The following is a 72,089-nucleotide window of genomic DNA, read 5'->3' as shown; positions in this document are numbered from 1 at the left end:
GGGCTTGTGGCCCAATTACGACAAAACACAAAACAAGGGATTTGGGGGTTTCCCAGGCCCATATATTCTCCAATATACAACATATACACTAGATGTATATCATTGTATGTATACAGCTGTATACAGAACGTGTACAGCCAATTCTTTCCGCTACGAGACAGGCATATAAGCTCCCGGCCCTGTGAATTGCCCTCCTTTTCGCTCGAAAAAAAATTGAGGTTGACTAGGTACTTGAAAATGAAAGGAGATGATAGAATCTGTGTGGACTCAGGGCAGATTCCCTCTTTTGGGGCAGTGAACTCTAGACAACACTAAGCTTAAGAACAACTTCACCACCGACTTCAAACCTCAAAGGAACTGAGAGAACGACAAACGAAGTAAGGGAATGAAGTCAAGATTCAAAGATAACCCCCCTTTTTTCTCATGTTTTACTGTATTCTGTCTATATTCCTTTTACTCCTTTTCGAAAACACAAAATATTCTCTATGTATATTGTGAGTTTATTAATTTCTTCCAACCTTTTTCCCAACCTCTAACAATGAATAAGAGGAGAGTATTTATAGGATAAATTATGGTTCAGTTTTTTTAAGGGGAAAAGGGTGAGGATCGAAATAAAATTTGGATAAGAATTTGCATTCTTTCCAATTCGAAATTCAAAAATCCCTCCTAAGGACAACCAATCAAGCTGGTTCTTGTACCAAAATCCCTGATTCTGCAACAAATCGCAATGGACAAATGATGAGAGCCGTTTGATTTTGAGGGAAAGGAGGAAGGGACGGGGAGAACATTCCATCTGGCTGCGACAAGGACGAAAATAGGTTGTTGGTTGTACGAGTAAAGCAGCACGGGTCTGAGTGAGATGACACGAACTACGTGCGAGTGAGCAGGGCTGCCGATTCGCGATTTTCACTAGGTATGCATGAAGAAGAAGAAGAAGACAATGTATTGGGGTCGGGTCGGTGGATATTTCTGGCAGGGTTTCGCGTCTGGATTTGTTGTTGTATTGGGCTTCAATTTTGCTGGTGTTTTGAGTTTTCCTAGGTTTCTCACTTCGCTGGAGAAGAAAACGAAGTCGCGGGGGACGTTTGGTATTGCATTTGATTTGCTGCTGGATATCTTTTGTTGGAATTGAAATGGGTTACTGGAATGGGCTCAAAATATGGTCCAATTGGTGAAAATAATTGGGCCTAGGAGTTATGAAGTGGGCCACTAGAAATTTGATTTCAAAATTGAGTTAAGTTGGAGGTCAAAGATGGGCTAGATTTTGGATTTTAAGAAATAGCCAAATTGAGTTAAATTAACTAATTCGGCGTAACCTTGAATAACACAAATTAACATTAATTAATTAATGAGCTTCTTAATCTTAATGAAATAAAATAATTAACTTAATTGTAAACAAATGATTCCAAACTATAACCATAGTTTAAACTAAACTAGCTTAGTAAACACTTACTAAAATTAAAATCTTTGTGAGATGATTTTCGAAAGGTTAATAAAATATAGTAATTATATACAAAATTATATAAAAAAATATATTTTACTTAAAATTTATAAAATAATAAAATTATTTAAAAGTAACTTAAAAAATATTTTGAACTTTATAAAAATTATTTATTTCAAATAGTTTGGAATTTAAGAAGCTTGTCGATTAATCCATATTGTGGAGGTCCTAAATTGGGTGTTAACAACTGTCCCTCGTTTGACTTGGATTGATGAAAGAAATTCAAGGCAAATGAAATTGACAAAATCCAATTTTGACCGACCACATCTTCATCTTTTAGCAAAAAGGGTTTTGGTACGGACTTTAGTAATTATGGTCGAACCAAGAAAATGGGACTCCAACATATCTCAGTCTATAAGAGAATTCATGCCACATGTAGTTCGATCTGCATTATTTGATGCACAATTTGAAAGAATTTAAAAGCCATCCCGATATCGAATTATGAAGAGACCGGATTGCTCGGGAATAATATTTAAAAGCAAATGTTGGAATACACCCGAGTTTTCAACACTGATCCTGCCAACATATCCCTCAACCTAGGGAATAAGGTTGCTTGTAATTCGATTCGATTGGTTGAAAGTGAAATCTCTTATGCCAGATGACATTTGGTTCTTGAAAAGTGACAAAGTAAGTCGAGTATGAAAAGGAGGCCTGCAACTTCTTATCCATGAATGTGGCGTGCTTCACACCCATAGTACAGAACTCACACAGACATAATTTCCAAAGCTCTCGGATTGGAAAGTTGCCTGCTGTGAAGACCAAAATTTCCAAATGTGAAAATAAGACCGAAAAACTCAAAGGAAAACCCACATGTCTTCCGATAGGGGTTTGGTTTAATAGTGGTGGAAGTCAGTCCTCAGCTCACGTCCTAAGAATTTAATACTCCTCTTCGGACTATGTCCCAGTTGACTACTAAGAAAAAGTTCCACGTTGTGTTGCATCCTTTTTGATGTCGTCCGCACCTGTGGTTTGTTTTGAGAATACATCAGGTTTTATGCTCTCGACAAACACTAAGATAAAACTCATTAGCATAAAATGTAATACAGATGGAGAGATAGTGTATTTTATCATGTGGACACTTAGTTGCTCCCTTCAAATAATTGACATCACTTTCTTTCACTTTCACGTTGAGAAAATAAATTTTACATCTTATATTTGCAATAAAATTCTTCAATGTACTCTTCTTTTGATATTAAGTATAAGAAATAGACTGATGTAATATATTTATGGCTCTCTTGATGACATTTTTGCAAGTAAAAATAATGATGATTATTCTTCATTAGTAAGATGACGATAATCCATTGGTAGGATGATGTTGATCCATTCGTAGGATAATGCTGCTACACGATAGGATGTTGATGATGCTCCATCGAAAGGATGATGTTGGTAATGCTTCATTGATAGGATAATGTTTCTCCATCGATAGGATGATGATGCTGAAGATTCTTTGGTACGATAACATTGATTCATTTGTAGGATATTGTTGATGATCCATTGGTAGGATAATGATGATCAATCGTTAGGATAATGATATTGAAGAATCATCGGTAGGATAATGTTGATCCATTGGTAGGATGATTTTAATGATCCATTGGTAGGATAATGTTGATTCATTGGTAGGAATACGTTGATGATCTGTACCGACCCTAAAAATGAATAAGTGAAACTAGAGCCTAACGTGTGTGTGTTTTAGTTTGGTGTGAGGCTTGAGGGAGATTGATGTTGTCCCGAACCATGGTTGAGGGGTTTAGGGTTTAAATGTCAAGGTACCACTCCCCAAGGAGTACCCTAGGGTTCCTCGAGGAGGACCCTAAGGCTAACCCTCCAAGACCCCTTGAAACCAAAAGAGTTGCCAAAACTGGGTGACCTACGGAAGGGGTCCACGCTCCGTAGGTCCATCCACACTCCGTGGATGGCGTCCGTAGGTCAAGGGGACCAAAACCAAGTTGCAGCCCTAGGCCAAGGACCAACAACATGGTCCGTGAATGGACTCACGGTTCGTGAGTCCAGGGCGTGAATCACCACTGCAATATGTCAAGTGGTTCGGCCATTGTTGGGTTTAGTTGGTAAATTCACCCCAAGTCATTATTAGTTGGTGGACGGTTATTTTAGGTTTATTAAAGTATTTTAAGAGTTTTAAAAGTCTTAAACTCTATTTTACATCTCATTATTTCAAAACACCAAATCAAAACCTCCCCTTCCCTCTAAAAGCTCTCTCTAGAAACCTACATTGGAGGTGAAGACTTCAAGCTCCCAAGGTCAAATTCTTCATTGTTTTCAAAGGATTTTCGTGGGGAATCAATAGAAAGGTATGGTAGTCTCCATACTTGTCTAACTTTCCATTCAAGGAGCCAAATCCAAAGTGATTTCAAAGTATGAAAAATCTATGGTTTCACTCAATCTCATGGGTTCATTCATCAAACATATTCAAATGGTTTCTAATGACAAATTATGATTGTATTGGTGTTTAATTTATGATTTATGAAGAAAATACTCTATGAACCCATGAATTCTCTCAATTCCTTAATTTTGCATTTATGAAGTGGGTTTGTTGATCATGAATGAATGTTGATGGATTATGCCTCAATTGAAGTAGATTGTTTAATTGTATCACTACTCATGCCTCATTGTGTTAAAGGTTTGTTGGTGACTTGTGATCATGGTCTTGAAAGGGCAAGTGATGACCTAATTTACATGTTGAAGTAAAATTGTGCTTGAGCTATTGATCCACTTGAAAGGTGGAGGTGTTTAATCACTTTGTATATTGCACAAAGTGTTGCTTGAGGGTTGGTTGGGGTGAAAGGTTGAGGTAAAGGAAATGGTTTATATGTGGAGAATGTTCTAATATGAATAGTGACTTGTATTTGGTTGTGCTTGAATATTATGCCTTTGTTATTATGTTCATGAAGGTTTTATCAAAATGACATTAAAGCATGACTTTCAAACAAATCTCCCTTTTTAAACATATTTTTGCATGGGTTCATACTTAGTACTTAATTGTGCTAAACCATTCTTCTTCTATGTTTTATTAAAAGTGTAGATTCCGACAAGTGATTGCATTCTCTAGTGAAGATTGGGATTGTAGTTCTCCAAGATATTTTGGGTATGTCCTCATAGATCGAGGACAAGCGTTTAGAAGTTCCTTTTATTTTCATGTAATAGACAATCTTATTCTTTTTCGATTATAAAGGGCAGTGTCCCTACTTTATTTTTCATGTCATTGTTTAGAATGCCATATGAGACTTAGACTTTTGTTGTGTCTTTTGAAAGATTTTAATGAGTATTTTGGATTATTTAGAATCGTATGGTTTTAAATAAGATTTAATTCTGTACTATTTCTACTATTTATGCAATGAATGAGCTATAAGGCTTGTATAAGTCCCCTTTGGGGTCGAGTACACCCTCTCGCATCTAAGGGCTCGCCTTGGGTCGTGAAAAATATGGTATTAGAGCACAAGATTTTGGAAATGGTTTTTAGGATCAATGTCACACAAGCCACGTCTAGTAGAGTCTTGTTCATCGGTGTGAGTCGCGACACATCTATAAGCGAGATGCTATAGGACGTTAGAAACTTACAGTTCTTTCATATTCTTGAAGTCGTGCCTTAGTGTTTAGTTCTATGAGTGTCCTTTTCCTAATCCTTCTCTTGTGCTTATAGGATATGAATACAAGAAGGACTACCGCAAGGAGAGTGGAAGAGCAAATTGTGAATGACGGAGTTCCTCCCCAAGGTGACCAAGGCCCAAAAGATGGCCATGTTCCGCAAGGAAACCAAGTTCTGGTGGATCGCCCGTCCAGGACCAATAAAGAGATTTAGTTGGCTTTTCTAACCCCAGCCCAAGCCTTGACGGCTCAAGTTAATAGAGATGTGGGGCCTAGGGTAAACGCTAATGAGAGTACCATGGTCTCAAGGTTGAGAGACTTTATGACTATAAATCCTTTGATATTTCTTGGCTCTAAAGTGGGAGAGGATCCCCAAAAATTCTTGGATGAAGTATATAAGATAGTCAATGCTATGGGGGTATCTTCTAGGGAGAAAACGAAGTTGGCTTCCTACCAATTGAAAGATGTGGCCCAAGTGTGGCTCACACAATGGAAAGACAATAGGCCAGTTGAAGCGAGTCCTATAGAATGGGAGGAGTTTAAGAAAGCATTTCTTTGTAGATACTTTCCCCGTGAGAAGAGGAAGTGTAAGGTTCTGGAGTTTACAAACCTTAGGCAAGGTATCATGAATGCAGAAGAGTATTCTTTGAAATTAACCCTATTTTCTAAGTATGCCACATCCTTTGTGTCTACCCTTAGAGATGAGATGAGTAGATTTGTGAACGGTGTATCCAACCTAGTCAAGGAAGAGTGCCATACGGCAATGCTCCATGATGACATGATTTCTAGGCATATAGTGTATGCTCAATCTATTGAGGAGTCCAAACGTAAGAGGATGAGTAGGGATTTGAAGAGGGGTAGATCCGATGAGAAAAGTCAACCTAGGTTCAAGAAGAGAGCTCCAAACTAAGATTATTCAAGTGCTCCAAAGGTCAACCAAGAGAGAGGTAGTTGACCTCCATTTACTAAACCTACTTGATAAAATTATGGAAAGAAGCATCATGGGAAGTGTCTAGCCAGTACTAGTGGGTGCTATGGTTGTGGAAAGCTTGATCACCAAGTGAAAGATTTTCCTACTCTTACGGCTAAAGGAAGGGAGGCAAAACCAAGCTTCTCTTAATGGCCTAAATCTTGATGCTCCATAGAAGAACCGTTTCTATGGGCTTCAAGATAACAAGGACAAATGAGCAAATCCGGATGAAGGTACCGTTATGTCATAGTACCTTATAGTGTGAATGTATTATTGAGGTTCCTATGTAGTGTTAATGATAAGCCTTAGTTGGGTTTTCTCCTAAGTGGGGGATGGTATGTGGAATAGTAAGGTTGTTGAGAGTGTTGATGTCTCTATCTCTTTCCTTCGATTCATATTCAAGCTTGAGACCAAGAGTTCCTTGTAGCTTGTGTCATGTTTTGGAATCATGTGTGATATTGTGTTTCCATGGTCTCCCTATGTTATGCATGTTGTAGTTGAATTCTTGTTTAAATGAGAAAATGAGTTTTCATGATTTATGTTCCTCATGTTGATTTGCATTTAGTATGAGTTGTCTATATGCTTCATGAGGTGAAATGTTGAACATGCCTAAATGTGCTTTTATGAGAAAATTGCTTAAATGTGCTAAATGATGTTATGATGAGCATGATTTAAGTTGGAGAAGGTAATCCCTCCAATGAAATGAGAAATGTTGAAGTTTTCATGCATAATGAGTTTGTAGAAGTAGTTCCTACTTTCTTGAATTGCATGAAGTTTGTTTGAGCTTATTGATGTGGAGTTGATGTTTCCTCCAAGTTTTGTGCATTAATTATGATGTTTCATGCATGATGGACTGCTTATCTTGAGTCATTAACCCCCTTAATGAGTTTTAAGTGTCATTTAAGGACGAATATTTCTAAGTGGAGGATAATGTAACCACCCTAAAAATGAATAAGTGAAACTAGAGCCTAACCTGTGTGTTTGAGTTTGGTGTGATGTTTAAGGGTGTTTGATGTTGTCTTAGGTGATGGTCCTTATGTGATGATCATGTCTTATGTAATGTTTATGTTTCTTATGTGTGACTATTGTATAAGGATGGAAAGGTTATATGGTGAGTTCACCTTTGGTGACCTTAGGGTGATTCTTTGGTACGGATGGTGGTATGGAACACTATCCATACATTACCCAAAGTGTTGCTTGACGGTTGCTTAGGGTGAAGGGTTAAGGTAAACGAAATGGTTTATATGTGGTGAATGTTTTAATATGAATAGTAACTTGTATATTGGTTGTGCTTGAATATTATGCCTCTATTATTATGTTCATGAAGGTTTTATCAAAATGACATAAAAGCATGACTTTCAAACAAATGTCCTCTTTTAAGCATGTTTTTGCATGGCTATCATACTTAGGACTTAATTGTGCTAATCCATTCTTCTTCTATGTTTTATTACAAGTGTAGGTTTCGGAAAGTGATTGTATTCTCGAGTGAATCTTGGGATTAGAGTTTTCCAAGACATTCTGGGTATGTCCTCATAGATCGAGGACAAGTGTTTAGAGGTTTATTTCATTTTGATGTAATAGGCAATCTTAGTCTTTTTCAATTGTAAAGGGTCGTGTCCTTACTTTAGTTTTCATGTCATTGTTTAGATGGCCATGTGAAACTTAGACATCCGCTGTGTCTTTTGAAAGATTTTAATAAGTGTTTTGTATTGTTTTGAATCATATGGTTTTTAATAAGTTTTAATTTCGTCCTATTTCTACTATCTATGCTATGAATGGGCTATGAGGCTTGTATAAGACCCCTTCAGGGTCGAGTACGACGTGTTGCATCTAGGGGCTAACATTAGGTCATGACATGATCCATTGGCAGGATAAAGTCGATCCATTGGTACGATAATGATAATGATACATTGGTAGGATAATGCTGATCCATTGGTAGGATAATGATAATGATGATGGTCAAGATCTTTAGATAGGATGATGCTGATAAAGATCACTTGGTAGGAGGATGACGATCCATTGGTAGGATAGTGATTATGATCCATTGGTAGGATAACATTGATGAAGATCCATTGGTTGGATGATGATAATAAAGATCTGTCGGTAGGATGAAGATGATCCATTGGTAGGATGATGAAGATATGTCCATTTGTTTTACTTTCTAACATTTATATGTTCACTTGTCTTGTTGGAGATTTGAGCGAAGACTATGTTACTCATATCCTTAATTACCTCTTTTGGAATTAGAAGCATTAAACAATTTCCTACATCCACATAAAATTTGATAGTTTTAAGTGAACTGGTCTGTGTTGATTTATTCGATTATATGCTCTTGTCTTCTTATATCTGTTTGATTGCTCTTTGTCTTGCTATATCTGGTTGATTGCTCTGATTTCCCGCTTCTTGATAGATAAGACAAAACATATGAAACATATAGACAAGTATTTAAGAAAATAAGTTTTCAAGAAGAAATATTTGAAAAAGGATCATCGCAGAGTTTCATGTCACGTCAAGCTTAAATGAATGCCTTTGGATTGATGCCTCGAGGTTTATGTGATAACTCGTTAGAAATATCTAAATACTCTTGAAGCTTGGGTAATCTAAATCTTGCAATATCGAAAATTTCAGAAGTTAACTTCATACCTCATAATGGACTTGGGGATCATTTGAAGTTACTTCTGAACTTTTGATCTTCCTGGAGTATTAAATCTCTAGTGAAGCCATGATGAAATTTTTGAGGTCATCCTAAATAATTTCTATCCCAGTTAAATGTCTTGGCGTATCTTGACCCGTTGATGAACAAATCATTAAATTTTTGAGATTTTCTCAAAGATTTTGTCCCGGTTACAATTCTCTACGTAACTTCAGTCTTGATTTGTTGGAGGGAGGGATCTTCTTCTTTAGAAATTTTGAGTCTCTCTATAAAATTATGTCCCATTTTCTATTATAAGAATAGAAATCTTACGGGAGATATAATCGAGCCGTTGTGGCGCCTACGTATCCCGTTGAGGCAGGAATCAGGTCAAACGTAGTTTTCGTCTCGAGGATCAACAAAAATAGGATATTAAATGACGAAACAACCAAGGCTTACAAGGCCGCCTACGTATCTTATTATTGAGAATTCAGGTCAAACATATTTCAAGTATAAAAGGAAACATTAAAAAGGGATAGTGTAAGCTAAGGCCGACATAGGCTGCCTACATATCTCATTCTTTAAAATTTAGTTCAGACGTAGTTCATTACAAAGGGATAAATTCTAAGCATAAACGATTACAAGCAAATAAAGGTGGTTACAAGGAAAAGATAGAAATCGAATATTCAAATATGTTATCTTTTGACAACATTTTAGTAGATCGATAAGATGTGAGATCCAATGTTCATGCTCAACCATGTGGTGTCATAAAACATATGTACCAATGTGTTATCCAAACAAACTGATGATTTCTCTTTGTTGCGTTTTTGTTAGATAGGTACCAATTTTGATTACTTTAATGCCTTCATCATTTTTCTGATTCACTATTCTAATCTCTTTAAAATTCAGCTTATCGTGACTTTTGAACTGTCTGAACTCCTCAAACAGGTGTTTGGGTACCATAATATTCTCATTGTAGTCCTCAAATTCATCTGCATCTACCTCATTTTTTTCATTCAGCTTGTGATACGACATACTATTGACAGATTTGAAAATATTTTCACCAGACGAGCAAGGAATAAAGAGCGAAGTGGATGTCCAATCAAGCATTTTCTCCTTTGACTAGTTGTCTAGTATGACTGTGTCTTGACCATCTCTTCAAGCACAATATTACTTTCTTTGAACCAATTTTCGATTCCTTCCCCTAGACCATTTTGCATTGGAAAAGACTGATATATTTAAGGCACTGATTTTGGAAAAGCTTGATCGATTTTCTTCTTGTTTTGACTCTCTTTCGGCACTAAAGAAAAAGATTGTTGAGGTGCCATGATCACAAATTTGGATTTCTCCCTTTTGGTTGGAGAGGCTACAACTTTCTTAAGATTATCAAGGTTTGCTGAGAATATAACTTTCTCCACTTTCAAATCTTCTTCGACTTCAACCATATTAATAGTCACCCCTCAATGATTCATCATAGGATTACTATTGACATTAGGAATCGTAGTTTGAAGAGTGACGACCCTATTATCAATCAAGTCTTGAATTTTATGCTTCAAGTTGATTAAATCCTTAGGAATATGCCCAAAACCTCTTGAATGGTAAGCACAGAGAATATCGGGTCTATAAAGCTTGGAGTTGACATTGATATTTTTGGATCAATTATCTGTATCAAGCCAGCTGATTTCAATCTCTCAAAAAGTTGTGTTCGGCTCTCAACCAAAGAAGTAAAGACTCTAGAAGGTTTCTTCTAAAGATTTGGGTGAGGAGGATTGTAATTATTTCCTGGATGTGAAGGTACTTGATGGTAGTTTGAAGGATTTTGGTGAGTTGGTTCTTGCGTTTGAAAATTTGGGTGTTGTGGAGCTCGGTAGCTAGGAGGGGTGTTTTGGTAGTGTACGGGTGGAGTTTGGTAACTTGATTCGATATTTCAACAATTAATTTATGGAGCTTAGTAATATGGATGGCTATTTTGGTAATGTGGAAGTGGAGTTTGGTAAAAAAGAGGTGGAATTTGATAACTCGATGGTAGAGTTTGGTAATAAGGAGGTAGAATTTGGTAACTCGGTGGTGGAGTTTGATAACTTGATTGTGTATAACAAGTTGGATATGAATTTTGAGGAGCTCGAGGATAACCTTTGTAAGGTGAGGATTTTCTGAAGTATCATTTTCCATGAGAGGCGCAGGAAATAGAATACACATCCTTTGTCTTCTTTTTCAACAATCCTGAAGATTCGGTTGGGCTGGCGACGCGTGAAATCTTTCTAGTTTCAATTCCATCTTCCAAAATCTCACCTACCTTTACTATCTCCGCTTTTTTTCTCAAATGAGCAATATTATGCTTTCATAATACTCTGGCTCTTGAATGAGTATGAACACTTCAATGATCTCCTTCTCATACAAAGGAGGTTGAACCTGGGTAGCCTCTTTCCTCCACCTATACGCATATTCACAATAGCTTTCAGTGGATTTCTGCTTAATTATCTCCAAAGAATAACGATCAGGAACGATCTCCACATTGTAGGCGAACCATTCGACGAAATTTTTAGCTAGTGCATTCAGTTACGAAGGCTTCATTCCAGCCAACTCATATGATTTGGTCACAATAGGCTCTCAGATGAGCCAACGGATTTTTGATTCCTCCAAAAGTGTCGAACTTTGGCACTTTAAATCCTTCTGGAAGGTCTAAGTTTGGATGGATGCACAAATCTTCGTAATTGAACCCGGTGACTTCTAGAGTATAATGCAACTCCTTCATGGCTTTAAAGATCTCCTCTTTTATATTCTGCTTAGCATTTTCTTCCTTGGATCTCCACTCATTTTCTTGCTCTTCATAAAGATCGAGTACATAATAATTAGTGTAAGGTTTATTTTGTAGTGGGATTTGGAAAGTAGGTTTTGGAGGCAAGGGTGGATCGGTGGATGGATTTTGGGTGTTTTGAGAAGCTTGGTATATCTGGGGGAATGCTTAAGGGTTGGTAATTCTTTTTGAAGATGGAGAAAGTCTGAGTGTTCGTATTTTTGTTTTGAGGAAGAGGGAAGGTTTGAAGGTTGGTATTTTGAGGAGGAGGCGGTGTTTGATACAAGGTGGTGGCGTGATGGGGAGTAGGGGTAGTTAAGTCAATGGTGGAAAGCTTCTGAATAGGATTGGAGGGTGGGTAATGAGATGTTATGTGCTTGAATTCAGAGGAGGAAAGCAGAGTGGAGATCTTCCCTCTCCTGAAATATTGGCGGTGATACTCGAATTTGGAAAATTTTTCTTTTTGTGGACCTCAACCCTCAACTCAGCAATATGTTGCATTAGTTGTGCGATAAACTCATTTTGTTCAGCGTTAAAGGGCTAGACTATCGCAACTTCGGTCAGGCCAATGTCTTCATTGTTGTCAACTATTGTTGCTTTTTCTTTTAGTAGACTTCGGTTAGGGAAGGAATTTTTGGGAGCTTTGGATCTTGTAAGGTTGTTCGGCGGCTAGCTTATCAACACATATCAGTTCTAAGTGCCTGGTAAAAGAAAAATTAATCAAAAGGTAAACGTGTTAGTGCTTGAAGGTAATAAATAGTACAAGATATCACACATAGGTGAAAACACATAAGAGCTGCTTCATTCGAAGATAAACGAGCCCACTGGTAGATAAATAACTAAATAGACAGAAATTTGTCTATTTGATTTTGGGATTAGTGAATCATAGAAGCCGACTTTTGTGGAGCAAATATCCTTTTGATACTTCTGATTTTCAATTGAGATGAAGCTCCAATCTCCATGCAAGAGTTGGAAAAATATAATTTCTCAAAAATGGGGACTGAGCCATGAAAGGCTACCTACGTATCTCACGATGGAGAATTCAGGTCCTACGTAGTTCAACTAGCTTGAATCTCCTTCGATTTCAGATAGTGAATCCTTTTTTGTATGAGAGAGTAAATTTGAAAAACGAAGTTTGAATTTTTTTGGGTAACTAAAGACTTGAAGAATATTTGGATGCACTTTTGATAGTAAGTTGATATTTATTCTTAGGGGGTTCTAAAAACAATTTAAAGAAGTGTGAGCTAAAATATCTCCAAATAAAATAATATATTTACACAAGCAGTTATAACACATAACCAAATATTGCGCGTTCTAAATCGATATGTGACCCTTTTGTGCCAAGGGTAAGCTTAATGATTTGAAGGATGTATAACGTCGTTTGAAATATTACATTGCCCCAAAAACCCAAATTTATACAACTTTTATGAATAAAATGAATTAGGATACATAATAGGGGAAAGGAATACAAATAATTAGTCGCAGACAGGGGTGCGGTCCTAAACCATGCTTCCATGAAAAATCCTTATTTCTTGAACTTCTCGTCATCTCCAGACATCCATCCTTTATGGGTAATATCTTGTGAAAATCCTTTTTCGACTAGAAAAAACTAATAACGTACTCTCAACCCCGAGGGACAATGATTTTTCAAACAACATATACATCCTTAAAATTTAACACATAAGTATGAATGTCTGTTTGGGCTCGAGGCCCTTTGGATAGAAGATGTTCTTCTAATGGGCCCAACACGCCTTGGGTGTTGGGTCATCTTAGGCTAATGCGCTACTTTTTGGGATTGGGTTTTTTCTACACTAGTTTTACTAGTAGGTTGTATTTGTAGTGGATCGATGACCCAAGCAGATTACTTGGGCTAGAACAGTTAACGTCTGTTTACCATCAGTGGCACAACTACATTCGTCAAGGTGCCCAGAGAACAATTTGGTTAAGAAATGACTGCGGCCTGTATAATCGTCCTTTAAATGAAAAATAAAAATAAGTGTCGTTTGATGGAATATATGTCATGCTATGAATGTAACAATTTAATATTGCAGAAATTTAAATAAATAAGCAAATAAGCAAACAAGCATTAGCCAATTAAATATAAGGTTAGAACCCAATTCAGTTCCCCAGCAGAGTCGTCATTCTGTTTTATTTAAAAAAGAAATACGATTGGTTTTAGAGTTGCCACTTAATTTTTAAAGAAAAATGAAGAAAAATATTTTTTCAAAAGATTAAAACAAAAATCCAATGAAAATATTAAGGGCGATTCGAAGTTCATATTAGGATTTTGGGAAGGGTTTGAAAGCACCCGAAATGCACGCTAACATGCGATTATCCGACAATTAACTATATTGGGCTAAATGATTTTTAAAATAGACGCATGCTTGACTAATTAAGAAGTAGAAAACATTAAAAATTTTAAGCTACCTTAAGGGGAAAAGGGGAAATATTAAAAAAATTTGGGGAATTGAATTAGGGAAAACCTTAGAATTAATTGAAAAATAAACAGTTAAGCAAATATGAAAGAGGTAAAAATAAGAGAGACCTGGGCCCAAGTCTGGTTTTCTGTTTGCCTGGGACAGTACTTGGGACTAATTTCTATTTTGGACCTTTTAGCCCATTCACACACTGTCTTTGACTATCATAAAAACTGAATTTCTCTTGGGCTTTAGGCCCAATTTCACTTGTCCTAAAACTAGCATATGATACTAAAAATAAATGAGTTTTTGCCCCAATTACGATAAAACACAAAACTGGGAATTTGGGGGCTTCTCAGGCCTATTTATCCTCCAATATACAGTGTATACACGAAACGTATATCACTGTATATCTTATGTATATAGCTGTATATGGGATGTGTACAACCCCTTCTTTCCGCTTCGAGACCTGTCTATCAGCTCCCTGCCCTATGAATTTCCCTCATTTTTGCCCGAAAAAAGTGAGGCTTACTCGATACTGTAAAATACAAGAAGATGATTGAATCCGTGAGGACTCCGGGCAGATTCCCTCTTTTGGGGCAACAAACTCTAGACAACACTGAGCTCAAGAACAACTTCACCATCGACTTCAAACCTCAACGGAAGCGAAAGAATGATGAATGGAGTAAGAGAATGAAGTCAAGATTCAAAGCTAACCCTCTTTTTTTCTCCAATTTGAGCCTATTGTGTCTCTATTCCTTTTACTCCTTTTCGAAAATAGAAGATGCTCTCAATATATATGTTTTGAGTTTGCTAATTTCTTCCAATCTTTTTCCTAACCTCTAACAATGAATAAGATGAGAGTAATTATAGGCGAAATTAGGGTTTGGTTTTTTGGGGGAAAAGGGTGACGATCTAGATAAAAATTGGATGAGATTTTGGATTCTTTCCAATTCGAAATTCAAAAACCCCTCCTAAGGACAACCAATCCAACTGGTTCTTGTACCAAAATCCCCAATTCCACAACAAATCATAACGGAAAAACTATAATTTTCATTCGATTTTGAGGGAAAGGATGAAGGGACAAGGATATCACTCCATCTGGCTGTGACAAAGACGAAAATAGGTTGTTGGTTGTATGAGTAAAGTTGCACGGGTCTGAGGGAGACGACGAGGACTACGCGCGATTTAGTAGGGCTGTCGACTCGTGATTTTCACTGGGTACGCTTGAAGAAGAAGAAGAAGAAGTACTAAGGTTGGGTCGCTGGATATTTCTGGGCTGGGTTTCGCGTCTGGATTTACTATTGGATTGGGCTTCAATTTTGCTGGAATTTTGAGTTTTTCTTGGTTTCTCACTTCGTTGGAGAAGAAAACGAAGTTGTGGGGGTCGTTAGGTATTGTATTGGATTTGCTTGTGGATATCTTTTGTTGGAGGTGGAATTCAAATGGGTTACTGGAATGGGCTCAAAATATGGGCCAATTAGTGGAGGAATTAGTGAAAATAATTGGGCCTGGGATCTATGAAGTGGGCCACTAGAAATTTGAGTTCAAAATTGAGTTAAGTTGGAGGTGAAAGATGTGTTAGATTTTGGATTTTAAATAATATCCAAATTGAGTTAATTTAACAAATTCGGCTAAACCTTAAATAAGACAAATTATCATTAATTAATTAACGAACTTCTTAATCTTAACGAAATAAAATAATGAACTTTATTGTAAACTAATGATTCCAAATTATAACAATAATTTAAACTAAACTAATTTAATAAAAATATACTAAAATTAAAATCTTTTTGAGTTGATTTTCAAAATGTTTATAAAATATACTATTTATATACAAAATTATACGAAACGTATATGTTACTTTAAAAATATAAAAATGATAAAATTAATTAAAACTAACTTGAAAAATATTTTGAACTTTGTAAAAACTAATTACTTCAAATTGTTTGGAATTTAAGAAGCTCGGCGATTAATCCATATTGTGGAGGTCCAAAATTGGGTGTTAACAACCACATGGACTTCTTTCTAATCAAAGTTATTTAAAAACCTTGTCGTTGTATTTTATTTGCATTATTTTTATGAATAAAGTATGTTTAATATTTTAAAGAAGTCTTTCATGAAAGAGTTCAAGAAAGTATAATAAGTTTTAACTGGACAATTTTCAAGAAGTATTTAAAGAAAGTATTATTATCCTTAATTTGAAGTGCACGATTTTCGAAGAATTTCAAGAAAGTATAGTTCACTTCAGGTGCATTATTTTCAACAAATCATTCTTACATTAAATTCCATGTTCATTATTTAAGAAGTACTTGAAGAGAGTATTTTTTACATCATATTAATTTAACCAAAAATCTAGGGTTATATGTTACTCTTGATAAGTTCAATTTATTGTGATTCAATCACTTATAGTCAATCTTATTATGCATGACTTTTATTGCTTTCACATGAACCCATGTCTATGCTAATTTTATAAATATTAACAATGCTTATGAGCTCATGAATTATGACTATCAATTTATGCATGTTTGAAGAAAAATAATGTTTGATGAACTAAAAATGATTTTCAGATAAGTATCAATGAGTTGTGAAAGATTTTCTCACATATTGCGAAATTATGGTTGTGAAAGTTTTTCTCACATATTGTGAAATTATGGTTGTGAAAGTTTTTCTCACATATGAATGAATCGTGTTTTAAAGTAGCCACTATTATAAGACTTTATGATTTGGATTGGTATTATGATTATTGTATTTCCTAATATTATGCTTTGATAATTGACTTTATCTATTTCATTGGGATTTAACTTAGAGCCGAGAGAACTTTGAGGTAGAGGTTCAAATAGGGTAGTCTCTAGTAGCAACCTTGATAAACCGTGAGTTTACGGTATTTTTGATGCATTTCACTTAAGAGTTTTGTGTGTCTAGGGCCATTTTAAATTGGAAACAATGCTTTATCTGGTATGTTTGAAGGAAGTAGGCTTGGACACGGTTGACTGAGATGACAACTGAAAATGTGCAAAAGTAGCCACTCACGGAGTGACCTATGGACCGTAGGTCCTCTGACAGTTCGTCAATGGAGCGTTAGGGAATTCTGACCAAATGTGGATCTACGAAGCTATCCACGGACCAAAGGTCGACCCACGGGATGTCCTACAAATCTGTCAAATTTGTTCAGAGAATTGAAGCTCCAGTACCCGATAAAAATCCTAAGTGTGGAGCCATGGAAGAGGACCCACAGACCGTAGGTCAACCTATGCTCCCTCCTGCATGTCCATCGTTGCTGATATAAAAGTGAAGGTTCCAGCCTCTGCTGAAAAAGTTCTAAGTGTTGACCAACGGAGGGGACCTACAAACCGTACGTTAACTAACGGTCCATAGGTCGAGTCGTCGATCAAAGCCACGTTTCAGAAAGTTTATTCCTTATTTTGTTTCCTTTTTGTTTAGGACATGTTTTCTTATAAATACGGTATGTAAACCCCATTTTTAGGGGTTAGACATTATTGTTCACGTTTAGTTCTTGGTATTTTCTTTCGGAATTAACTTGCAAATTTTTGCAATTTGATTTTTGGATTTCATTTTATAAGATTTTCGTTTTGGGATTCATTTGCATATTTGGGGTTTCTTCTACTCTGAATGTAAGTTCATGAATTCTAATTATCTATACATGAACTGTGTTCTTTCAAGCACGACTAGCGAAATCCACAACTAGAGTTGTGTGAACCATGAGCGATTAACAACGTATGAATAATAATTAAGTAATTCTTGAATAGTGTTGATGCATGTATTGGTAATTATTTTGCTTAGAAGTCTTTTAATGAGTGCACACGTTAGAACTCGCCTCGTTGCTACTTTCCAAATCAAAGAGGTAGTTAATGAGAAAAGAATTATCAATAGAGATTTAGTGGAATACTATCTCATAGTCTAATGTCAATTGGTGTAACTAAGCCATATATTAATGTGGTGTCTAATCTGAGGTAAAGGTAAGGGTTAGTAAAGTATACACGTGTAGCCGAACTAAAGTTACGGGGTGAAATTTCTTATTTGGAGGACCAATCACTTAGGGATACTTATCTTACAAACTTTGCATACAAAACACTAGGAAAGGATTACTATTATTAGGATTACTGCTTTGAGAGCTTATGGAGAACACATACACCCTAGTTTCTCTCTCATAAAGATAAACTTGAACTTTGTCACGCCATAAACACAAGGAGCGCACCTGGCTCGAGCCAACCCAGCCGAACCATTTGCTACTAGCGCATGGAATTAAGATAACAAACAAGTATATCTCAGCTTAAAACTAATCCCTCGGCCGGCAAGGCCCCTATCAACAGATCAACAAACAAAACAACTACTCCCAATAGTTCATATAAAGAAATTGCCAACTAGCACAAAAGTCCTCATTGGGCAGTCAAGGCCACCATGATCTCTACACCAAAACCGAAAGCAGGTATATAACAAGAAAATGCATCACACAACTAACAAGCTTCAGCAAACCAACAAACTAGGCTAACATGGCCATAACGTAGCCATAAACCCCACACACTAGTCTGCAAGCCTCTAATAATAGTAAAGATTGGTGGGACAGGGCCCCAACCTACCCATAAAAATATATACAACAAAAGCTAACAAACCTCCAAACTCTGGCAACTCCGGAGGAAAGGGGCTAGCCAACCGGATAGAAGTCATTCGTGCTTCTGAGGAGGTCTACTTGGTCGTCTGTCGACACCTTCATGCATGGATGCAGCGCCTCAAGGAAATGGGGCGTAACTACAAACAGTACAAGAGAAATGGCCATTAAGAAAGAGAAATATGGTCCCTAAAAGTCTTTTTCTCGTCCCTAAAAGTCAATAGAGACCTTAAAAATCTGGTCGCCGCTCGTCCCTAAAGGCTTCTTCGCTAAAAGGCAATTGGGATGAGTTTTTTTAACCGGTCCCTAAAGCATCTTGCAACCAAGTTTATTCTGGTCCATAAAACTCTTTTAGAGACCATATATTTGGTCCTAAAATTGTTGTTTGGTTCCGCTTTTTTGGTGCCTACAAACTTTTAGCGTCCACCTTCTCTGGTCCTAAGAGACTTTTTAGGACAAGGCATCTTGTCATTACAAGTTTTATATATATTAGAAAATTTTTACTCATTTTATTATAAAATATCAATTGCATGTAAACAAAATATCAATAATCTCAGTATTTTTAATATATATAATTAATTACGAAAAAAATAGATCAAGATTCCATCAGCAGCAAAATAGCATGCTTCATCCAACATATTTTATTACATTCATTACACAAAACATGAAAATTTGCACAATAATCTTGGCAAAATCATAACCTCATCTTCTCTTTTGGTTTGGGACATGTAAGCGCATCAAATCTTCGAATCCTACAAAAGACATACAATAAATATTATTAAAAACTATGGAAAATTTCTATTTGTAAATTGAAATTAAACATTGTTTAGACTATATAATAATATATTACAACCAATGCATTTAATGTTATGCTCAATTCTAAAGCAAAGTTCTATGAAATATATAATGTGCCATTTATAGATGTATATTTAGTTTCAGATTAACGGTCAAGACAACAATAATAAAATTAGAGTATAGATGACTTTCGTAGCTTCTCAGTCAGATACAAAAACATACCAAAAAAATATTTAAGTCCCTAAGATCGTCAAGTCGTTGAATACCTTTCCCCATCTGCATCTCAAGTTCCTCCCTTTACAATAAAGCTTCTCCAGATCACCCTTCTAGACCTTTGTAACAAATTTATAGGATGAAATAATATGTTGGTTATAAGAAAATGTAAAATGCAATAGTTTGTGCTATGTTATAAGTTATAAACAAGTAAAGCATCCTCACCTTAAAATATTAAAAATACTTATCAAGAAATAATAATCTGAAAAAAATTCACGATTCCTTCAGCTAAACTACTGTCAGCTTCCTTTCCATGCCTTTGATGTTGAACTGCAATCATGTGGTCAAACATCAACACAAAAGGACATCAGTTTTTCAATTACTCCTGAGCAGGTTCGGTGGAATTAAATATTGTAAGGGTTCATTTAGAAACTACTATAATCTCTCTTCAACTACTTAGAACGATCAAATGACTAGAACTAGAAAGAGGGAGGAAATGAAGCATATCAAAATAACTAACAAATATATGAACTAGCTAATAACATAGAATGTGAAAGCCGACTAATTTGATTGAAATTTCAATGAAATATATATAAGTTGAACTGGAAAAGCCTACATACATAGCAAGATAGAAGAAACATGAGGTATATATAAGTTGAACTCCAAGAGCCTACATACACAGAAAACTAGATGAAACATCTATACTAAATATCACTTCTCCCATTTTCTATGATACATGTTTATATGAACTTTTAGCTTTACAATTTACTATAGATATATGCTGAAAAAGCGACTCCGTAATTGCCTCTATTGAACCTATGACCGAGCTAGTAAAATATTTGCAGTCAACATGAAAAAATTAACAAAACTCTCATTATAGTATACCAATGATCTTCCAGAAAAAATTTTGGGAGTATTTTCTTGTGCAACATCATTAATAAAAGATAACTTTTGACACTAACGATGCATGGATGAATCCCTGTAATCCTTCTTGGCAAAACTACCCCTTCATTCGCTAGTTGTTTCTGGCCAAGCCTTCCTTGATTCGTACCACATATGCTTCTCATATATGATGATATCATCTCAGTAAAGAAACACAATAGTATAAAAAAATACAATACCAATGGAGTTATAATACCAAGAAAAATGCGACTCTTCGCAAAACATGATTGTTGGTAAATCATATATTCTTTGGACGAGAAATCGAGTTTCAAATTTTCATAAATGAATAAGCATGATTGGATGTGCTCTAAAGGTTTATATTAAGAAGTCATAATATGAAAATCAACTAGGCTATGTGAATTGGATCATCTTTAGTTGAATCATTTAAACAATGTGTCAGGTGATGGATTCTCCAAGTGACCCTAATACGTCACATGGCTATTCCAGAGATATTAGAGTCCAGTTACATGTCTTGTTAATGAAAGAAATGGCACAAAATCTATAGTTGAAGGTATTGCTATCCGGCTATCTAGAAATTCAATGTATGAATAAAGGGGCTTTTAAGCGCTTCCCTTGTCTTAGAGCTGCGTATTCAATTTGCATAATAAAGTGAGAAGAATTTGCTGCCGTTAGAAGCACAACATGATGCATATCCGATCCTAGTACAAAGACATGCAAGACTTTCGCCATAAAGAGCTTCTTGTATACATATGAACTATAAGCTTTTCATATGTTTTACACCTCAACTGGTTCAAGTATATTGTCCCACTATAAGCTCTGATAAACTATTACACAATATATTTGAAGAAGGATCGCACAGTTAAAACATAGAAGTCTTTACTATAACTGAGCCTGGCAAAGTTATGAAAGTTCTTACTATCCGGGTCCGCCCTCATTTGGGTACTCCAACGGGTAATCCAACGGATCTTTTCAGCAACTTTTCATAAACTTGCCTGGTNAAAGAAATTATATTTTTAGGCATGATATAAGAGTTTTGCCTACATATTGCACCAAAATTTTAATAGTTAATCAGCTATAAACACATATCATGTGTAAGAAAAGCTTAACACAATAAGTGAAAATTCTACACCTTCAACAGTTAATAGCAAGTGTTATTACCTCATTGTTTTTGTCTTCTCCGTATATCGTGACACAACAATACGTTTCTCTTTCTTGGTTGTTTAACTCACAATGAACAATTTTAGAGAAGGAGCAGTAACTATATTCACATTAGTCTGCCAAGATATCCACCAACCATGAACTGCAAGGCATTGAAGCAAGAAGTCTCAGGTTTTGCTGATTATTTCTTTTCAAAAGTTGTCTATTAATTCTAAGCAAAAGAAGTAAGTGTATGCTACAATGCATGAACTGTTAACAACTCAACATACCAAGCAAGGTGAAAAATGGAGTTCAAAGGTCCATAACATTAAAAAATTGTTGAATTTTTCCCTCTGTTTTTTCACAAAGGACTACAGTATTTGATGAAGTACACAAAATTCTGCACTAGTAATTAATCATAATATCAAGTGCTTTGGAGACATCTTTTCTTGCTTAAGACAAGAACTACAATTGGCATGTTCATAGAACTTGTGATTTGAAACCTGAAATTGAATAGACAACTACATTCAGAGAAAAAATATTTACACAACCACTAATATATTGTTAAACATATACATTACAAATTGTGTTCAACTTATAGAATTTAAAACACTAATTAATAAGAAAAACAAAACAAGGAAAAGTCAAAATTTTGAAGAATAAATATTGGTAATGAGTATATCAAGTGAAGGAAATACCCAAAACTTAGATAGAAGAAGTAACAATTCATGAAATTAAAATTCAATTCCAAAACATGAGATTCCAAAACTAATTACATAGATATGTATAACTTCGAGGTAACATTCACTATTTTGAAATCTCCATTGGATAATAATGACAATGAATGTTGATAAAATTAAAATATTTCACCAATATTAGACACAATCATTGCTATTGTATTTCATAAGTAAAGAACAATTTGAGTTGAAATATCAAGTAAATAACAAAACAAGAAAAAGCCCGTCAAGGACTGAGTTGTTACTTTCTCCAACCGCACTCCTTGAGCAGCCAACACAATACATACAAAGTGAAATTAGTCCCAATAGGGCGGCGCGATTGGATATCCAAATCGAGATATGAGTTGAAAAAATCCCTAATTAATCGCTAATTAAATTTCATAGAATTTCAGAAATCTAGTTTCAACTAATAAGTGAAATAGAAAATTATTCCCATTTCCTTCATTGTCACAGCTCTTGAAGAGCCCTGATGTTCTCTTCTTCATCAAATTGAAAGAGCAACACTTGTAGGTGGGTTCCCATGACAAGGGGAGGAAAAGAGCTTCCTCAGATACTTGACTTTGCATTATCGAAATTTTTTGAGATTGGGGATGTTGGTCATACCGAAGAAGAATCTTTCATTACTGGAGAATGAAGAAAAAGGGAGACGTTTTGATGAGGGCAATTTCACAATGAGAAGATTGGGGCATAGGAATATTATAAGAAATATATTTTACTACACCTAAAAAGAAAGAGAAATAAATTTAATCTATGTGAGTAGTGACTGGTGCCTTTTGACCCACTAATTTTAGATTTAGCGACTAGTTATTTATCAATCTAGGGACCAGATTTAGCTTCATCCTTAAAAAATAAAATAAGATTGGGAATTAGAGACGAGAAGCAAAGCTCGTCCCTATCAACATCCTTTTAGAGACCAGATTTTTAACTCATCTCTGAATGTTGGTCTTTACTAAGCCTTTTTCATGTAGTGAAAATAGTGTACAGAGTATGGAAGACAATAGACTATGACTAGGTATCCTAATATACAAGAATAATCCGATAAATAAATCAAGGATAACATAAGTGCACTGACCTTCTCATTTATCAAAACTTATCAAAAATGATAACACAATGACCTAACCAAGCCCCTATAAGCTCGGCAGGTACAAACAACAGACAGGACCACCTACTCAGGCCCCCATATGCCCGAAAGGTGGCAATCAGTCTATATACTTCTATCGGTAGTCCCATAGCCCCGTAGGCAGTCACACAGTCCTCTTAGGCATTAATATATCCCCATAGGCAGTACATAGGTTTCTTAGGCATCAACATAGCTTATAGATATCCCATAGCCCTCTTAGGCAACAACATCGCCATGTAGGAAGCACATAGCCTTCTTAGGAGTCAATATATCCTTATAGGCAACTAATAGACCTTCTCGGCATCAATATAGCCCCGTAGGCAACTGATAGCCCTTTAAGGCATACATGCAGACCCATAGGCAGAACATAGACCTTCTAGACATATATCACATTCTTGCAGCTAACCAAAATAGCCCCAAGGGCAACAATAACAATCCAATCGCTAAAAGCGAGCAATTTAGTTATAGGCAACCTATACAAATAATCTCTAAGTCGTGTCCAACATAGGGACGCTACTAACTGAATAAGAATCTCGACAAGGGAGGATTAGATCAACTAGAGTAGCCAAGAATCAACACTAACAGCTCCAAGTATAACAAGGATAACAACCCAATTACATTGTTCCTAAGCTTTAAGGAAACATGTAGTAAGTAGGGACTAGCCTTAACATACTTTTTTTGCTGAATTCATGTGTCCTAACGACTTTACTCACAACTCCCCTCGATACTCAACAAGGCAGGACCATAATCAACACAAAAGAATAGAAGATACCATGATAATCCGATAAAAGATTTGTATTTTCGTCGCAAATTGCTATTTGCTACTTATAAAAGCTATAGTCAATGAAAGAATAGTCTTACCTTGATTTTAAGTTCGTAATACACCTTAAAAGTTTAAAATATGTCCAAACCCCTACTGCCTACACACCAAAGTACGATATGCTAGGAAATCGATAAAGCAAATTATATTATGTTGACGAGCTCAACATGTAGAACAACTTGTGTCAAGGACTTAAGTCACGAAAATCTGTAACTTGGTTAATCCTAGAAGTGGGTTTTGTGAGTTTTTTGGTTATTCACTAAGAAAAATGAAGGAAGAGTGAAGAAAAGTCAAAGAAGATGATATATATAATGTTCCACCGACCTAGGGGACCCACCACACCTGCCTACTTGCGCAGTCTTGCGGAAATGCGAATATCTCTCCATTTTGAAGTCGTATGAGCAAACGGCTTGATCCGTTGGAAACTACACTCGTAGACCTTCGATTTCATAGGTCGTGGTCACCATAAATCTTTATAGATTAGGAGAAAACGTCTGAGATATTTGACCCAAATTTTAGACAAATCTTTAAAAAGGAATTTACGTTAACTTTCACCAATTTTAATTTTACACTTACCTAACTTCAAAACTTGAGATACAACCCTTGAACACTTAAAATAGCACAAAACACATCATTCATAATTTATTACCGACCATCCTTGTCTTTCCACGAAGATACGAGTCAATTTAGACGTATCGAAAAGCCGGGGTGTTACATCCTTCCCCCTTAGAAACATTCATCCTCGAATGAAAAATCTGAGTCACGCGGTTAAGTCCTTGGGAGTTGAAAAAATTTAGGAAGAGTATCCTTTGTAAATGTCACTATCCAGAATCTTGGAACACAAAATTTCTAACTTAAGCATCTCACATTATCACATAAATAGCTAAGCACTATAGCTCCACAATAGCAGTGCGAGCAAATATACAACAACAACAACAACAATAATATTAAGCAAAAAAAAAAATCAAATAGGTATCTTACTTCTCTATCCTAATATAAACTCATATGCCATTACTCTGGGGTATGAAACAAGTGAGGATATTTGGACCTCATGCCATCCTCAGCTTCCCAGGTCACCTCTTCTCTATTCTTGTTTCTCTACAATACTTTAACCGAAGCCACCTCTTTGGTCCTCAATTTAAGGACCTGTCGATCTAATATGGAAACTGGAGTTTCTTCGTAGGATAAATCCTTTGTGATCTGAACATCCTCAACTGGGACAACCCGATAAGGGTCTCCTACGCACTTTCGTAGAATCGATACATGGTAAATTGGATGAACAAATTCTAGCCTCGAAAGCAATTCTAACACATAAGCCACTTATCCTACCATCTGAAGGATCCGGTATGTCCCAATTAATCTTGGAATAAGCTTTCCTTTGTTGCCAAATCTCATAACACCTTTCATAGGCGAGACTTTTAAGAATACCCAGTTATCGACACAAAACTCTAAGTCCCTTCATCGCACATCTGAGTATGACTTCTATCGGCTTTGAGCTGTTACCAACCTCACCCGAATGAGATTAACCTGCTCCATTGTTTGATGTACTAGGTCAGGTCCAATCAACCCTGACTCACCTACCTCGAACCATCCAATAGGGGATCTACATTTTCGCCCATTCAAAGCCTCATAAGGTTCCATCCCGATGCTAGAATGAAACTATTATTGTATGCTAACTCAATAAGAGGTAAGTGGTCATCCCAACTTCTATTAAACTCCAACATGCATTCTCGTAGCATGTCCTCAAGTATTAAAATAGTGCGTTCAGCTTAGCCATCTGTCTGAGGGTGAAAGGCGGTACTGAGATTAACTTGTATCCCAAATCCTTTCTGGAAACACTTCCAGAAGTTAGCGGTAAATTATGGTCCTCGATCTGAGATAATAGATATTGGGATGTTGTGAAACCTAACAATCTCTCGGATGTAAATCCCTGCATAATCTTCAGCTGTGAAAGTAGTCTTGATTGGTAAGAAATGGGTTGATTTTGTTAGTCTGTCAATAATTACCTAAATAGAGTCAATCTTACAACGCGATAGAGGTAACCCTATAACAAAATCCATATTAATTGCTTCCCACTTCCAGAAAGGAATGGCTATCTCCTGGACTAGCCCAACGGGCTTTTGGTGCTAAACATTCACCTACTAGCAGTTAGGACAATGCACCATAAACTCAACAATGTCCTTGTTTATCCTAAGCCACCAATAGAACTCCTTAATATCATGGTACATCTTTGTCGAACCAGGGTGAATAGAATAACGGGAATGATATGCCTCTACCATAATCTAATGTTGAAGCCTGCAACATCCGAAACACATAATCGACCACGATATCTGAGGGCTCTATCTCCTGCTATATCAAATGCTACAGACTGGTGATCCTGAACCTTTGCTCTAACCTGCTCTAAGTTAGGATCCACATGTTGCCATGCCTTTACCTCCATAACTAGAGATGATACAGTTGTGTCCTGAATTGTGACCCCACTATCGTCTACCTCTAACAATTTGACTCCCAAGCTAGCTAACTAATGAAGCTAATGTGCTAGCTCACACTTCTCAACACTTAAAAAGGATAAACTACCCATAGATCATTGACTGAAGGCATCGGCTAACACATTCGCCTTTCCTGGATGATATCAAATATCCACGTCGTACTCTTTGAGTAACTCAAGCCATCGATGTTGTCGCAGATTTAACTCTTTTTCTCTAAAGATTATAGAAGGCTTTTATGATCTGTGAAGATGTCAACCTGAACGCCATACAAATAGTGTTTCCAGATCTTTAATGCATGCACAACTGCAGCTAACTCTAAATCGTGCGTCGGATAGTTCTTCTCATGCTTCCTCAATTTCCTTGAAGCATACGTAATAACCTTACCATGTTGCATTAGAACACATCCCAACCCAACACCAAAAGCATCAAAGTACACCGCATAGCCTTCTTAACCCTCTTGCAATACTAGAATTGGTGTTGATGTCAACCTGTCCTCTAGATCCTAGAAACTATTCTCGCAAGCCTCAATCCACTAGAGCTTAGCTGCTTTTAGAGTCAACTTCCTTAATGGTGCTGAAAGTGAAGAAAATCCCTCTACAAACCTTCTATAGTACCCAGCTAACCATAAGAAACTACGAACCTCGGTCGGAGTCATAGGTCTGGGCCATGTTTTAACGACCTCAATCTTCTGTGTATCAACCGCAATGCATGCATCTGATACAATATGGCCTAAGAAAGATATAGAGCTCAACCATATCTCAAACTTAGAAAACTTTGCATAAAGTTCTCGATCTCGAAGAACCTAAAGGACTGGTCGCAGATGATTTGCATGCTCAAGTTTTGAACATAAATACACCAAACTATCATCAATAAATACAATCACAAACAAGTCTAGATACGGCCTGAATATACTATTCGTCAGGTCTATGAACACTGCCTGGGCATTAGTTAATACAAAAGACATTACCAAGAACTCAAAGTTTCCATATCTAGTTCTGAAAGTTGTCTTTGGAACGTCTTTCTCCCGAACTCGTATCTGGTGGTACCCTGATCTTAAATCAATCTTTGAAAAGCACTTAACACCTTATAACTGATCAAACAAGTCTTAGATTCTTGGAAGGGGATACTTATTATTTATAGTTGCCTTATTCAGTTGTCGATAATCGATACACATTCTTAGTGAGCCATCTTACTTCTCACGAATAACACTTGCGCACCCCATGGTGAAGCACTAGGACTGATAAAGCCTTTATCCAGCAAGTCTTTCAGCTGATCCTTCAACTTCTTTAGCTCTGTAGGAGCCATTCTATTGGGAGGGATAGATATGGGTTGTGTACCTAGTAGCATATCGATAGAAAAATCAATTTCTCATTTTGGAGGGATACCAGGGAGCTCGTCTGGAAATACATCTAGAAACTCATTAACTACCAGAATAGACTGAAGAGTCAGTGGTTCTGCATCTATATCATGAACGCGAACAAGATGATAAATACAACCCTTACTTATCATCCTCCTAGCCTTAAGATAGGAAATAAACCTACCTTTCGGCGTTGCAGTATCGCCTTTCCATTCCAGAACTGGCTCCCCTAGAAAGTGGAATTTAACAATATTTGTCCGACACTCAACATTAGCATAACAAGATGCTAACCAGTCCGTACCCATAATAGCATCGAAATCGACCATCTCTAACTCTACCTGGTCTATAGAGGTATGATGGTTGATAATTTCTACAGTGCAACCTCGATAGACTCTCCTGGCAATAATAGACTCACCATCTTGTGTAGATACATAAAAGGTATATATAATGACTCTGCTACTATACAGAACTTCCCAGTAATAAATGGGGTAACATAAGATAGAGTGGATCCAGGATCTGTCAAAGCATAAACACAATAAGAGCAAACAATTAATGCACCTGTTATAACATCTGATGATGACTCTGAGACCTGTCGGCCGGCTAGGGAATATGTACGGTTCTAGCCACTACCAGAGGTAGATGCTCCCTCTCTGCCTCTAGCTGCTGAAGTATGGGGTCCATGCCCTGTAGACTGTGCTGATGAAGAGGAACCTACTATGACCCGATCGACTGACATATACCACCTTGACCTATGGTTGGGTAGTTCCTCCACCCATGTCCCTATTGTCCACAACAAAAAAAACCTGTGGAACACTACCTGCACTTCCCAAAATGCATCCTACCGCAAGTAGCGTAATGCGGCGGTGCTGTCCCACCTTGGCCTGATGCTCTCTGGTGCTGAGAGCCTGATCATTTTGGACCCTCACCTGGGCCTCACTGTCCCTGGCGATAAAATCTACTACCCTGGAACTGCTGTGGTTGAGGTCTAGGTGGCCTACTAGAATATTGAGGTCTGGGACCACCCTAAAAATCTCCATGTGAAGCAGCGGGCCTATCCCTCTTTTGTCTCTCTCTATCAACCCTCTTAGTCATATACTGTAGATGTCGGCGATCTTCAACATACATTTTTTGTTGAATTCATGTGTCCTAACGACTTTACTCAAAACTCCCCTCGATACTCAAGAAGGCAGGACCATAATCAACACAAAAGAATAGAAGATACCATGATAATCCGATAAAAGATTTGTATATCATTGCAAACTACTTCTAAAAGTTAGAGTCATTGAAAGAAGAGTCTTACCTTGATTTTAAGTTCGTGATACACCTTAAAAGTTTAAAATATGTCCAAACCGCTAATGCCCACACACCAAAGTACGATATGCTAGGAAATTGATAAAACAAATTATACCATGTTGACGAGCTCAACGTGTAAAACAACTTGTGTCAAGGACTAAAGTCACGAAAATCTGTAACTTGGTTGATCCTAGAAGTGGGTTTTGTGAGTGTTTTGGATATTCACTAAAAAAGATGAAGGAAAAATGAAGAAAAGTCGAAGAAGATGATATATATGATGTTCCACCGACCTAGGGGACCCACCTCACCTCCCTGCTTGCGCAGTCTTGTGGAAATGCGAATATCTCTCAATTCTGAAGTTGTATGAACAAACGGGTTGATCCGTTGGAAACTAGACTCGTAGACCTTCAATTTTATAGGTCGTGGTCACCATAAATCTTTCTAGATTAGGAGAAAACGTCTGAGACATTTGACCCAAATTTCAGACAAATCTTTAAAAAGGAATTTACGTTAACTTTCGCCAACTTTTATTTTGCCACTTACCTAACTTCAAAACTTGAGATACAACCTTGAACACTTAAAATAGCACATAACACATGATTATTAATTTATTACCCACCATCCTAGTCTTTCCACGAAGATATGAGTCAATTTAGATGTTTCGAAAAGTCAGGGTGTTACATCCTTCCCCCCTTAGAAACATTCATCCTTGAATGAAAAATCTGAGTGACGCGGTTAAGTCCTTGGGAGTTGACAAAATTTAGGCAGAGTATCCTTTGTAAATGGCACTATATAGGATCCTGGAACGTAAAATTTCTAACCTAAGTGTCCCACACGATGACATAAATAGCTAAGCCTTATAGCTCCACAATAGCAGTGCGAGCAAATATACAACAACAACAAAAATAAAAAGCAACAAAAAAATCAAATAGGTATCTTACCTCACTGGCCTAATATAAACTGATATGCCATCACCCTGGGTATGAAACAAGTGAGGATATTTGGACCTCATGCCATCCTCAGCTTCCCAGGTCACCTCTTCTCTATTCTTGTTTCTCCACGATACTTTAACCGAAGCCATCTCTTTCGTCCTCAATTTAAAGACCTGTTGATCTAATATGGAAACTGGAGTTTCCTCGTAGGAGAAATCCTCTGTGATCTATACATCCTCAACTGGGAAAAATCGATAAGGGTCTCCTACACACTTCTGTAGCATCGATACATGGAAAATTGGATGAACAAATTCTAGCCCCGAAGGCAATTCTAATTCATAACCCACTTGTCCTACCCTCTGAAGGATCCAGTATATCCAAATGAATCTTGGACTAAGCTTGCCTTTCTTGCCTAATCTCATAACACCTTTCATAGGCGAGACTTTTAAGAATACCCAGTCAGCGACACAAAACTCTAAGAGTTTTCATCGCAAATCTGAGTATGACTTCTGTCGGCTTTGAGCTGTTACCAACCTCACCCGAATGAGCTTAGCCTGCTCCATTGTTTGATGTAGTAGGTTAGGTCCAATCAACCCTGACTCACCTACCTCTAACCATCCAATGGGGGATCTACATTTTCGCCCATACAAAGCCTCATAAGGTGCTATCCTAATGCAAGAATGATAACTATTATTGTATGCGAACTCAATAAGAGGTAAGTGGTCATCCCAACTTCCATTAAACTCCTACATTCATGCTTGTAGCATGTCTTCAAGTGTTAAAATAGTGCGTTTAGCTTGGCCATATGTGTAAGGGTGAAAGGCGGTCTTGAGATTAACTTGCGTCCCAAATCCTTTCCGAAAAGACTTCGAGAAGATAGCGGTAAATTATGGTCCTCTATCTGAAATAATAGATATTGGGAAGTTGTGAAACCTAACAATCTTTCGGATGAAAAGCCTTGCATAATCTTCAGCTATGAAAGTAGTCTTGACTGGTAAGCAATGGGTTGATTTTTTTAGTCTGTCAACAATTACCCAAATAGAGTCAAACTTACAACGCAATAGAGGTAACCCTGTAACAAAATCCATATTAATTGCTTCCCACTTCCACAAAGTAATGGCTATCTCCTGGACTAGCCCAACGGGCTTTTGGTGCTAAACTTTCACCTGTTGGCAGTTAGGACAATGCGTCATAAACTCAGCAACGTCCTTCTTTATCCCAAGCTACCAATAGATCTACTTAATATCATGGTACATCTTCGTTGAACTAGGGTGAATAGAATAACGGGAATGATGTGCCTCTTCCAAATTGTGATGTTGTAGCCTGCAACATCCGAAACACATAATCGACCACTATATCTGAGGGCTGAATCTCCTGATATATCAAATGCTACAGACTGGTGATCCTGAACCTTTGCTCTGCCTGCTGTAATTTAGGATCCTCATGTTGCCATGCCTTTACCTCAACAACTAGAGATGATACAGTTGTATCATGAATTGTGACCCCACTATCGTCTACCTCTAACAATTTGACTCCCAAGCTATCTAACTGATGAAGCTATCGTGCTAGCGACACTTCTCAACACTTAAATAGGATAAACTACCCATAGATCTTTGATTGAGGACATCGGCTACCACATTAGCCTTTCCTAGACAATATAAAATATCAACTTCGTAGTCTTTGAGTAACTCAAGCCATTGACATTGTCACAGATTTAACTCTTTTTCTCTAAAGATATATTGAATGCTTTTATGATCTATGAAGATTTCAACATGAAGGCCATACTAATAGTGTTTCCAGATCTTTAATGCATACACAACTGGAGCCAACTCTATATCGTGGGTCAGATAGTTCTTTACATGCTTCCTCAACTGCCTTGAAGCATATGTGATAACCTTCCTCAACTTCTTTGAACCATATGTGATAACCTTATCATATTGCATTAAAACACATCCCAACCCAACACCAAAAGCATCACAGTACACCGCATAGCCTTCTAAACCCATTGGAAATGCTAGAACTGTTGTTGATGTCAACCTGCCCTCTAGCTCTTGGAAACTTTTCTCGCAAGCCTCAGTCCACTGGAACTTAGCTGCTTTTAGAGTCAGGTTCGTTAAAGTTGCTGAAAGTGAAGAAAACCCCTCTACAAACCTTCTATAGTTCCCAGCTAACCATAAGAAACTACGAACCTCGGTCAAGTCATAGGTCTGGGCCATGTTTTTACGGCCTCAATCTTTTGTGTATTAACCGCAATGCCTTCATCTGATACAATATGGCGTAAGAGAGCTATAGAGTTCAACTATAACTCACACTTAGAAAACTTTGCATAAAGTTCTTGATCTCGAAGAACCTGAAGGACTGCTCGCAGATGATTTGCATGCTCAGTTTTTGAACGTAAATACACCAAAATATCACCAATAAATACAATCACAAACAAGTCTAGATACGACCTAAATATACTATTCGTCAGGTCTATGAACATTGTTGGGGCATTAGTTAATCCAAAAGACATTACCAAGAACTCAAAGTTTCCATATCTAGTTCTAAAAGCAATCTTTGGAACGTCTTTATCCTGAACTCGTATCTTGTGGTACCCTGATCTTAAATCAATCTTTGAAAAACACTTAACACTTTACAACTGATAAAACAAGTTATCGATCCTTAGAAGTGGATACTTATTCTTTATAGTCGCCTTATTCAGCTGTCAATTATCAATACACATTCTTAGTGAGCCAATTTCTTGCTCACGAATAGCACTGGCGCACCCTATGGTGAAGCACTAGGTCTGATAAAGCCATTATCTAGCAAGTCTTTCAGCTGATCCTTCAACTCCTCTAGCTCAGTAGGAGCCATTCTATAAGGAGGGATAGATATGGGTTGTGTACCTGGTAGCATATTAATAGAAAAATCAATTTCTCATTTTAGAGGGATACCAGGGAGCTCGTCTGGTAATACATCTAGAAACTCATTAACTACCAGAATAGACTAAAGAGTCAGTGGTTCTTCATCTATATCATGAACGCGGACAAGATGATAAATACAACGCTTAGTTATCATCCTCCTCGCCTTAAGATAGGAAATAAACCTACCTTTCGGCGTTGCAGTATTGCCTTTCCATTCCACAACTGCCTCTCTTAGAATGTTGTATCTAACAATATTTTCTGACACTCAACATTAGCATAACAAGATGCTAACCAGTCCATACCCATAATAACATTGAAATCGACCATCTCTAACTCTACCAGGTCTATAGAGGTATGACGGTTGATAATTTCTACAGTGCAACCTCGATAGACTCTCCTAGCAATAATAGACTCACCATCTTGTGTAGATACATAAAAGGTAGATATAATGACTCTGCTATTATAAATAACTTTCTCGTAATAAATGGGGTACCATAAGATAGAGTGGATCCAGGATCTGTCAAAGCAGAAACACAATGAGAGCAAACAATTAATGCACCTGTCATAACATCTGGTGATGACTATGAGAGCTGTTGGCCGGCTAGTGAATATGTACGGTTCTGGCCACTACCAGAGGTAGATTCTCCCTCTCTACCTCTACATGCTGAAGTATGGGGTCCACGCTCTGTAGACTGTGTTGATGAAGAGGAACCTACTATGACCCGGTCGATTGACCTATGCCACCCTGAACTATGGTCGGGTAGTTCCTCCACCCATGTCCCTGCTGTCCACAAGAAAAAAAACATGTGGAACCCTGCCTACACTTCCCAAAATGCATCCTACCGCTTGTAGCGTAATGCGGCGATGTTGTCCTACTTTGGCCTGATGCTCTCTGCTACTGAGAGCCTGATCCTCGTCGACCCTTACCTGGACCTGACTGTCCCTGACTATCAAATCTACTACCCTAGAATTGTTGTGGTGGATGTCTATGTGGCCTACTAGAATATTGAGGTCTGGGACCACCCTAAAAATTAACATGTGAACCAACGGGCCTATCCTTCTTTGGTCTCTCTCTATCGACCCTCTTAGTCATATACTGTAGATGTCGGCGATCCTCTATGCCTTGTGCGACGACCTGAATTTACTAGATATCCATATTATTATTTAGTCTGCAATGGTAGGATAAGCGTCGATATAGTCTAAGTCAAGCCCTCCAAGAAATGTTGGTGTATATGTAGCCAATGAATCAAATCTCAGCCCGTACTCGGACACTCATGCTGCCCTGTCGGAGGTTCAGAAACTGGTCCACCCATCCATCCCTAATCTCTCGAGGCAAATAGTGATTTATGAAAGCTTCTGCAAAGTTATCCCAAAAGGGTAGAGATGCATAGTTTCCCTTAGATATCTCCCAATTTTTGTACCAAAATACTACAACATCACGCAATTGAAATGCTGCTGACTCAACTGACTCAGTTGCTGAGGCATGCATTACTCTGAAGATCCTATGAAGTTGATCAACAAAGTGTTGAGGGTCCTCTCTATGATCTGTCCCTGTAAACTATGGATGATTAAAGACAAGAAATTCACAAACTCTTGAAATTTTGGGCCATTCCAAAGGTCCGGTAACATCTGGTGGAACTGGCTGGCGTTGTGCAGCTACTAACTGTGCTAACATACATACTGCACTCTTGAAATCCTAGTCAGATGGAATAAGAGGAACTAGATGTGGTATTGCTAGTGGAGTCGGGGGTCCTGTAGCCCTCGGAGGCTCCTAAAGCAGTGGAGAAGCTATAGGGGGCTGAGAAGATGTATCCCTCTGGGCTCACAATGGGCTACCTCCACCTGTGGTATCTTGCCAGTCCCTTCGCCTGCAGTTGTATCTAGCCCCTGGCTAGCTATGGTCTGTCTGGTGTCAGCCATATCTATCTGCATACAAATATTAATTATAAACCAGAAACCTTAACCATTAAGACACCGATCTGTAGCACGAGGTGAACAAAAGAATGATAGTAATTCTAACATTCCCAGTAGCTTCTTTCTTATCGAATGTGGTGCACAACACATTTATAATCAAGACTCTACTAGACACGGCCTGAAGACTCCCTAGCATACGACGTTGCTCTGTTACCAAATTTGTCACGCCCCAAACTCAAGGGGCTCAACTGGCTCCTAATGCCAAAACTAAGGCCCGAGCCGACCCTGCTGAACCATTTCCTACTAGCGCATGGCAGCCACACGCAATAAAGAAAACAAACAAGTATATCTCGGCTTAAAACTAATCCCTCGGCCGGCAAGGCCCCTGTCAACATATCTACAAACGAAATAGCTACCCCCAATAGTTCATATAAAGAAATTGCCAACTAGCACAGAAGTCATGATTGGGCCGTCAAGGCCACCATAATCTCTATACCAAAATCGAAAGCAGGTATATAACAAGACAATGCATCACACAACTAACAAGCTTCAGCAAACCAATAAACTAGGCCAGCATGACCATAACATAGCTATAAACCCCAAACACTAGTCTGTAAACCTCGAAGAGTAGTAAATATTGGTGGGACCTGGCCCTAGCCTACCCATAAAATATATACAACAAAAGCTAACAAACCTCCAAACTCTGGCAGCTCTGGAGGAAAGGGGCTTACCAACCGGATAGAAGCCAATCCTGCTACTGAGGAGGTCTACTCGGTCATTTGTAGGCACCTGCATGCATGAATGCAGTGCCCTCAGGCAATGGGGCGTTAGTACAAAATAATGTACAGACTATGAAAGGAAATAGACTATGAGTAGGTATCCTAATATATATGAATAATCCGATAAATAAATCAAGGATAACATAAGTGTACTGACTTGCTCCTAAATCTAAACTTATAAAAAAAACAATAAACAACCTAACCAAGGCCCCATAAGCTCCGTAGGTACAAACAGCAGACAAGACCACCTACTGAGGCCCTCATAAGCCCGAAAGGATCCAATCAGTCTATATACCCCTATGAGTAGTCCCCTAGACCTATAGGTAGTCACATAGCCCTATTAGGCATTAATATAGCCCTGTAGGTAGCACATAGCTCTCTTAGGAATCAACATAGCTTATAGACAACTCATAGCCCTCTTAGGCAACACCATAGACATGTAGGAAGCACATAGCCTTCTTCGGCGTCAATATGGCCACGTAAGCAACTCATAGCCCTTCTAAGCATCAATATAGCCCCGTAGGCAACTCATAGACCATTAAGGCATCCATGTAGCCCCGTAGGTAGAACATAGCCCTTCTAGGGATATATCGCATTCCTGCAACTAACCACAATAGCCCCAAGGGTAACAATAACAATCAATCGCTAAAAGCGATCAATTTAGTTATAAGCAACATATACAAATAACATCTAAGTCATATCCAACATAGGGACGCTACTAACTGAATAAAAATCCCCACAAGGGAAGCTTATATCAACTCGAGCAGCCAACAATCAACAATAACGGCTACAAGTATATCAAGGATAACAACCCAATTACATTGCTCCTAAACTTTAAGGAAACGTGTCGTAAGTAGGGAATAGCCTTAACATATCTTTTTCGCTGAATTCACGTATCCTAATGACTTTACTCATAACCCTCCTCGATAATACAACAAGGCAGGACCATGATCAAAACAAAAGGATAGAAGATACCATGATAATCCAATAAAAGATTTGTATTTCCATCGCAAATTTCTATTTCTGACTTATCAAAGCTTGAGTCGATGAAAGAAGAGTCTTACCTTAATTTTAAGTTCGTAATACACCTCAAAACTTTAAAATATCCCCAAGCCCCTGTTGTCCTCACACCAAAGTACGATGTGCTAGGTAATCGATAAAAAAATTATATCATGTTGACGAGCTCAACGCGTAGAACAACTTTGGTCAAGGACTTAAGTCACGAAAATTTGTAACTTGGTTGATCCTAGAAGTGGGTTTTGTGAGTTTTCTGGTTGTTCACTAAGAAAAATGAAGGAAACATGAAAAAGAATCGAAGAAGATGATATATATAAAGTTCCACCAACCTAGGGGATCTACCTCACCTACCTGTTTGCACAGTCTTGCAAAAATGTGAATATCTGCCCATTCTGAAGTCATATGAACAAACGGGTTAATACGTTGGAAATTAGACTCGTAGACCTTTAATTTCATAAGTCTTGGGAAACATAACTCTTTTTAGATTGAGATAGAACGTCCGAGATATTTGACCCAAATTTCGGACAAATCTTTAAAAAGGAATTTACGATAACTTTTGCCAACTTTTATTTTGCCACTTACCTAACTTCATAACCTAAGATAAAACCCTTGAACATTTAAATTATTACATAACACATCATTCCTAATTTATTACCCACCATCATGGTCTTTTGACGAAGATATAAGTCAATTTAGGCATTTCAAAAAGTCAGGGTGTTACATTTTAATCTTGCTCACTTTTTACTTTAACAACAATAGATTATTTGCCTACAAATCCCCCCCTCCCCTTTTAATTAGTAGTTTCAGAAATAGTTTGACTAAACGAATATAATCATGAGTTAAGTTTAAGTCTGAACCATATTTCTCGTGGGATCGACCCCAACCTATAAGTTGGGTTCTTTATTTGACGACGACCGCTTATACTTCTTTAGGGAAGTGTAATTTGAGCGTATCAAATTTTGGCGCCGCTTTCGGGTAATAAGGCTTTTAGATTAAGTTTAACTACATTATTGAACTTTAATCAATTATTTCCTGATTTTAGGTTTTCTTTTGTTTTTGTTTTCTAGGTCTGACCGTAGGTGAGGGTGAGGTTCAGCAGTCAATTGGAGGAAATTAGGTGTTGGGTCAACTTCAAACGGTCATATCTTTTAGCACAGACTGAATTAGGTGGCCCATGACCTATCAAATGAAATATAATTAAATTTTCTTTCTAACACTATAGAGTTTTCTAAAATCCCATCTCAGAGTAAAAGTTTATGCTCGTTTTAGTGAAGCCCTATCGGGCAGAGCTTGACCGACAACCCCTACAGACAGTTTGGACGTCCCTCCATGGATGACCTTCGTCACAATTTATGTTAGGGTCATTTAGGTCTTTTTCCTATGCATTGGGCTCCTTAAACTATGTCTTTTAATGCATAAACTACGTTGGTTTACTCTGTCTAAGCCTAATAACTTAGTCAAACTTACCCAAAACCCTCATTCTCCAAAAAACATCCAAACTTGGAGCAAAAAGAAGAGGAAAAGTCGAGCAAACTTGCCAAGAACAAGGAGCAGTGTTCTTCAAAGTTCAGCCCCTAAATCAAAGGATTTCTCCGTGAATTTTATCACCATGTATGGGATTTCATTAGTGGACTCCTTTCATCCACTAGTTCCCTAGAATTCTGTCATATTCTTGATTATCTATATCTTGTAGACCTAGGGTTTCTAAAACCTTACATATTAGTTGTGATTTAGCTGTTATAGTGTTCTTAATCACATTATCATGTTTTCGTGAAATTGTCGCTTATTCGTTTGCATGAAACTCAAAACCCTAGTTGTGTAGATTTTCTTAGTTCATGGATTACACTTGCTCAGTCAGATAAACAAATATACATGCTCCAGTTTTGAATATTTCAATGTTAGTATTCAAATGCTGCATTCTCAGATTTGCATGTCATAATATTGAGTTATCCAGTGTTTCAGTTATGTTGTATTATACATATTTCTTATTGGGAGTAGGCTAAGCACCGAGTTGGACTAGGGTTCTGTGCACCCTCATTGTCCTTGAACTACATGCCCCCATAGGTTTATAAGTACCCTCAGTGGGAATCAGATTTAGTGATCACGGTAGTCATGAATCTATACACTAGAATGGTATATTGGTTCCTCTCAATGGAGCGTATGCATTGGACTCCACGGTTAGCTCACATGGTTTTATGTCGATTAATATTTGCCCCCACAGTCAGACTCTTAGTCCATTTGACCAGGTTTTCAGTTATACTACTGTATTAAGTATCAGCATGTTATGTTAAAAATTAGTACTTCGTCATTGCATTCAGTTCAGTTCATTTCAGTATATTTCATTATTATTATTATAATTGAGATTATGTCATTGCTCCATTATGTTTTGTTCATCTTATATGTTTGTTCATCTATTATCCATATCTTGCACGCTCAGTACATTCCAAGTACTGACGTATACTCAATGCTACATCCTTTCGTGATGTAGGTTTGGGTCCTCAACATCCAAATCACGCGTAGATCGATTTCGAATCAATATTTAGCAGCTTCAGTGGTGAGGCCTCATACTTCGAGGGCAATAGACATGTTTTCCAAAATGGAAGTGATATTACCTCTTAGGGAGAATAAATACCTCTTCGAGTTGTCTATTCCCTGTGGCATTCTTCACTACTGTATCCTAATGGTATTTTGGAATGAGACTTAAAGAAAGAATAAATTGATTTTTTCATTAGCATGTTGTGGCTTTAATTTTTTGTTAATTACTGATTTTCTATCTATTTGAAACATTGCATGTTGGGCTATTCTGAAGATGCACTAATGGATTGGTGTTGTGACAAATGTGATATTGGCAAGGGGTAATGTCTTCATCACGTGGACTAGAAAATGAACATTCTAAGGGATCCAAGTTACATGCCTTTAAAATTTTTGACCAAGTACTGTGCAACCAAGTAGTAAGTTTCTTAGTTCGCATGGTATTAATTGTGGAAAGATGGCACAAAGTGTCAAAATGAGATATTTGTCTGTTGAGAAGCACTTAATATGCCATAAGGCATCAAGAAATATGGATATTTGATGACATGTATTGTAGCCTCAAGTGTTGTGTCAACAAAACCCAAGGCAACCATGACTCAAGGAAATTTTAGGAAGCCTAGCGCTTAAATTTCAAATTCTTTTCTTGAGAAGAGCATAGTGTAATGGTCTATAAGATTAACAAGATATACTTGTTGTGCCCATATGGTTTATCCTTGGTAGGCTGCATTGTGATGCTTTGTATATCCTGCTGATCCTAAAGAAAATTGTATTGTACTCTTCTCAAGAAAAGAATTTGAAATTTGAGTTCCAGGCTTTCTTAAACTCTCTTGAGTCACAATCACCATGAATTTGGTTGATATGACTCTTATAAGAGAATCTTTTTCAACAAACATCTATATTTCTTGATGCTTGATGATAGACCAAGTTCTTCTTCAACTGATATATCTAATTTCCTGGTCTATACCTAATTTTTCCATTTAATATAGTGCCTACAAGCAAACTTCATACTTTTATTTGGTGGCAGTGTACTCTGTCTAATCTTTGTAGAGTCATGTTACTTGGATCCCTAAGAGGACTTATTTTACAGTCAACATGATGAACAAATTACCCTTGACCCTATATCACATTTTTTACAACACCAAGCCCTTGGCGTATCTAGACAATACTCCAACACATAATGCCTGAAAGAAAGAGAAAAATAGAATTTTTTAAAACAGGAAGAGGATGTCACGACCCGAGCCTACACCCTGGATGTGGCTGGCACTCAAGAACAATTGACGGTCCACAAACGAACCCCCATCCTAGATGACTACAAGTGGAAGACTAACTCAAGCATAAATAAGCATCAAATTCAAAGAAACGTTTAAAAATAGTTTACTAAATCTCAAAACTTCATTGAATATATTGAGTATTAAAAATAAGTTTTAAATAAAATATTTGAAACTGAATGACTCTCCAAAACTGTCTATCTATGAAGCCTCTACTATACAAGGATGAGTGTTGGGATAAGATCGACGACTCCCCAAAAGAACTACTACTAACAACACATGAAACTGGAGTACTCCGAAGGCAAGGAGAAGTCACTCGACGAGCGGATGAAGTGATATCAACAGACTATTGTTGAAGATCCTAAGGACCTCTATTTGCATCATTAAAAGATGAAGATCAAATGACATCATCACATTGACTGTATGAGTATGTAATATAGTTGAATAACAAATAACTAAAAGAAAGGACTGCAATAGATAACAATGTACTCAAGCTGGATGTAAAGAAATAAAGGAATTAAACCATTTAAATCTTTACAAAATACTTTGTCATCTCTAAACTCAACATAATAAGTGAAATTTAAAAATACAATTTAACTCTATTGGGAGTTTCTCTAACCGACAACCATCACTATGAGCTACGTGATGATACAGCGTCTTGCCCACGCTGCCAGAACTGTCCTATACCTTGTTAGTGTATAGACCACCTCAACTAAGTTGATCCACTAAGCTATGATTAAAAGCAATAAGAAATCATCTAAAAAGTATGACTCTTTACCCATGTTGGCATACACAATTTATGGGGGTTGTGATTTGTTTGAATTCTCCCCCATATCGGTGCTTAATACCACTCCGAATAATATATACTCATGCTCATATGTTTAATAAAATAACTCTTCCTCTAGTTTGAGATAATTTCTCAAACTATCCTCTTAAAAGAGGTAACTCTTGAAATATCTCTTGAACTTATAACTCTTTTAGAAATCAAAATTTCTCTTTTATCAATGTAAAAACTGACACATTTAGGAATACTTAGTTCCCTTATACTCTTGCTCAATTCATACTTAAAATCTTTTTCTAAAAAACATTTCAAAACCACATTATAATATGATCATTGATGACTCGGGAAGTCATACTACATAAACATAGATGGTATATCTAGATACAATAGTGCTTAAACATTGCAGGCATAACTATATATCATACTGCTTAACCATTTATGACATAACTAGATACCATACTGCTTAAACATTGATGTCATACTTGATTGTCATATTAATCATGTTTTAGAAACACTTTTCTCAAAACTCATCTTTACTTTCTCAAAACTCAGTTTGACAACTCAAGTGTTGGCTTTAAAAAAACTTTTCAAAATTTATAACTCAAAATAGGGTTCATGCTAAAATATAGACTTGGACAAATCAACTCAAGGATCTTAATAACAATATTGAAACTCAATAATTAGGAATAGAATTTTTAAAAGAAACATGAACTCAAGAACTTAAAATCAACTTATCTCAACAATACTCAAATATAGGGAAAGAATCCTAGTCTTTTACTAATTTGAAAGTAGATGTAGGGCGTGAGGACAAACTGGTCCAACAATATGATAGCCTTAAATACTTGAAAGAACAAGATTCTTGAAGATTCTTGATGAATCTTGAAGTAGAACTTGATTAGAAGCCTTGAAACCCTAGCTTGAACGTAAACTATCAAGAAAGCCTTTCTTGAGATTCTTGAATTAGTTTTTTGAAATCTCCGTGGCCAAGACATATGATTTTCGGTAGTGATTCATAATTGTATGGAGGAATTTGAGTTGGAAAGAATGGAATTCTTGGAGAAAAACTTACCTTGAAGAAGAATCTTGAAAAAGATGAAAATAATCTTGAATGAAGTCTTCTACTTTGATTTTTCCGTAGGGTTTTGCCTTAGAGTTTGAGAGAGAAGAAAATGATGGATTAAAAGATGAAAATCTGATTTTTTTGGGTCTTTAATTAGTCGATAAATTTTTTTAGGGTTTTCTTAGAGGTAAAAAAACAAAAAGACCCTTTTTAATATTTTCCCATCAGCTAATTCATCACTGCACTGTATCAATTACTAAAATAGTCATAACTTATTATTAAGAAATTAGATTGACCCGAAATTGGTGGCGTTGGAAAGAGGATTCAAATACATTTAATTTGATAAGTTATGGGCCACGTACCATTTTATATTCTAAGAGATATGATCGTTTAAAGTTGACCCGAGTAAACTCTTACATCAAAACATAATCAATAAGGAAATTTTCAACTCAAGTTTGTGGTAGGAGATTCTATTTATCTTAATTAATATCCAAAATCATTCCCACAATAAAGAATTTAGCTTTACACATATGGGCAACCGATATGACCCTTCAAGTAACTAAAGAATAGTTGGGGCTTAGCTTAAAATTTATGGGTGTTACAGAGGACTACATGTGCATAAAAATACAGACTATATGTTTGAGGTTTACAAAGAACGTATAGATATGTCACAAGGTGATGAAGCAACTACAGGTCAGAGAATCACCGCTTTCTGCTTTCAAAACTAATTGTCCACACTTTTATTCTAAACAGACCGAGAGAGAACTTGATGATGCACATCAACGTTTTTACACTAATAGCAGGTAATAGTTGCTTCTAGAAAATCTATATCACCGCAAATGTGAATCATCTTTTTCTGCAAGTTCATATAGAAAACATAAGAAATTTAGAAGCTGACCGACTCTTGATCCATCTTAAGTGAAGGTCACATTTCCCTCTAGTTTTGGCAGTGAACAAGGATTTAAAGGCCATCAAAGTTCTTATTTAACTTGTTTTGTTGCAAGGAAGTAAGATTACCATATGAACATAATGAAGAATGAGGGGGTAAAATGTCATCAGGTATACAAAGCCAAATCATAATAAGTAAAATCAAGTTCTCGTCTTCTGTTAGCATACATGCTTATATTTCATAATAGCATACCATTATATTATAAAAGCCAGTGGCACAATACCACTTTTCTTCATACCATTGCAAATACGAAAAAGGGTCAAATATACCCTTATACTATTGGAAATAATTTAAATCTATCCTTCGTTATGTTTTTGTTCAAAATATACCCCTCCAATTATACTTTGATATATAATATAAAAAATTTAGATACTTATTAATGCATTGATGAAAAATAAATTATACCCTTTTGTTTTCAAAGTTTGTTACTACCAAATATTTATTTATACTAAATCATGCAATTTACTCCACCAACTTTACATATTTTGAGTGCTAGGAAGAGGAGATCCTAATTCAATTGATGATAATTAGTAAATTAAAGAATAACATAATTTTTCTCACATCTAATATAGTATAATTAATATTTAATTAATTGAAATTTTGTAGTATTTAAGTTAATGTAGGGGTAAAATGATAATCCAACTTTACACCTTTGAGTTTTTCACTTTTAATAATACTAGATTTAAAACACATGTGTTGCACGTGGTGGCCTCATCTTGTCATGTGATTAATTCTAAAACAGTAAGCTTACTTATTCCTCGTAATATATTGATGTTAGTATTTGAACAGTCTCTGATACATAATTTTACAGTTCATTGTATGCATACTGCCATTGTTCAAGATATTCACTATGTAAGCAAATTATTTGTATGGATGTTTCTCACATTCCCAATTTTTGTTTCTATACAGTACTCGATTATGCTTGATTAATTATCTCAGATATGCTGCATGAAAATTTTTTACGCCGTCCATAAATACATTATAGTTTTTATGGATTTTCAAGTCATTTGTATCCTAATTACAAATATCTAAGTCAACACAATAGTTGTATTTTCTTCATAATTGCATGCTGACACTCAAATTTCCTCCTCTTCAACCGAACCTATCAAATACAACCAATGACATTTTCATTAGTGTCATGTGATGTGTTGGTTTTGTTCCTAATTGATTACGCTTAAAAAGATAACAATAGTCTCTTAACTAATACTTCCTTGTATACAATATTTTTTGCATATGTCCCTATCATTGTATCTGGTTGTTCAGTCATTACCAATACTTTCATCGTGGTCATTGAGATTCCCCTTAATAGTGCTACATATAGTTGTCCATGTGAGAAAATATGTTGCGGAAGATACAATTCAACAATAGGGATTGTTTGGCCTTGAGCTTTATTTATCGTCATTGCAAAATAGAGATGTATTGGAAATTGCTTGCAAATAAATTTAAAAGGATACCCTTCATTCTCTGGCGGTGATAATTGGATTCTTCGTATAAATACTTGATTTGTTGCATATTCTCTTGTTGTTATTTCGGCATATATGGCATTGTTGTCAAAACCTCTACAAATCAATTGTGTCCCATTGCATAAACCATTTGCTAAATACAGATTCCTCAACATCATAATAGGCGCATTCTCTTTCAAAACTAACCTAATATAGTTTTTCATCCAATTTAGTGATTCTCGATTATATTATAATTGCAATGTTAATAATAGTATGAAAATCTTACCTATGTGGTGGTAGACCATTTGGTGTTAATGTATTCAAGTATTCTTCTTGATAGTAATTGTTGGTATCATCTTCGGCTGAGTCAAAGTTGATATATATTCTTCTTTCCCCCAAAAATTGAGTAATCAACATTTAATTTAGATTATCTACATATTAATTTCTTCTTGTTAAGATGGCCCTTTCAGTTATATACTTTGACGATCTGTAGTTTTGTTGTAACGATGAAAATACTTCTATTACTAAGCATTTTTCTTGTGCACTTTCACCGGTTGGTTGGACCATCATTTGTTGTGGCAGTAGTATTAAATTGTCCCATATTGTGTTTTTTTCACCGTTTCCAACACGAAGCAAAAAGTCACTAAAAATTGGATCTGCTCTTGCTCTCATATTAGGTGTTAAATAAATCTTTTCCATTAAAGGCCACAAATATGATCTCACCAGACTTGCATCCACTGTGTCTGCTCGTGTTGATTTTGGAACCACCAGTAAAAAATACTTGTCGAAAGTCACCTCTAAATACCATGACTTTTCCAACAAAAGGTGCATCACTATCCATTATGTCACGGAAGCTTTTGTCAACTATTTCAATTGTGTGTCTCTTAGCCATTGGTGCTTTGTCCCATATTATCAATTTTGCCTGTCTAATTAACTTATTGTCGCGACCTTGTTTGGAAATATTTGTAATTGTTTTGTCATTTTCTTGTAGAGGTATTACAAATCTTGAGTGAGTTGTACGGCCTCCCGGTAAGAGTACTTTTGCTACCTCACTGCTGGTGGATGCCAATGCTATCATACCTCTCGATCTGATATTTGCCAGCAATACCCGATACAAAAATGTTTTCATAGTCCCACTTGGTTCGTCAATAAAGAATAATCTTGTTATTCCAGAGTTGGCCCTTTACAATATGGTCTTGAAAGCTTACGCTTGTTGTGGATTTAACTTTGAGCTGCATCCATAGCTTCACTTGACACCTTTACCGACATTTCTTCAATTATTTCTCAGCATTCATATGTGTCATTTATATGTAATTCTTGTTTGATTTGTGGGATATCAAATTTTGCAACACTTTTACCCATACTCTCTAAGTATGTATTTATACGTTTCGATGTACTCTATAGTTGTGTCTCTGGTGAAGTTTCCTGAATCGTTCGAAAGTCTGCCGACATATCTCTATAATATGTGTCTCATAGACATCTCACATATGTTGGGTTGCAATGAACTAAAATGGTTGCAAACAGACTTCGAAGCGCTGCGAGCATCTTAAAAATTATGGCCTCACATAAACATTAAGAAATGCTATCATCAGATTCTAACAAACATCTCTCCTTAGTTGCTTCCTTGAAAGTATCACAATGTATTCCATTAACTATGAGCAAGTCTTCAAACGATATTGGACCTCGAACGTGATTCAATAATAATCTTTCATATTACCTTTCACTTTCTCTAGGATTAGCTGTGCCATTAAGTAGTGTAGTTAGGTTAAGTTACTGTCTAGCGCATAAATATTACATAGTGAAGTGTAATTGTCTTACCAATATTTATTATGGCAATCACGAAGAGTGATTTCCTCTTACTCCAAATTTTAGATTTGGTTTTCCGAACATAATGCTTGGGGATTTCCCTTTATGGATAATTTCGAGGTCACTGTCATTCAAGCACAACTTAAAATACTCAGTAAGCATAGTTTGTTGTACTTGGAGGCCGCTATATTTTGAAGATTTTGCTTCTTCCAGTAGTACACTACATTTTGAATAACCATTTTATATTAATATTCATATATTTTTCTGGACAATTGCGTATATTAATTATACTATATATATGAGAAAGGGTTTCAAAATACCTACTTGTTTGCCGGGTAGATGTAATTGTAGGTTTGTAACGGCTGGTTGCATTTCACTTAAAGTAAACTCATAAATTATCCATATTGCTTGTGGTGGTGACACCCAACGTGCATCTTAGAAGCTGCGTACTTCATCTATGCGTTTTTCTCCATCATCTGACTCTATGTAAACCGCACATTTATCATGACCCTTATATATATACTTGTACAGATACTTAATTGCTTTAACACTTGAGACGACCTCTACATTTATGTGGCAGTTATATATCTTCAATAAATAAGGATTAGAAGGGAAAACCCATTGGTTATTCATCTTCATTCCTCGAACCTCACTTGTTCTGCCATCGTTTTTCCTGCAATAAATGGGATATCCATCCCATCCTTGTATTGCTTTATTATTGAATGCTCGAGGATAGTGAAATTTATATTGTCTATCCTTCATGCATGGAATTGATTTTATCGTTCCTTTCTACATCGGTTAGTATTTTGCGTTTGTGTCCTATTGAATTGTGAAATGAAAATGTTAGTATTGTGTCATTACTAATTGGGCAAATTCGCAATAGTAATGGCTCACTTTTCAGCTTGTAAGTCTGACCTGTTGTTTTAGCCCGCTGAATAGATTGGCATTTCATGTTTGATTATCCTCCCTTCGAGCAAATGGTCATATTTTTGAATCTTCCTAGTTTCAAAATGCAGCAGTTGTTACCGTCAGTGACATAAATAGTCTAGCAAGAAGTTAAGCATGGAAGTATTAAATTCAATGTTAACACGATATCACTTATTTTTTGTTATTTTACACAGTATGATTTAACGGAAACATTGTTTCATCATGATATGGCATCAGAAGCATCTTACTTTCCAGTAATGTACTTGTGTGCAACAAAAGAAGGTTTTTTAAAAAAAAAGTCATGCTTTATGATGTGCTATTTTAAGTTAAATTTTCCAAGGGGGTAAACATCGTGCTAAATTTTTTTCAAGTCCCCCCTTATCCACTAGCAGTCATATAAATGCTTACTTAGTTTAGTGGACATCTTCTTCTGATGACATCAACGTAGCCTTTAGTTGTTTTATTTTCATCTTTGTAGTGATTTTTTCACCGGTGTGAATCTTTTTAGAGTTTGTCAAGTCCTTTCTAACCATTTATTACATTTACCACATAGAAGCAAGAAGTAGTAATGGTCAGTAGCTTGCTCGCAAACTTACAAATTATTATTCAAGTACACTTTTACTATGACAGTGGTTTAGGAGATAGACTATTTGGTTTGTTTATTTTGTTATCGGCAAACTATGATGGTCGTATACTTCTTACGGATAACTCGTACATATTTCGTTTAGAGTAGTGAACTTTGGGAGGTTATTAAATTTTTGTACACCCCAATAGGTTATGGGCGGAAATCTCAGCATGAGTGATCGTTTTGTTTCCTTGATGGTCCAAGACACTATTTTGTTTAAAAAAACAATTTAAACCCAAGGCGTGCATATCAAATAAGACATTATTCGGAGATGTTCACAAGGGCAGAGTAGTATGATGCTGCACAAATAGTGCATGTCAATTAAGTGGTACTTACAATTTGTTGTTTGGAGCGACTGTTCTCCCCAACAAATATGAAAGTCGTGCAGATGTTGGAGTTCAAAAAATACAGACAGATAATTGTGCAATAGGTAACGGAAATAATCTTTCTAGAAAGGAATGGTGTGATAGTCATAATCCGTAATGGGTGAAAGTTTGATTATTATGTGTAGTTGATTCTTTTGTAATAATCCCAAAATATTTTAGTAATTTATCAAATTAAATGAGTATTTTTTATTTGAGGATCGTGCTATTCCTTTTCGAAGGTATCATCGGTGACCTGCTGGCATCGCTTGAACTGGAATCTTTTGGTTGAGGATGCAACGAATCATGACAGACACGATGTTTAAGGTGTGTCGTTCTGTCAGCTCTTCCAAAAGTTAAGTTGTATTTGTGTTTTTTTATTCAAACCCATTTAACACGGGACTTATTAATCAATTTATTATCTTTTTAACAAGTGTATGGAGAATGTTAGAAGTCTAAATAACTTTCAAGCACTGGGTTTTCAGGGGTAAAGTGTATTGGGATGTTTTGCTTTTTTTATTTTATAGGTGGACTTATTAATTAATATATTATAGTTTTTACAAGTGTGTTGAAAGGAAAAGTGTATTGTGATGTTTATATTTAATTTGTAATTATAAATGCTATATTGCTATAATATAAGTAATTTAAAAATCCATTTATAGCTATTTGAATAACATATGTTGTCTTGAAATGTATTGATTTTCCCGATGAGTGGTATTTTTTTGGAAGAGTTGTAACTTTTGTGAGGAGTTGTGACTTCTCTAAAGGGGTGTGACTCTTTGGATGAGCCATGACTCTTCGGAAAGGTTGTGACTTTCCCGATCAGTTATGACTTTTACTAAGAATTGTGACTTCACTGATGATTTGTGACTTTTCATATGCGTGGTAACATTTCTGAAAAGTTGTACTTGTTAGCTTGGGATTGAAATTGATCGAGTCAATAGATTATGATGTACTTTTAGCGCTGATTCTACCTACATATGATAAGATCACTATTTTTATAATGAGATAGGTGTGAGTAGTTTCACGCGCATAGATTGTAGCTTGGGGATGAAGGAAAAAACATCCAAGGAGCCAAAATAGGTATATACAATGTGATATCTCGTAAATGTTACACTAATATATAAAGAAAATGGTCAAATGGCCCCACAAGCTTTAGCCATATTTCCAACTACACACTTAACCTTTGCGGGGGTCCTATTACCCCCCCTAACCTTTTTTTTTTTAATATTAGTTCGCCCTCAGACGCTGATGGGTCCACATACATGAACTCACCTCCGTGAGGCGTGTAACAACGTAATAAAAGGTCCATGTGGAGTCCAAATAATCCTCCCAATGGTAACTTTACTCTTTATTTAACCATTACATTTATTTTTTATTCTTTTCCCAATTCATTTATCTGCATCTCTTTTGTTCTTAAACAAAAGCTGTCTTCTTTGTTCTTCATCCACCATTTTGAAAGCTTGAATTTAGTTGTTATATTTTCTCCAACTAAGATTGAATTTAGGGTTTGCAATTTTCTCAAATTTCATATTGAACAATCGAAATCTTCCCCAATTGAACAACTTGATTTTTTTTTCACTTTGTGTTATTAGGGTTAGTAATGTCAAACGCAAAATTGAATAAGCTATGCATGGAAGAATCAGACCCAATGCTCAAAACCACAGTACGATGCAAACATGGAAGTTTGTTGCATATGCAGACTTCTTGGTCGAAGTCAAGACGATTTTGGTCTTGCCCCTACTATGGTGTATGTGACTTTTCTTCAGTTGTTGGATTTTGTTGGGTTTAACTGAGGTGACTATTAATAACATTAATATATATTTTTTATTTTTTCAGTCGAACAGTTGTAAATTTTTTTGATGGAGAGACAGAGAAGAAATCGATCCAATATCGCAATTTATCCTCCCGAAATTGTTGAACAAAATCAAAGAGTTGGAATATGAAGTTTGGAGGAGACAAATTCAAATCAATGAGCAACAAGTTCTTATTGATAATTTGACAGTAGAGAAGAGGTTCAAACGAAGAAAGTTGAAATGGTGTACGTTTGATTGGAAGGTCATTTTGTGTATTTTGATTTGTATTGTTGCCTTGTTCATCAACAACCTATTTCAAAGTAGGGTTCGTTCAAGTATTGATCTAATTGAATTGCAATAACGTATGTGAGTAGTAAGTAGTGAAAGGAGTTGAAACTCTCTTTTGGTTGTCATATGTAATATGAGAAATTTTGTATATCAATATCATGAATCTTTTCGGATAAAGTAGTTGGTATAGTAGTGTCTATATTACAACAAATAAGGGAGAAATTGAATAAACATAACACCATTTGTAAAATAGAAGGCCCATTTAATAGACACAATCGATTGTAAAACAGGCCTCACATAAGGTCAAACTACAATAAAAAACCAAAAACCAAAAACAAAAACATAATTTGATGTTCAATACTAATACATCATCATTCAAAATGGGAAATGTTTTCATGCCTACTTAAAACAGTACTGCAATATCCTTACTTCCTAGATTGGATTGTTTGAACTACTTCCTCTTGATTTTTTTCTTTGTTCCTCTCTCATTTCTTGCACTTTTCTTGTTAAGATTGCTGCTTTTCCATTCCATTTCAACTTGGGTGCAGTACTTGGTTTGTAACCAATATCACCAGTAACATCAGCAGATTTTGTCACCTTTGTTGTACCAGTAGAGAAGATCTTACAACTTGACATCCCAGGCTGTATTCAAATTATGAAATAATTAGTGAGTGAGTTTGTAGTTAAACATAAAAAAATAAGTATAATTGAATCAATAGAAAACACTTACATTAATATCTTTGAATCTATTTTCAGCTTGAAACATACCCATTCCAATGACTGCTTGCCATTTGTATGAGGTTGTGCTTCCCCTACCCCTTCCTCTTCCTTTGTTACTATTAGTTAACTGGTAATCCGCAGGTGTAGAAGATCCAACATGGTAATTTGCAGGTGATGGACATATAGGAGGTGCACTAGCTGTTGCAAATGGTCTTTCTCTTGCACTCTTTGTAGGTGTTGCAGATGCATTAGGTGTTGCAGCTGCAATAGGTGGTCTTTCTCTTGCACCTTTTGTAGGTGTTGCAGATGCACTAGGTTCTGCAGATCCACTAGGTGCTGCAGGTGGTCTTCCTCTTGCCCTCTCTGCAGGTCCTGGAGATGCACTAGGTGCTGCATGTGGTGTTCCTCTTGACCTCTTTGCAGGTTTTGGAGATGTATTAGGTGTTGCAGGTGGTCCTCATCTTGACCTCTTTGTAGAATGCTCACCTTCTGTTTGTGCTTTCTATAAATAAAGTTAAAAATAATTGTAGTTATTACATATGAAATCTCTATCACATACAAAATTAAAGTTAAAGATGTTACCTTTGGTGTGCCTAACCCTGAAGTTGTGCACTTTCCTTTGTCTGTATTTGATGGTTCTTCCCTTGTTGATGACTCAACCCTTTGTGGACATCCTCTCTTGTTGTGGCCTCTAACATTGCAGTAACTACATGTCATGGCAAGTACAGTTCTAGGTAGTTTTCCATATTTTTTACTCTAACCGACTTCCTTCTTTCTAAGTTTACCTGGCCTGCCAGGCATGCCTTTTATTTCTGGTGGTGCAACTATGGGGTTAGTAGATACAGGCCACATCTCCATGTTTGGAACATGTTGAAGGACATTGGCATAAGTCCTAAAGTAAGTTGCCTTACTATAGCAGTTGTCAATGTAGTCAAAAGGTTAACATTTCTTAAAGTAAATGGCAGCCACAACCTGTGCACATGGTATGCCTTTTAATTTCCAGACCCTACAACTACAAGTCCACCTACCAAGATCCACACAGTGTTGAAATGGTCCTTCATTCACTTCAAATCCATCAACTCCATTAAATTCAATATTACAATTCGTTGACCTATCAATATTCTACTGTAGTACCTTCAAAGACATTGGAGAAAAATCACACATCCAAGTATTTGTGAACTCTCTTAACTTGGCTATTCTTGTCATCATATTTACTCTTATCTCATCAAGCAAAATAATAACTGTCTTGTGCCTAGTTGCCAAGGTTCATGCATTAAAGCACTCAGACATATTGTTGTCTACAGAATCACATTTTACTTGAGTATTAAAGTAAACCTTACAGCAGTACTCTATGTTGTAGTACATAAGATCATCCATCATTTTTTCTGGACCAAGCAACTTCATCTTTGCAACATTTTTCCTCAAATAAGATTCAAAGTTACTCTTTGCAATAGACCAAAGATGTTGTCTTCTTTGGAGACCTCTCCAGTCCTTAGCGCAGTTAGCTAAGATGTGTCTAGCACACATTCTATGTTCTGCAATAGGTAAAATATTTAGAATTGCTTCTATTAATCCCTGTAATAGATCTAGATATGTTATAATAACAAACATATGAAAATTGATAAAGACAAATACAAAATAAAATAGTACACATACCTTTTGCATATCTGGAATTAGGGTGATATCTTCACCATCTCCTAGTCCTAGATCTTCCTTCAATTGTTTGATAAACCATGTCCATGTCTCTTTCTTTTCATACTCAACTACTGCCCAAGCAAGTGGCAGCATCTGGTTATTACCATCTTTGGCCACAACAACTAACAATTGTCCTCTACAAACTCCTTTAAGAAAACAACCATCTAAACCTATGCACTTTCTACATATTTGAAATACTTATTCAATGGATCAATGCATATGTAAAAGCTCTGAAATACTGGCCTACCAAGAGCATCAGGTTCACCAAGTTTAACAACACAAGTGCTCCCTAGATTGGTCCTCAACAGTTCATCTTTATAGTTAAGAATTTTGCCAAATTCCACAATATGATCACCCATGATATCTTTCAACACTTTAGCTCTTTCCCTCCTAACAGTAGTCTTGCCAACATGAATTTTAAATTTTTTCCTTATCAACTCTTGCAACTTGAAAACTCTTATATTTGGCTTCTCATTAATTCTTTTTCTAAAGTGTGTAGATATGAACTTTGCATTACACAAATAATTTTTAGTTGTGCTGTTACAACTATGCTTTGAATTGTAAGTCTTTATCATGAAATCATTTGTTGTATTGTCAAGACATGCAAACAAAGGCCATGGACAACCTTCCTTGCACCTACATCTAACTCTTTTTGGCTCATTCACACACCTTTCTATTTGAACTCTTTCCTGGACAACATATTTACTAACTGCTCTTCTAAATTCATTCACATCTGCAAATACCATACCCAACTGCCATACAACTTTCTTGGCAGTAGGATCATGTATAATTTTATGATTATTTGGCCTCCTCCTTCTTGATAAATTTACTCTTTCAGATTCAACACATTCATCACTAAATTCATCTTCATCTATTTCAAAACTTCCATCATCAGAACTTGCAAAATAGGGCTCATCACCTCCTAATCTTCCTTCAACACTTATTTTACCTGTTTCAGTTTCATCAAAACCTAAATCTGCTCCAGCTTCACCTACTGGTACCTCTTCAGTATCAACTGGTACTCTCTCTTTTCTTTTTCTTCTTTGAAAAGATCTCTTTTCAGCCCTCAACTCCCTAACCTCTTCATGTACATCACTACCATAGTCCTCAACATCATCTCCCACCAATCCACATTCAGACTCAACACTATCTTCAGTTGAGTAATCAAAACCCTTTTCTTCTAAGAAATCAAATTCAATAGGGCCTGAAACTAGATCATCAGCATCTGTACTACTAGGATTTGCAGCAGTGACAGGAGTTGTAGTGGAAGGAGATCTAGGAGCAGCAGTTGTAGTGGAATGAGTTGTAGTAGTGGAAGGAGATCTAGGAGCAAAAGTTGTAGTGGGAGGAGTTGGGGTAGAAGAAGATCTAGTATCAAAGCTAGTAAAAGGGTCTTCACCTACCCCACTTTGTTCATTTACTTTATTAAAAGTTGAACCATATTCCTCCGTATCCCCATGAGGAACATTATCTAATAAAATAAGGGCGGGGTCCACAACTGCATCATCAATCAAGTGTTTTACATATACCTCCACAATATCTCCATCTTCCAAAGAACAACTTAAGTCTAAACTATCCATATTATTATGAATATCTTCCAAAATGCCACTATTAGGAGGTTCAATACTAAATGTGCAAGTTGTGGCTTTTTTGATTACCTTACTGGGTGTGGTTGCAATATCTTTTATTGTGCCCTTTATGACTTCACTCTGGCATATTGAATGAGGTAAGTTAATGGTAGCATATAATTAAGGAAATATATGTGGTCTTAAAATTTGCTAGATTAAAGTATAACACAATAAATTATAATTAGACCATAAGTTCTGGCAGTGAGGTTAATAAAATATTGTCGAGCATATTAGCAAATTAGGTTGTGTGCCAGGTGCGAAGACCTACTGCTTTGGGAAACATTGGATTGTTCAACACACTGCTCACTGGTATAGTTGATATCCCAAAAGTGCCTAGTTTGGAAAACAACATATTATAGTGAGGAATCCAAAAATATATTCTGTTTTTTTTTACAATTAGCTTATAGAAGAGGCTAGGCATACATCTATATATCGAGACTCTCACATCACACAATCCAAGAACAGGTTGATCATCTTTCAGCTTTTCCAAAAATGCATCGTCGTGTACTGCAAAGTCTCCCCATAGAGTAACACTTGTATGCTCCATGCTAGATTTTGAATTAGAAGAGAATTGTAAATACATAGACAAATTTATATGGATTGTCGAGAAGTCGTAATGGTAACTTGTGTTTCATTTGTAACAATTATTTCACGTATTTTACTATCGCCTTTTACAATGATAGGATTGACCGTTGATACGCTCAAATTACCCCTCCCTTCAGAAGTATAAGCGATCGTTATCAAGTAAAGAACCCAACTTGTAGGTTGGGGTCGATCCCACGAGGAAAATGGTTAAGACTTTACTTTAACCAACAATTATATTCAATTAGTCAAATTACTTCCAGAAACAGGTAATAAAAAGGGGGGGTTTGCTTAGGTGAAACAAATAGTAAAAATGTAATAAGTAATCCGTAATCAAAACTCAACTTTGGTTGTTATCAAGATAAGAGGAATAACTAGGGTATACGTTTTCCCCACAAGCTCATAACGCAGTAATCCTAATAACAACAATCCTTTCCTAGTGTATTATATGCAAAGTGATAAGTTAGGTATCTCTAAATCTTTGGTCCGACATCTAGAGAATTTCACCCCGCACCTTGGTCCGGCTACGTGTGTATAATTTACTAACCCTTACATTTACCTCATATTAGACATCATAATCGATGTTTCGCTTAGTTATTAATTCGCACCAATCGACACTAGCCTATTAGATAGTATCACACTAAATCTATGTTGATAATTCTTTTCTTGCTGATTACCTCCTTGGTCCGGCAAGTAGCAACAAGGTGAGTTCTAACGCATGCACTCGTTAAAAAGACTTCTAAACGAAAGAATTATCAATGTATGAAAAACACTATTCCAGAATTGCTTACTATTCATACTTTGTTAATCCCTCATGGTTCCCACAACCCTAGTTGTGGATTTAGTTACCAATATTAGCAAGAACACAATTCATAGTTTTAGATGAAGGAATTATGAACTTACGTAAAGAAAATAATAAACCCAGAAATTTAACTTGAATTGCAACGCCAAAATCTTCAAAACGAACTTAGGAAATCAATAATTGCTAGAGTTGCAAATTTATCTCCAAAGTCACAAAGTAAAACTAGAATAATAATGTCTAACCCCCAAAAACGAGGTTTACATGCCCTATTTATAGAAAACATATCCTAAATTAAAAGGGAAACAATTTAAGGAAAATTTGTTGAGGTACGCATCTTCATTCCACGATACTGACTTACGGACTGTCGATGGATCTACGGTTCGTAAGTCCCTTCCCGTCAGCCAGGACTTAGAAAATATTTTAGCTTCCAAAAATCAGCTTCTCTGAAGCAAACGACGAACTTGCAGTATGGACCGTAGATCGATCTACGGTCCGTCAATCCCCTCCGTCGCTCCACATTTAGAATCTTCAAAAATCAGGTACTGGAACCCTTGCAGTCTCATTCTACGGATCGATCAGTATGGTCTGTAGATTAATCTACGGACCGTCAATGGCCACCGTGGTTCCACACTTGGTCAGATTTCCCTTATTTGTCATCAATACCTTGCCTGCTAATCTACGATCATCACCTACGGACCGTCAATGGACCTACGGTCCGTAGATCACCTCCGTGAATGCCCTTTTTCTACATTTTTCTCAGTTCTCTCTATACTTCTCCGCCTGAACATCTTTCCTACAAATTACAATAAAAACCAATAGAAAAAGGCCCTAGACACACACAACTTGTAAGTGAAATGTATTAAAGATACCGTAAACTCACGGTATATCAACATCATCAACTTAAATTCATTGTTTGTCCTCAAGCGACACACTACGACTCTAAACGACACTTGTATAGAAGCAAGCATTTCAGGCCCAAGCAATCACATGGCTCTCTACCCCCCTCACTTTGTAGATGCAACTTCGTTCTCTTAGACTCGACAAGCTAATCCATTCAGATCAGACCATGACACAGATCAACCAACTGACACACAACAGACACCTTCTCACTGTCACCAAGGTACCAACTTTCCGACAATGTAACTAGTGCCGTTAGTTCAAATGAAATCCCTTTTTCACAAAAATTGAATGTCATTCATGGTACAAGGATTTATTCAACACTAACGTTCAGAAGTAATTTCAAATACAGTTAGTGTGTGCTGCCATAAGCTTGCCCTTATTTTCACTGCTTAGTCTCTCCAAACTAGACTGTAGGATCACTATAGGACTTTATTGGCTTGTAACGTAGGCTCAGGGTCAGGTGTGGTACATTTGGGTACTTCTTAGTGACTTTCTGCCCTCCTTGACATTACATTAGGCGTTTAAGCTCTTTTTGCCCTATTTTTGTCATACTATCGCTTCACCTTCTTTCCCTTACATTTCTGCAACCACGGATGTGACTTTAGACTTTGTAGCTCATTTTACTTTTATTTTATTTTTCTTTTAACTTTCAACAAGTCACATCCTTTCCTCACGTTTTCTCTTTTTTTTTTTCTCATATCACTCTTTTAGTACACCATTTTCTTTCAGTTCCCTCTTTCATAGCCACCCTCAACTTATGGATTTTCCATTAGTTGAGGTGCACAATACCCGATGTCGGGTCAGGGCCAAGATTGAAGTTACCTTTTACATTAGCCACCCTGAACTTAGGCTTTTGGCCTAAGTCAAAGTGCACATGTCCAAGGAGGGACTGGGGCCAACATAGTAGATTATGGGAAAGTCAGTTCGGGGTTTAGAAAGGAATGGTTTACTTTTAGGCTCAAAATTGGATCAAAGGGAGCAGTTATTTCATTTGGTTGGATCCTTCTTTTAGGCAATTTGTGGACTTTTCAAAACAATGGCCTATGATCACTTCCTAACGTCTAGAATGAATTGTCTTAGCAGGACTAACCAGGCAAGTTCTAGTTTTGCACAAAACCGTTTGAACACTCAATGATTCTCACCCACTCTTGGCACATAGTTTCATTATCATATTATCAGATTGCCCAGTACAATTTTCAGCTCTAGTCATGTCATTTAGTTGATCGTTACTATGTCATACTCAGAGCTAACACAATCAACTAATCTTAGACTACAACTTCTAGCATACACCCCAAAATGTGACAGGTATCATTTTTCATAAGCCACCATGTTACTTTTTGTATCATGCTTCTACACATACAATCCTTAGACATGCCGGTTCAACAAAAATTAAACAGTCCCTTGAGGAAAATGAACACATGAAAGAAAACCCCAAGCGAGGATTCATGAGTTGGGTTATTCAGATTTCACCCTATCACTAACAATCCATTTACCCCACCACCAACAAAAATAGATGCAGTTGTCCCAAATGCATACGAAAACATTAAAAGAAAATGGATTGGGTGAAGCAAACCTATGGCGCAAAGCGCCGGTGAATTATCAACAAGCAGGGGGGTCCGATTTCCTGGAACCCGCTGGAACAACAGTAGGGGAACCCTCAGTAGTGCCCACATCAGCAATCATAGCACCTTCAGTAGTGCTCTTCATCAATCTCTCTGCACCATCAGTGGTGCTCATAGCATCCCCCAAAACAGGCTGGGCCGCTACAACTAAGGTAGAGCTCTATGCCCCTGCAACTCTCTCACGCACTATCTACTGGTGCAGCTCTTCATCTACAATCAAGGCCCTCCTTGCCTCCTCCTGCCTACGCTGTCTCTTGAGAGCTTTCTCCTCCTCAGTGCGATGAGACCGGTGCCGCTTGCCTTTGGCATGTGTAGGGGAAAGCTCCTCCTCGGCGGTCCCACTGAATAGAGCATCTAGCACTGTATCATCAGCCAGTGTCGTAGGTGCAGCCTGAGGCTCAACTGAAGGTGCGGCAAGGATGACATCAACGTCAGTCCGGAGGCTGGCTAAGTCAGCCTACAAAGCAGAGAGATCTATGGCCGAGGCTGATCGCTCGAGAACTCACAGTTCAAAGGCATCAAGGCTCTTATTAACGGCCAGGACCTTTCGGTCCATCAACCCCTCCATCCTTCACTTCATTTTGGCCTCGGACTTGGCTATCGACTTTTGCATCCACAGCTGGATGTGATGCAGCAGAGTGGCCATCTGCGCTTCTAACTTCTATACTCTGGCCAATGGGACAAGAGTAGGTCCTGACTACGGTGTGGACCAGGAATAGCTAGGAGCCATACTAGCTGCCTGAGATGAAGAGCCTGGGACAGTGTCGGTGTGATCGGGGATGTTGAGGTCATCGCCCCGTGCCTGCCCCAATGTGTTTGCAAGATCGGCACCCAAAAGAGGTACCTCAGACTGAGGCTCTCTGCGAGGTGCTGACACATTTTCCTCATCTCGAATAAGGTCGATGTCCAATGCCTTTGTAGGGTGGACTAACTTGTCGCATTGCCAGATCGGCACTCCAGAGTCCCTGCACAAATGAAAAATTAGACAGGGGAAGGGGTAGGTAGTGGAGGTCATGAAGGCCCTCTCCTGAATCTCTGTCAGCAACATGCGGGCAAAGTCAATCTCAACTCCGGCTACCAATGCCGTAACCATGACCGCTCTGTCCCACGTGACTTGATTATTAGCTTTTGTCGGCGCCACTCTGTTACGCACCAGCAGCCAGAAGAACTTGGCCACAAAATTTAGTGTGGCCTTCCGGATGCCCAACCATAGAGCGGCGACCCATTCCGCGCGCTCGCCATCTGCAGCAATGTACCTGGCCAACCATAGTAGAATAGCCTCTCACTGCTTAGCATTCCTCTGGAAAGCGCCACTCCACACTATGTCCCATCTGTAGTCAAACTCAGCTATGTTGAAAGACCAAGAGTGACCCGTGGTAGGACCATAGAGAAAGCGTTTGATCGTGGGAGGTGATATGTCCACCGGGCACCCTCGAACCAAAGTGGAAGTGAGCGGAGCCTGAGCTAGGGGCTTTGACCGGTTGGAAATGGAACCACGGAGAGTGGCAGCATAGGAAGCATAGAATTCCCGCACAATCTCCTCGTTAAACGTCCCTGGGTCTCGAGCCATTCAGTCACACATGTGAAGGTTGAACAGTCGATGAATGTCTGGAACAATATGCAAGCTCCCCGTGAGGACTCTGCGCTCATTTGTAATTAGTCGGGCCATCTTTTGTTTGTCGTTGACCATCTTAGCATCCCGATCAATTTGCCATTGGCCCTCTTCCCACCACCTATTTAGCTCGCTGGCTACAGGAGTGGGGTCATCATTCCGTGGTTTAGGTATGGACTCCGAGCTAGTTGCCTCATCAGACGATGCTTGATCATTCTTTCCAGACCCTGTGGATGATTTGGCATTGGACCCTGCAGCATGGGCAGACTCAGATCGTGAAGAGTGGGTAGACGCAGAGCCTGAAGTATGGGCAAACTCGGAGCCTGAAGCATGGGAAGACTCGAACCCGGACATAGACCCCTCTGAACTGGAAGCAGCCCCAGTTGGTGACCCGATCAGTGTGTGCTCCTCATCAGACTGGGAGACAGTGACTACGTTGGGAAGCACCTTCGGGGGGGTGCCTCTAGTACCTCGAGGTGCGGCGCGAGAAGTCCTAGGGTTGAGAGGCACATATGCTGGATCAGTGTCGGTGTCTGTGTCCTCATCAATTAACTCGAAACTAGGGGCCACAGATTTTGACTTGCCCCTTTTTTAGTAGGTGACCAGCTTCTTAGGTGCCATTGTACCTACGGGAGCAATATTAGTGCCCAAGACTAACCAAAGCTATACTAAGACAAAGTGGAAAAACTATAAACGAACAGAAACAAAGTCCCAAAAAAATTTTAGATAGATGCTACAGTGATCATCCATGGAGGAGACCTACGGTCCGTAGACAGATCTATGGTCCGTGGATATCTTCCGTGGATCAGGGCACCAAAAATATAAGTCACAGATGAAAACCACGTATGTGCAGAACGGTCCATGGATTAATCTACGGAACATAGTCCACGTCCGTGGTTTCGCACTTGGTAGTATTTTTGTGTGCATCCAGTGACGAACCTCATCTACGATCCGTAGATGGATCTACATTCCTTAGACTGGTATCGTGGATGCCAACTGTGTTAGATTTCAGCCATATTTTTCCTGATCAATTATATTTGGCCTTCTATTTCAACATTAACGAAGCCTCATCATGCATTTCAACATTCAACAATGCTAGTTCTTCATTCTTAGGAATCCGACTGATCATTTTACCAAACAATTTAGACAAGTTTTGGAACCCTAAGTCGAAACTTACATGTAGACTTACAATCACATACAATAAGGTTACACAATCACTATATATCGTTCCATGGGCATTGTAATTTTAAAGTGTATCATGCAATTTCATCTACAATTACCCAAGGTCAAGATCTCACTCCCGGCTTTGGATATTCAATCTATTAATTGAAATTCAAAGTGAGGGGAAAGTCTATTACCTTACAAGCAACGAGGAGTGGGGTGATAGTGTGACGACACAAAGCTTAGCAAGACCAAGAAATCACCTCTTCGCTACTGACCAAACACCGAACCCTTCTTGTGGAATATGGAGTGGGTTGTAATTGAAATGGACGGGAATTTGGGAATTTATGGAAAAGATGATAGTATGGGGGAGTTATGGAGTGATTTAGGGGGTTTATGGGATGGGGGAAACGGTTTTGGGAGGGATGGAGGGAATTGGAATGGTTTAAAACATGGAGGTTTTTAAATAGAGGGGTCCGGGTCGGGTCAGACAACCTTTGGGTTTGGACTCACGAGACTTCGTCTACGGTCCGTGAGTCAACCTACGATCCGTAGATCAGAACCGTAGATCACTATCACACTTAGAAAAATATAGACTTACCTGGGATCTACGGACACCATTTACGGTCCTTTGATGAATCGACGAACCGTCGATGGGGTCCGTAGACCTCTGCACCAGACCATTTTGCTGTAGATTTTTCGTGGTGTACCTACACATGTAGCACCCAATAGGCTATTAGTTTTTTTACATTTTCTGGACACTTTTTAGACACAGACCCTATACTAACTCTAGCCAACACTAAGAACTAAAACACTGAAACACCTACCTAAATTGATACAAAGACGCAAGTAATCAGAGAAAACTAAACTACTAACTCGAAAACAGAACCCTATCGTTGGCTAGATTGTACATCTTGGGTTGCCTCCAAGCAGCGCTTGATTTAACGTCGCGGCACGACGCAGGTGTCTTGATTACTCAGACTTCATCAAGATTGTAGGCCTCAATCATTTCTTGCACCGTTTCAGCATTTCCCAGATAAATCTTGATCCTTTGCCCGTTCACCACGAACCTTGTTCCATCCTTATTTTCAAGCTCAACCGCACCATGTGAGAGCATTTTTCTGAGCAAAAATGGCCCGGTCCACTTGGACTTAAGTTTGCCTAGAAACAGGCACAACCTAGAGTTGAATAACAACACAAGATCACCAACCACAAATTCTCGCTTTTCAATTCTTTGATCATGATACTTCTTCATTTTCTCTTTGTACAAGGCTGAACTTTCATAAGCTTTTAGGAGAAACTCATCAAGCATATTCAAGTCATTCATCCTTTGGTTAAATGCGGCGCCCCAATCCAAATTTAACTTCTTCATTGCCCACATGGCCTTATGCTCTAGCTCTACTGGTAAATGACAAGACTTCCCATATACAAGTTGGTAAGGAGACATACCTATGAGGGTCTTGTATGCAGTGCGATATGCCCATAGAGCATCATCAAGCTTCCTTGACATATCCGTTCTATTAGCATTCACAGTCTTTGCCAATATCTGTTTGATCTCTCTGTTGGATACTTCAACTTGACCGCTACTCTATGGGTGGTAAGGAGTGGCTAGATTGTGACGGACACCATATTTCTCAAGTAGCACCTTGAACAGCTTATTACAAAAGTGAGAACCTCCATCACTAATAATGGCCCTCGGTGTACTAAATCTGGAGAAGATATTCTTTCTCAAGAATGCAGTGACACTTTTACCTTCATTGTTGGAGAGTGCAACTGCTTCCACCCACTTTGATACATAATCAACCGCAACAAGAATATACTTCATCCCATATGAACTAACAAATGGACCCATAAAATCAATGCCCCATACATCAAACAACCCTATCACCAATATAGGATTCATTGGGAGCTCTTGCCTCTTTGAAATCCCTCATTCTCATTGGCAACGATCACAAGACTTGGCGAAATCATGAGCATCTTGGTGGATGGTAGGCCAATTGTATCCACATTGCAAAATCTTATGTGCAGTCCGAATACCACTATGATGCCTACCAACAGGTGATGAATGGCATGCTTCAAGTACACTCAACATCTCAACCTCGGGCACACAACGACGAATAATCCCATCAGCATAACTACGATACAAGTAAGGCTCATCCCAAAAAAATCTCTTCACATCATGCATAAACTTTCTCCTTTGGTGAAAAGACAAATCGGGGGGCACAATATCGCTTGCCAAATAATTAGTAAAGTCTGCGAACCAAGGAATCAAGTCATGAGAAGCAGCCAATACATGTTCATCTGGAAAAGCATCATTAATTTCAGCCCTATCTCCAAGCTTCAGCATAGGCTCTTCTTCTAATCTGGACAAGTGATCGGCAACCTGATTTTCGGTCCCCTTTCTATCTTTTACTACAAAATCAAACTCTTGCAACAATAACACCCATCTAATCAATCTTGGTTTTGCATCCTTTTTAGCCATCAAGTACCTCAATGCAGAATGGTCAGTATGCACTATGACCTTAGTACCAAGCAAGTAGGATCGAAATTTCTCGAATCTGAAAAACAACTGCAAGAAGTTCTTGTTCGGTCACAGTATAGTTCTTCTGTGCCACATTTAGAGCTTTGCTAGCATAGTAAATAGGTGAAGAATTTTATCACGCCTTTGTCCCAATACTACACCAAGCACCAACCAACTTGCATCGCACATTACCTCAAACGGTTGTCCCCAATCCGGTGAAATAATGATTGGTGTTGTAACCAACTTTTTCTTCAACTCTCTGAATGCTCTAAGGCAATCATAATCAAAATAGAACATACACTCCTTCTCGAGCAGTTTGCACAACGAATGTGCAATTTTGGAGAAATCTTTGAATAATCTTCTATAAAAACCTGCATGCCCAAGAAAACTTCTAACACCTTTTACAGAGATGGGTGGTGGAAGCTTTTCTATTACCTCAACTTTAGCTCTATCAACCTCAATACCTTTCTCTGAAATTCGATGACCCAACACTATACCTTCTTTCACCATGAAGTGACACTTCTCCCAATTCAATACCAAGTTACAGTCTTCACACCTTTTAAGCACCTCGGCCAGATGATCTATACAACGATCAAAAGAATCACCTATAACTGAAAAATCATCCATGAACACTTCAATAGTGTCCTCCACCATATCAGAAAATATCGACATCATACACCGCTGGAAGGTTGCTGGAGCATTGCACAACCCGAATGGCATCCGTTTGAAAGCAAAAGTCCCATATGGGCAAGTGAAGGTGGTCTTCTCTTGGTCTTCTGGAGCTATAGAAATTTGATTGTAGCCCGAATACCTATCCAGAAAACAATACCAACCCTTTCCTGCAAGTCTATCCAATATCTGGTCCATGAATGGCATGGGAAAGTGGTCCTTTTCAGTCCATGCATTCAACTTCCGGTAATCCATACAAACTCTCCATCCCGTAACGGGCCTCATTGGAACAAGCTTATTTCTTTCATTTGGAACCACAGTCATACCTCCCTTTTTAGGAACACACTACACAGGACATACCCAACTACTATCTGCAATAGGATAAATAACTCCTGCATCCAACCACTTGATGATCTCCTTTTTAACTACCTCTTGCATAGGTGGATTTAATCTTCTCTGGTGCTCAAAACTGGGCTTATGATCCGGCATGAGTTGGATTTTGTGAGAACAAATACCGGTGGGGATCCCGATAATATCTGCAATAGTCCACCCAATAGCTCGCTTGAACCTCTTTAACACTACCACCAAGCACTCTACTTTCCTTGTATTCAAATCTGCTGTAATGATGACTGGCAAAGTATTCTTTTCACCCAAGTATATATACCTCAAGTGTGGTGGTAGAGCCCTAAGCTCCAATTTCGGTGCCTCCACAATAGATGGTCTTGTGGGTGGGGACTCGCGATTCTTCATGGCTAACTCATACGTCTTTGGTTTGTACCGGTATTCACACTTGTCGAGTGCGGCTACCAACTCATCATACTCTTCAATACCATCACTATCGAAATTCATCATAACTGCTGCTAGTGCCTCAATACCTAGTCGCTCTTCAATTTGCACTTCCGACCCACTCTCCACTCTGTAAGATATAGCAGATACTGTTTGGAGCTCACCATTCTACTTCATTGACCTACAGATATTGAAAGTTGCTTCTTCATTATTCAGTCTGACCTTCATCTGCCCATTTTTCATATCAACCAACGCACGCCCTGTGTCAAGAAATGGTTTCCCAAGGATGATCGGAACCTCAAAATCAACCTCACAGTCAAGAATCACAAAATCCGCCAGAAAGATGAAAGACTCTACTTTCACTAACACGTCTTGGAGTACACTAATGGGCCTCTTCACCGTTCGATCGGCCATTAGTAACCGCATTGCAGTGGGCTTTCGGTCCCCTAGACCCAACTTTTTGTAAATAGACAAGGGCATGAGGTTGATGCTAGCACCAAGATCACACAATGCTTTAGCAAAGTGTAACAACCCTATAGTACATGGGATCGTGAAAGCACCAGAGTCTTCCTTCTTCTGCACCAGAGATCTTGTAGCAATAGCGCTACAATGTTGCAATCTATCATTACTCTTCAAAACTCACAGACCTTTTCTTTGTCACCATATCTTTCATAAACTTGGCATACCCAGACATTTGCTCCAAGGCTTCTATCAAAGGGACATTGACAGAAAGCTGCTTCAACAAAGTAATAAACCTGTGATATTTACCATATTCAGTCTTCTTCACTAACCTCTGTGGGAAAGGTGGTGGAGGCCTAGGCATGGGGACCACTTTCTCAGATATCTCCGCTTCTTGCTCTGTCGCGGTCTCAAACTCCTCTCTAACTTCCACCACAACATCTTCTTTCCTAATCTCAGTATCCACTAAAGACGGCATAGGTGGATCTATGGTTTGCTTACCTCCTTGCATAGTAATTTCCATACAATGACCATCATTCTTTGGATTCTGGATGGTGTTGCTAGGAAGAGTGCCAAGTTGACGCAGGTTCACTATAGTAGACAACTGAGTCATCTGCTGCTCTAGATGTTTTATTGACACTGCATGGGCATCAATGTTTTGACCAATACCAGACAAGTCGTTTCTCATCTCCTTTACATTCTCATCAGTTGCATCAAACTTTCTCATCATTTTCTGCATCATATCTTCAATACACGTCATATTACCTTAAGCTTCCCTAGCACCAGATTCCCGATTTTGAGAGGGAACATAGGGTCCAACCCGATCGTTTCTGTTGCCATAGTTGTTCCTGTTGTAGTTGTTGTCGCGGTTGAAGTTCCCATCCCGGACATAGTGACCCTCTCGGTTGTAATTTCCATAGTTCCGACCTTGGTTCCCTTGACCTTGGCACCAATTATCCGTGTTGGATCCTTGGGAATTTGGTCGGAAACCCCCCGTATGATCATTCACCGCATAAGTGTCCTCTTCATAGTAACACTCTTTAACTGGTGGTGGAGTTCTAGTTAAGTAATTCACAACATTTACCTTTTCTACTCCCCCGCTCACATGCTTCAATACCAACCCTAACTCTGTCCTCATCTGGGTCATCTCCTCACGAATATCATCTGCAGAGTTGACAGTTTTATTATGAACGGCAAATGTGTTTCTCCAGTACCTGAACTCCTAGTGCTCCATGCTTTGTTGTTGCGAGAGATCCTCTCCAATTTTTCAGCAATTTGTGCATATGTACAATCACCATATGAACCTCCAGCAATAGTGTCTAGAACTACTTTATTGTTATCATCATGACCTCGATAGAAATATTTCTTCAGCGACTCATCATCAATACGGTGATTTGGAACACCTCTTACGAATGCAGTGAATCAGTCCCAAGAGCTGTTCACAGACTCTCCAGGTAATGCTACAAAATTGTTGACCCTATCTTTTTTATTTAGCTTCTTGGACACTGGATAGTACTTCGCTCGGAACACGTCTTCCAGTTGGTCCCATGTAAATATTGAGTTATAAAGAAGCTTAGTGAACCATACTGCACCGTCGCCTGTTAGTGACAGAGGAAACACTCGTAATCCAATGACATCCAAATCCAGGTCTGGTCTACCTACACAGCTTTTGAAAACCACCCTTATCTTGGCTAGGTGAGCATGTGGATCCTCCGACGGCGATCCTGAGAATAAGCCTCTTGTTGTAAGCATCTGCATTAAACTACTAGTCACCACAAATATGTGCCCTGGAGGTAAAGGGGGTAAGCCAATAGGTCCATCAGAGTTTTCTATATTCATGTTGCCCCGATAGTTGTCATGTTGTCGTGGGCCTAGTGGATCTTGCGCCCTCAGTGCATTTCCCAATCGATTTTCAGCTGGAACCTGGTTGTCCCCACCAACCACCCTCTGCTTTTGTAACTCAACTGCGTCGTCAAGATTTCCTCCAATAGGATCAATTGGATCTCTTTGATTGTTCATGCTTCACAACGTGCGGTTTAATTCTGGATCGTAAGGAGTAAGTGGTTCACCCTGGTTCCCTGTACTTGGCATACACTAGAGTCAGAACCTGAGAGGGACAAAAACAAAGAGAAAAAGTAAAATTAGGAAATATTTGACTAACGTTCAATAATGTAGTTAAAATAAATCTAAAAGTCAACTTCCCTGGCAGCGGCACCAAAATTTGATACGCTCAAATTACACTTCCCTTCAGAAGTATAAGCGATCGTTATCAAGTAAAGAACCCTACTTGTAGGTTGGGGTCGATCCCACGAGGAAAATGGTTTAGACTTTACTTTAACCAACAATTATATTCAATTAGTAAAATTACTTCCAGAAACAGGTAATAAAAAGGAGGGTTTCTTTGTGTGAAACAAATAGTAAAAATGTAATAAGTAATCAATAATCAAAACTCAACTTTGGTTGTTATCACGATAAGAGGAATAACTAGGGTATACGTGTTCCCCACAAGCTCATAACGCAGTAATCCTAATAACAGCAATCCTTTCCTAGTGTATTACATGCAAAGTGATAAGTTAGGTATCTCTAAATCCTTGGTCCGATATCTAGAGACTTTCACCCCGCACCTTGGTCCGGCTACGTGTGTATAATTTACTAACCCTTACATTTACCTCATATTAGACATCATAATCGATGTTTCGCTTAGTTAGTACTTCGCACCAATCGACACTAGCGTATAAGATAGTATCACACTAAATCTATGTTGATAATTCTTTTCTTGTTGATTACCTCCTTGGTCCGGCAAGTAGCAACAAGGCGGTTCTAACGCGTGCACTCGTTAAAAAGACTTCTAAACGAAAGATTTATCAATGCATGAAAAATACTATTCCAGAATTGCTTAATTACTATTCATACTTTGTTAATCGCTCATGGTTCTCACAACCCTAGTTGTGGATTTAGTTATCAATATTAGCAAGAACACAATTCATAGTTTTAGATGAAGGAATTATGAACTTACGTAAAGAGAATAATAAACCCAGAAATTTAACTTGAATTGCAATGCCAAAAACTTCAAAACGAACTTAGGAAATCAATAATTGCTAGAGTTGCAAATTTATCTCCAAAGTCACAAAGTAAAACTAGAATAATAATGTCTAACCCCCAAAAACGAGGTTTACATGCCCTATTTATAGAAAACAAATCCTAAATTAAAAGGGAAACAATTTAAGGAAAGTTTGTTCAGGTACGCATCTTCATTCCACGAGACTGACTTACGGACAGTCGATGGATCTACGGTCTGTAAGTCCCTTCCGTCAGCCAAGACTTAGAAAATATTTTAGCTTCCAAAAATCAGCTTCTCTGAAGCAAACGACGAACTTGCAGTACGGACCGTCCGTCGCTCCACATTTAGAATCTTCAAAAATCAGGTATTGTAACCCTCGCAGTCTCATTCTACGGATCGATCAGAACGGTCTACGGACCGTCAATGGCCACCGTGGTTCCACACTTGGTCAGATTTCCCTTATTTGTCATCCACACCTAGCCTGCTGATCTACGATCATCACCTACGGACCGTCAATGGACCTACGGTCCATGGATCACCTCCGTGAATGCCCTTTTTCTACATTTTTCTCAGTTGTCTCTATGCTTTTGCGCTTGAACATCTTTCCTACAAAATACAATAAAAACACATAAAAACCAATACAAAAAGGCCCTAGACGCACAACAACTTGTAAGTGAAATGTATTAGAGATACTGGAAACTCACGGTATATCAACCGTGACTAACACACAAAGAAAGTATGAATAGAGGTGACGTTAATCAGTCATACATATTATGTAATTGAACGGAGTAATTTCAATATGTAATATTAATTTTTACCGAATATGACACCATTTGGCATTTTTTGTGTTGAAACAATATTGTCGCTCTCCTTTATAATTGTGTTGTCGGTAATGGAGTGTTCAATATCTTTGTGCACGGAAGTGTAGTTGGGGTTGACCCTATCCAACAATACATTAGCAATTTAGTAACTCTTATTTGTCTTTAAAAAGTCCTTCCATGTGTCGATATGCTTATTATATAGTGTCTCGTGCAACATTGTCCCTAGTATTGATGTAATTAACATGTGAGTTAATTAGACAAATAATATACGGAGAAGATAGGAATGTTAGAGTATAACCTAAGCAAAACTATTGCCTCATCATCCACTAATATTACTATTTGAAAAGTCCCTTCATGCCCTAAATTCTTGTACGAAATAACAGAACCCTTTTGAAAAACAAATACTCGCGTTACCCAATTAATAGAGTGTTTTGGTATCTTGTTAATGGAGATACTCTTCTTTCATAGTTCAACCTCAGTCGCCATATGTGATGAATCTAGATAGTTTGATGTGCGAAGGGAAAAGTGAATTTCATTATTCGTTCTAGGTAATAATGTGTAGCTGAAAAATATAAATTAATCATTTAAGAATAAATAAGGAGAGTAAAAACTTACAATTCAATATGTGTAGTGAAATATGTCAATATATGTCGAGTTCAATATTTTTATGTGATTTTCGTAAGGAAGATCAATATTGTCCTAGGGAAGTATTGTAGAAAGGTTAATTGATTTCGAATGTGCAGATGCACTCTTGAGTAACAAAACAAGTACGTTGGTAGAAGAGGAATACAGGGCATACCTATGCATTTTTTGTTAATGGAGACACTTTGTGCAGAAGTTGATTTATTAATGGAGACATTGTTGTAGCATGTATGTGTGGTTGATATAAATAGGGGAATGTGCAGAGGTTGTGTTAGTTGGAGTATATGTCTCGCCATTGGATAGATACAATACATGGGAGATTTGGTGAATGTTCAGTCTTTGGCCGTTGGACAGATACAATACATGGGAAACTTGGTGACTATTGGATTTTTTTAAATGTAAGGGGTATTTGTGTAATCTTATTAAGTGATGAGTATTTACGTAATTTAACATTCATGCTTTGGAGTTCATGCTTTTAAGGTAGTCTATAGAAGATTAGTTTTACTCTCTTTAATTTTAAAACTTTATCCAAATATTTTCTTACATTTCGAACATTTTGATAAACCTATTAGATTTCAAGATAATTAGGAAGTATCATATAGATTTTTTATTCCGATTTCAAGTAAGTTCTTTCAATTTTCAGGGAATTCATTGATTCTTTTTAAATTATAATTTGTAATTTTGAAAGTTATATGAAAAGGAGTAGTTGATGATACCTTCAAAATTTTAAATTTTCTTAGAAAAATAATTAATTGTGTTATCAATAATTCAATAAAGTCTATGAAATAGTATGAATTTTATAAAGAATTTGATCGGAGAAGAGGAAGAAAAAGAAAAGAAAACAAAATGGAAGTGGGGTTCAACCTGACGTGGAGGTAGGGTGAGGGTGAGAGGTGAAGAAAAAGAAAGAAAATGGAGGGATGAATCACTTGAAAGTGGGAGGTTGAAGATGAAGTGAAATTTAAGATGAAATCAAAATTAAAATAAATCAAAAAGTAAGAGAGAGAGAGAGAAAGAAATAAAGAAAAAACCTAAAATAATTTTTTTTTACATTTTTTATTGAATTAACACGTGTCATGTAGTGATTGGTGTTTGAACACACTTGCTTCTTAAAATCCTCTGTTTAAAATTTAGTGGGTTAATAGGACGGTTGCAAAGTTAAGGTGTCTTTTTGAAAATTCGGAACAACTCCACTTGTGACTTTATGTGTTTTCTCTTACTCAATTAATATATGAGTAAGGCTATCATAGAGATGTAAATTTATAAAAAGTGTACTTCTATAGAGAGTTTCAACTCTATTATAAGTAGAATGTTATAGAGACAAAAAATAAGCTCTAAAGAAAATTAGGCTGTTATAGTGAAATGTTGTTATAACGAATGATGATTGAATAGATATATATAAATATATATATATATATACACACACACACATATATATAAATTTTTTTGTGTGAAGCAAAGTTCATAGATAATTGCACATTTCTTTGTTCTCTTCTTTTCTTCATTAATATAAAGTCAATACCTAAATTCCAATACTAAGAACTTCGGTTAAACATATCATTGGATTGGGGATTAACCATACAGTAAAATACTAAATTATCTCAAATTGTCAT

The 72,089-nt window shown here is 37.4% G+C and overlaps 1 pseudogene; it reads right to left on the bottom strand.

Annotated features, from left to right (window-relative positions):
• Positions 1–34,807: 34,807 nt before the first annotated feature.
• LOC125855990 (uncharacterized) lies at positions 34,808–52,373 on the bottom strand (annotated as a pseudogene).
• Between the last annotated feature and the right edge of the window lie 19,716 nt (positions 52,374–72,089).

The sequence above is a fragment of the Solanum stenotomum genome, chromosome 2 (assembly GCF_019186545.1).
Source record: "Solanum stenotomum isolate F172 chromosome 2, ASM1918654v1, whole genome shotgun sequence".
Lineage (NCBI taxonomy): Eukaryota > Viridiplantae > Streptophyta > Magnoliopsida > Solanales > Solanaceae > Solanum > Solanum stenotomum.
This window is presented reverse-complemented; position numbering and strand designations above follow the sequence as displayed.